The sequence below is a fragment of the Bidens hawaiensis genome, unplaced genomic scaffold (genome assembly GCF_021521415.1).
Source record: "Bidens hawaiensis isolate Kalapana, Puna unplaced genomic scaffold, B.hawaiensis_p1.1 tig00004973_1, whole genome shotgun sequence".
NCBI lineage: Eukaryota > Viridiplantae > Streptophyta > Magnoliopsida > Asterales > Asteraceae > Bidens > Bidens hawaiensis.
Genome location: NW_027491313.1, coordinates 1,163,360 through 1,235,448, shown reverse-complemented (window position 1 = coordinate 1,235,448; position 72,089 = coordinate 1,163,360). Strand labels below are relative to the sequence as shown.

The 72,089-nt window shown below is 43.4% G+C and overlaps 1 protein-coding gene, 1 non-coding gene and 1 pseudogene across 3 annotated transcripts; 2 read left to right on the top strand and 1 right to left on the bottom strand.

Annotated features, from left to right (window-relative positions):
• Positions 1-17,538: 17,538 nt before the first annotated feature.
• On the top strand, positions 17,539-42,850 carry LOC143628453 (uncharacterized protein At1g65710-like; annotated as a pseudogene). Its single transcript, XR_013152749.1, has 3 exons — positions 17,539-17,562; positions 41,004-42,482; positions 42,553-42,850. The product of XR_013152749.1 is annotated as an uncharacterized protein At1g65710-like (transcript).
• A 614-nt stretch (positions 42,851-43,464) lies between these two features.
• Positions 43,465-43,536, bottom strand: TRNAD-GUC (transfer RNA aspartic acid (anticodon GUC)). The gene has a single exon. It is a non-coding gene; the product is annotated as a tRNA-Asp (tRNA).
• A 17,907-nt stretch (positions 43,537-61,443) lies between these two features.
• Positions 61,444-63,687, top strand: LOC143628452 (uncharacterized). Its single transcript, XM_077098051.1, has 3 exons — positions 61,444-61,572; positions 61,673-62,002; positions 62,311-63,687. The coding sequence occupies exons 1-3, from the start codon at positions 61,444-61,446 to the stop codon at positions 63,685-63,687; spliced, it is 1,836 nt and encodes a 611-aa protein (XP_076954166.1).
• The last annotated feature ends 8,402 nt before the right edge of the window (positions 63,688-72,089 follow it).

Here is a 72,089-nt window from a genome sequence, read left to right as displayed (position 1 = left end):
CACAAGCTTGGGTGTGTTTTCCGGCTTTCCCTTTCCTCATTGGCTATCGTTATCCGTTCCCTTCTTTCACACAAAGCTTCTTCGAATCCATTGGCATATCCTACATCCAAACTATGCCGATGCTTTGGAGAGTGTTAGGCACCATCGAAAGAATTATTGAGGAAGAAAAAATCGACTTCGGTCTTCCAGAGTTGTCCTGTCTGTATACTCTCACTACCCATGGCCCAGCCTGATTCCTTTTGAAATCCAAACCTCGACAACCCCATCCGATTTTAAAAGTCACTTTGAATGATTCCTTCTGGAGAAATTAATTCTTCTTTGTGAAACGTGACTCCATAACCGGAGGGACTGACCTTCTTTCAAAATAGGTCAGAAAGGGTAGGATCCTGGATCCTTAATAACGATAGGATCATTGATGACTAATCTAACTTTGCATCCTCTTTTTATTTGCAGTTGAGAATTTCGCTTCGTTGGCTAAATTACCTGGTACTGAAGAGAAAACAAAACGGTTCCTTGCACTGGATACCGAGGTCAGAACTTTCCAAGCCCGTTTCATCGAAGCTTTTTGTGAGATCTCCTCAGATTCCAATATGTCAAGTAGGTTTAGTATAATAATTTCAAAGTAAATAAAATTAGATAGAATACTTATCTGTTAACTTAATATTTGTAGGCACCAAGAAGTCTCAGAAATATGCTAGCAAGTTCTCCTTGGAAGACATCGATAGTATGATCACTCCTCAAGATATCAAGAAAGAAGCTTTGAAGGCAGCAACTAGTTTCGAGCCTAAGACTGCAACTACCAGAGCCAAGTCAGCTGCTTCCAAGAGAAAGAGGTCCTTTGAGCCCGAAACCCACTTTGACGTGATCCTCACTGTAAGTATCCTGTATCCTGCTATTTTGAATATGAGGATCCAATATCCTTTTAACCCTTGCTTAACTGTTGGTTACAGGCTGTGAATGCTTTCAAAGAGCATTATGAAAAGATTGTGAGTCAGATGAGTGATAAGCTGTCCGGGTTAAGGAATGCGGTGGTCAACAAGGATAAAGCCTTAGCCCAGCTCAAGAGGCAGCTAGAGGATCAAGTATCCACAGCGGATGCCCAGCGCCAAGAGGAAGTTAAACAGGCTACAGAAGAGGCTAAGATGTGGGCTGCCAGGTCGGTGCTGCAAGCAAGGATTAAGAAGGCGATGGAGGCCGGTGATCCTGCTTTTGATAGGGCGACCTGGAATGTGCAGAATTGGAAAACTACTCTGGCTGCTCTCGGTGGCGATGAGGATATGGAGATGGCTGAGGAGAATGAAGCTGGGACTAGTGGAGTCAAGGATGTGGCGGAAGCTAGTGAAGGAACGGGTGCTGCGGAAGGCGAGGAAGCAGCTTGAATGGGCGATGAAGGATATTGAAGACAAGTCCCGAGCCCATTTTTTTGATGCTGATGTTTTGATGGATAATTCGGTTGTAATAGACAATAGTAACTAAGATTTAAGGATCAATGATCCTCAAGACAATTCTCATGGGTACCGAAGGTGGATGGATCCTCTGTTTGTAGGGATGAAACCTTTGGTGCCTCTGACTTTTATTTTCCTGCACCTTAAGAACAATTAGTAACACCTGCTTAACCCGGGTGGATGGTCCATCTTTCGTATGGAGAAATCTGGGTTAAGGATTTTCGTTAAGTCCTCGCGACTTATGCTTAATAATATAAAATTTTTGACTATTTGCTTGTTATTGTGAAGGTTTTGTTGAAAATTTCAAAAATTGTTCTTGATTGAAAGAAATGTTCATGATAGAATATTCTCAAAAAATTTTAAGATAGAACATCCTTAAAATTAATAAAAATAAAACTTTAGGAAAGAACATTTTTAAGCCCAAACTTTAGGATAGAATATCCTTAAAAATAAGAAGAAATTTTTAGGATTCAATATCCTTAGAGGAATAATTCAAAAATTGTCAAGTCTTTAAACAAAAAATACTTATAACAGTTATAAGTAGGAATTGTACCACAAGGTATAAGTAGACCTTAGCTACCATAAGTACTGATTCTTCTGTGATCCTCGAAGAAGTAATTTAAGGATTCTGAATGCACAGGACTTGATCTTCGTAATGAACTTAGAAAATCTGTTGCAAACAAGTTATAATGTTAATCGGGATTATACCCATTAGACTGGGGACAAGCCCACATAATAAGCTGGGGACAAGCCCGTGCAGCTGGGGACAAGCCCGTGAACTGGGGAAAAGCCCGTGAACTGGGGACAAGCCCAAAACTGGGGACTAGCCCAAAACTGGGGACTGGCCCAAGGATACGGATGTCAACTGGGGACTCGCCCAAACCGGGATTTAACCCAAACGTAAGATAACATGAAAATGTTATAAACCGGTGGTATGGTACGTCTACCATAAATCGTAGGATCCTCCATATAGCCGAAAACAACGAAATTGTCAGCCACTAAGCGAGTACTGGTCCCGCTTCCCCGGACTATACGTTGGATAGCGTGCGCTACAGGCGAGAGTGTAGAAACTCTAATTCATAAGAAAGGTGAAAACCTTTGAACCTTAGGGGATATGACCATCGGGGGTCATACCCAATCGTGGGCTAGGCCAAGGGAAATAGTATAGTACCTTAAGTGTAATGGAGAGGAGTCCAACCTCTTGATCATTAAACATATTATTCATATCCTGCATCGTTACTTAAAACTTGAAAAATACAAATGTTAAGAATATGTTATCCTTAAATAAGTAAAAATCTAAAATGAATAAGTGATTAGATAGATATTACCGATCTTAGGATCCTTGATCCTCTAAGGATAATGGATCCTCAAAGGATACTTGATCCTAATCAGAAGAAGTACTTCTTGAGGTGGATAGCATTCCATGATCTTGGTAACCTGTTACCTTCCATAGTGAGAAAATGATATGCCCCATTTCCTGCCTCCGACTCAATCAAATAAGGACCTTCTTATTTGGGTGCTAACTTCCCATCAGTCGGATTGGTTGTGTTTTGAAAAGCTTTCCTCAAGACTAAGTCTCCTTCTTGAAATCTTCTAATCCTTATATTTTTGTTGTTTGCCCCAGCTACCCTTTATTGATAAGCTATCATTCTGATCTTGGCAAGGTCTCTGAGTTCTTCAACAGTATCCAAGTCTTTGAGAAGGATTTCTTCATTGGCTTCAGGATCATGGATGCTTGTTCTGGCTGTAGGGGCCACAATTTCTGTAGGAATTACTGCCTCTGAGCCAAACACCAATGAGAAGGGTGTTTGACATGTTGCGTTCTTTGGTGTTGTCCTGTCTGTCCAAAGAACATAGAGAAGTTCTTCTGCCCACTTTGCTTTCTTGGATACTAATTTTTTCTTCAAGTTGTTGATGATAATCTTGTTGCTAGACTCCGCTTGACCATTGGCTTGAGGATGGACCGGTGTGGAAGTAATCATCTTGATGCCCCCAACTGTCACAAAAGTTAGTGGTTCTTTTCCCGATAAACTGGGAACCATTGTCACAAACAATTTCGGAAGAGATACCAAATCTAGTTATAATATTTCGTTTAATAAAGGATATAACTTCCCTTTATCGGACTTGCACAAATGCTTCTACTTCAATCCATTTGGAGAAGTAATCAGTCATAGAAAGCATAAAGACCTTTCCACCTGGTGCCTTTGGTAGCTTGCCTACAATATACATACCCCATTTCATGAAAGGCCATGAAGAGGATATATGATACATAGGTTTTGCTGGCTGATGAAGGATGTTTGCATGTTTTTGGAAAGCGTCACATTTCTTTGAATATTCCATTGCATCCTTCTTCATTGTCAGCCAGAAGTATCCAGTTCTCAGTATCCTAGAAAACAGGGCTCTACCTCCGGTGTGATTACCACAATCACCTTCGTGAAAGTCTTTGAGCACCTCTTGGATTTCAAGATCCTCGATGCACCTCAAGTATGGACCTGCAAGAGATTTCCTGTATAGCATATCATCTAATAAAATATATTGTGATACCTTGAGTCTGAAAGATTTGGGATTCTCTGTGGTTGGGATCTCTCCAGTTTGAATGTATTTCTTGATTGGGAGGATCCAGGATCCATGGTTGTTTGAGGATGATGGATCCCAAAGTACGATTTGTTTGTCATTTGTTATCTACCCAACTTTTTGTTCTCCTATTGCTGGCGAGACTATATGAATGATTGGGATCCTCATGTCTTCTGGAATCTTCAAAGATGAGGCTAAATTTGCCAAGGCATTTGCCCCAACATTGTCTTCCCTTGGTACCTGTACAATGCTAAATAATTCGAAGGATTTTGCTAATTCCTTCACAACATCTAGATATTTGATTAGTTTTTCTCCTTTAATAGCATATGAGCCATTAAAGTGGTTAGCAATCAATAATGAATCTATATATACTTGAATATACCTGATCCTCATGCACTTATCTAATTGCAAACCTGCGATCAGAGCTTCATACTCTGCCTCATTGTTTGTTGCTTGGAACTCACAGGCTATAGACTGGGGTAATATGTCCCCCTGTGGCGATTTCAGTAGGATCCCTAATCCAGTTCCTCTTACATTGGAAGCTCCATCGGTGAAGAGTATCCAAGGATCCTTGGTCTCTTCTAGTTGTTGGACCTCCAAGTCGGCTTCTTTCTGCATGTTGCTACTAAAATCAGCCACAAAGTCTGCGAGTGCTTGTGACTTGATGGTTGTTCTTGGCTCGTACTGAATATCATATACACTCAATTTCACAGCCAATTTGGCCATCCTTCCTGACAATTCTGGTTTTCTAAGCACATTCTTAACAGGATAATTAGTTCTTAAAATAATAGTATGAGTCTCAAAATAATGTCTTAATTTAGTAGAGGCCATAATAAGTGTAAGAATTAATTTTTCTAAATGAGAATACCTGGCATTTGTGTCTAAAAGACTCTTACTTACATAATAAAGGATTTTGTTCACCTTCATGATCCTTCACAAGGACAACACTTACAGCATTTCATGACACAGCTAGGTACAGGTATAAGGATTCTCCATCCACAGGCTTCATCAGAGCTGGAGCTGAGGATAAGTAATCCTTCAAGGCTTTGAGCGCAGCCTCATGCCTTTCTGTCCATTCGAACTTCTTATTTTTCCTAAGAATGTCATAGAAATCTTTGCACTTCTCGTAGGATCTGGAAATGAATCTGTTGAGAGCTGCTATTCTTCCTGTCAGCCTTTGGACATCTTTAGCATTTGCAGGAGACTTCAAGTTGATGATGGCTTCTATCTGCTCGGGGCTTGCTTCTATCCCTCTTTTAGTCACTATATATCCTAGAAACTTTCCAGTCTTAACACCAAAATGGCATTTTGACAGGTTTAGTTTTATGTTATATTGGTCAAGGATATTGAATGCTTCCTCCAGATCTCTGAGGTGATCCTCAGCTTTCTTTGACTTCACCACCATATCGTCTATGTAAACCTCCATAGTCTTGCCTAACTGATCCTTGAACATCATGTTGACTAATCTTTGATATGTTTCCCCTGCATTTCTTAGTCCAAATGGCATAGCAATATAACAGTATATGCCGGTAGGAGTCATGAATGTTGTATCCTCTTGATCAGATGGTTCCATTTGAATTTGTTGAAATCCAGAGGAACCATCCATAAAGGTGAGCATCTCATGTCCTGCCGTTGCATCCACCATGGAATCTATATGTGGTAATGGGAAAGGATCCTTGGGGCATGCCTTGTTTAAATCAGTAAAATTGACACACACCCTCCACTTTCCATTCTTTTTAGAAACAACAACCACATTAGCTAACCATCGAGGATACTTAACCTCTCTGATCATACCGGCCTTAAGAAGTTTTTCGACTTCTTCTTGTATGATCGTGTTCCTCTCAGGAGAAAATTTCCTTCGATTCTGATGGACGGGTTTAATAGATAAATCAAGGCCTAACTTGTGAGTAATTACTTCCTTAGAAATACCTGTCATGTCTGAATGTTTGAAGGCAAAAGTGGACTTTCTTCGCTTTAGGAAGGATATTATATCCTCCTCGATCTCACTAGGGATAATGGATCCTAGGAACACCTTCACGTCTGGATCCTTGGGATCTAAGGATACTTCCTTTATGTCTTTCTCTCGAGCTTCCAACACGTCCCTAAGATGTTGTGGTTGTTATGCTATTGTCTGCTTAGCTACTGGTTTCATTGATGAAGAATAGTAGTTCTTGGCTTCGACTTGGTCACCATCTATCCTTACTACTCCCAACGGAGTTGGTAGTTTGATGCATTAATGGTAAGTAGAGGCCACTGCTTTCATCCCATGTAGCCAAGGCCTGCCCAAAATAACATTACAACAAGAAAGGTTATCTATAACACCGAATTTTTGGTAAGAATTTAACCCTTCGATGTATATTGGGAGTTTGATATCCCCCAATGTCTTCTTGGTTTCTCCACTGAAACCAACTAGCACCGATGTTCTTGGGATGATCTCTGAGTCTGGTATGTTCATCTTCTGAAGAACATCATGTTGGATGATATTGACGGAGCTTCCACCATCGACCAGGATCCTGCGTACATAATGGTTAGCAATAAATAAAGTAACAATCAAACCGTCATGGTGAGGATCCTGAATGCTCGATTTATCTTCTTCGTCGAAGAAGATCCTTTTATCAGTGGTTAAGGTGGTGGATATAACCGGTCGATCCCCGTCATCCAATTTGATCTCCTTGTCAAGCCTCTTAGCTGCAGAGAAGGAAGTGCCGCATATGTCTGACCCTCCGGGGATGAAGTTGATCACTTGAGCATCTGATGGGGGCGGAGTGCTTTTTGAGGAACTACTTCAGGATCCTGGATCCTTGACATTTTTCTTCCCAATAGCTCCTTGAAGTGGCCCTTGCTCAGAAGGTATCCGATTTCCCTCCTTAAACTGATGCAATTGTCCGTCATGTGGTCAAAATCCTCTTGGAAAGCACACCATTTGGATTTGTCTCTGAAGGTGGTTGACTTTTCGTTCTTTCGTGGCCACCTCGCTTTCTCACCTAGATCCTTCATGGCACAAATTAAACCATGAGTATCTACTGAGAAGCAGTATTCTAAGATGCTCGGGTAATCTTCGTCATCATCTCCTTCTTCAACTGCTCGAACATTTTGGTTGTTGAACTTGGAGTACGGCTTCGAATTGTTGTTTCTGTATGAGGATCCTTTATTCTTGTCAGGGGATTCTTGCTTCTTCTGAGCCCCCAATCGTTCTTGGATCTTTTTGTCATCTTCGAGCCGTATGAACCTTAGTGCTCTATTCCTTACTTCATCCAAAGACCTGCAAGGAGTCATCACAAGATCATCATAAAAGGGGGAGCCCCTCTGAAGCCCCATCTTGAATGCTTCAACAGCAGTAGCCATGTCAAGATTAGGGATTTCCAGAGCTTCCCTGCCGAACCTCGTAACAAAATCTCTAAGGGATTCATCACTAGATTGGATAACTCAGTACAAATCACTAGTTAACTTCTCAAATTTCTTACTACAGGAAAATTGACTGTTGAACACGTTAACTAAATGTGAAAAAGTAACTCATAAGGGAGGAAGACTTAGCAGCCATTTTAATGCTGATCCTGTCAGTGTGGATCCGAAGCCCTTGCATAGGCAGGCTTCCTTGAGTCTCTCAGGAATAGGATTGATCTTCATCCTTCCTCTGTATTGAGCTACATGTTCCTCAGGATCTGTGGTTCCATCATAAGTCTTCATGTTGGGGGTCTGGAATCGCTTCGGGATTTCAGCATCACAGATAGGTGGAGCAAATCTCGATAATTTGTGGCTTCCCTCCGGTATCTCGGGGATTGGACGTATCACCCCGGGAACACTGGATATCATATCCTTAAGCTTTTGTTATTCCTTAGCCATAGCTTGGTTGATACATGCGTCCTGCATGGAACCATGGTTAGCATTTAAGGATATAGGATTATACGTGTTACCTTTTTGTTCTGTAAAGGTCGGCATTCCAGAAGAGTGGCTGAGGTAAGATGTGTCTGCTAAAGGAGTTGGTCCCCCAGAAGCTATGGTCTGCATGGGTATTATATCTCCCTCATGGACCTTAGAGGATCGTTGATGTTGAATCCCCGAGGATCCTTGATCCTGGAAGAAGGATCCTTGATTGGGGATAAAGGATCCCAGTGATTGAGAGTTGAAGGATCCTTGAGGATATGATCCGTAGGATCCTGGTTGAAGGATCAATGATCCTTGCTGAAAGGTTGAGGATCCTTGAGCTAACTTACCCATGGACCCTGGTTGGAGGATGGATAATCCTTGCTGAAAAGTTGAGGATCCCTGAACATGTTGACCCATGGATCCCTGGTTAAGGATGGATGATCCTGGGTGAAAGATCGAGGATCCTTGAGTTTGTTGACCCATGGATCCCTGTTGGAGGATAGATGATCCTTGCTGGAATTGGGCCAAGGACCCTGGAGTGGTGAAATCCAGCATCTTAGGCACTAAGGGATTGTGATCCTCCGCTGGTCTCTTAGTCTTCTTGAGATCTTCAATCTCCCGAAGGATCCTCTGGTTGGTCTTGTTCTGTTGCTCCATGTAAGCCTTAACCTGCGAAAACATAGAGGAAACATCATTGTTAGTATTAACTACCGAAGTGGCAGCGGTAGTTTTCGAGCTCTGGAAGACTGGTAGTTGCTACTTGTTTCCAGCAGCAGCAGCCCGTGATGCTCCCGTCAATGGAGGAGGCATCGGTGGCAAAGTTCTTGAGGAGAGAGGAGCCGAAGATGGCATGGTCGATGAAGCAGAGGTTGATTGAGAGGCCATTGAGAGTGGTATTTATGGAAAAGGTTGAAAATTGTTTGGGTATTTTCTGTATTATAGCACCAATTGCCCCACGGTGGGCGCCAAATTGTTTTGGATAAAAATCTGTTAAGGATAATGTATCAAAAACCGTAAAAGTGAGGTATAGTGCTATGCTAATAATAACGATTGTATGAATGAAAATGGAATGAACAACGTGTTTTGTTGCGAGGAAAAACCTTTTGATCTTGTTCAGATCAAAAGAAAAAAACCTCGGGTGATGACAACTCATCGATCACCAATTTATTAATCACAAAAAAGGCTACAAGTGTCTTGGAGATTACTATCGATGTTGCAACGAATGCTAATGTGTAGAGAGAATTAGGAGTTCTGCTCTAAGTGTGTGTGGTTACAAGTGTCTTTTTAATCGATCATTATCTCGATGTTTATAAAGGAAATTACAATTAACTATAACTCCTAACTATCCGCCACTTTTCCACAACTCCTCTAACGTTCATTGACCATGTGCTGGGAGCCTCTAGTAGCGAACTTTAAGGTAGACTCAGTCATAGAGTTGTTACTTTATGTTGAATATTAACCTACACATATGAAAATATTGTTAATAATACCAACCTCTGAGGATCCTTGATCTTTGATATGGCTCTGGAACTCTTCAAGAGGATAACTGATTCAGACACATCTTCAAGGATAACATATCCTCAGTATTGAAAATATCAGTCCTAACAAGTCTGTCCTCAGGATTGTTTCAAGGACAACATATCCTCAGTATTGAAAATATCAGTCCTAACAAGTCCAGGTCCTCAGTATTGAAAATATCAGTCCTAAATATCAGTCCTAACAAGTCCGGGTCCTCAGGATTGTCGCAGCAGGGAGGACCCTCAGGATTGTTTCAACAGTCCGGGTCCTCAGGGTTGTTTCAGCAGGCAGTATCCTCAAGATTTTAGCAACCATTTGCTCAGACTCAGCAATTCGCAGGATCCTCCGAGGTGCATCAGGGAGACTTTATCCCGATGCAGGCTAACACTTCGACCACTCCATTTGTTACTCCGGGAAATACTATGTTTGGGAATGCAAGCTACAACACCCAGACTGTTCCTCAAAATATTAATCAGGGTAACACTTTCAATACAATTCCCTTTAATGCTACTCAAGGATTTTTGCAAGATGCAGGCATAAGTTCAAGTTTAGCCCGGGAATTACAGAAGCTTAACGACATGATCTCAAATTTTCCTGGGGTAATATGTCCCATAGCTGAAGTTCCCACTGATAGTCATAGAATATCCCGATTTGTGCAATCAATTGGTGACGTACAGATTCCAAAACGGTTTCAAACCCCAAATATGAAACTGTATGATGGTTCAACGGATCCTAAGGAACATGTTGCACAGTATAAAGAGCGTATGGAGATCAACCCAATCCATATGGAAATCAAGGAAGCGTGTCTTTGCAAGGGATTTGGGTCTACCTTGACTGGAGCAGCCATGAAATGGCTACTGAGTATTCCTCCTAACACCATCACCTCCTTTTCTCATTTAGTTAACTTGTTCAATAACCAGTTTTCTTGCAGTAGAACGTTTGAGAAGATGACATGTAATCTTTATAGGGTTACCCAGAATCCTGGGGAATCCTTGAGAGATTTTATTACCAGGTTTAGCAAGGAGTCGCTGAAGATTCCAAATCTAAATCCTGCTTCGACAGTGGAAGCTCTTAAGTTGGGGTTAGAGAAAGACTCCTCTTTCTATGATGATCTTGTTATGACTCCATGAAGGTCGTTAGATGAAGCAAGAAGCAGAGCTATGAGGTTTATTAGGCTAGAGGACGATAAGAGAAACTTTAAAAAGATCGATATCCCAAAATATGATCAGACGAACAAAAAAGCCGAATCCCCGGGAAAATCATATCGATCAAAACCTTACTATAAGCCTGATAACCCCAGGATTAATGCAGTAGATGATGAAGATGATGAAGAATATCCTAAGATCTCTGAATATTGTTTTTCTGTTGATGTTGGTGGATTAATGTGTGCCATGCAGGACTTAGGTGAAAAAGCCAGGTGGCCAAAGAAGACGGAGAAACAAGGAACCTGGAAAGACAAGTCAAAATGGTGTGCCTTCCACGAAGATTTCGGGCACTTGACCGATGATTGAATTGCACTCAGAAGGGAGATTAACTATCTTCTCAGCAAGGGCCACTTGAAAGAGCTACTTGGCCGGAAGAATGGAAAAGAACAAAATCCTGAAAAAGTTCCTGAGAAAGCGAATCCTCCACCAACAAATGCAAAAACCATCCTCTTCATATCCGGAGGATCTGACATCTGTGGAACCTCTTATTCTGCTGTCAAAAGAAATGCCGATCAAAGGAAGCTAGAAGTTGTTGACAGACCAACAAAGACATCTGTTCTCACTCAAGCAAAGACCATATCCTTTGATGAAAGCGATAGAATCAATATTCAGGATCCTCACCATGACAGTTTGGTAATAACATTATATGTGGCTAACCATTATGTGCGCAGGATCCTCACTGACGGTGGAAGCTCTGTCAACATTATTCAACTGGATGTGCCGAAAAAGATGAATATTCCTGAAGATGAGATTATCCCCAGCTCCTCAGTATTGGTTGGATTCAATGGAGAGACTAAGAATACTATTGGGGATATCAAGCTCCTAGTATATGTTGAAGGGGTAAACAAAATGCAAAAATTTTGTGTTATTGACTGTTTGTCTTGTTGCAATATTATATTAGGCAGGCCCTGGATACACGACATGGAAGCAGTCGCCTCCACTTATCACCAATGCGTGAAACTCCCAAGTCCGTGGGGAGTTATCAAAATCATCAGTGATCAACAAGATGCAAACAATTTCTACACCTCTTCTTGAAGTGTACTGCCAAATCCCAGCAGGCGTAGCAATTAAAGAAGCCAGCACGAGACGTAATGGAGGCCAGGGAACAATAAATTAAAGAAATACTTCCTTATCCCAAGGATCCTGAAGTCAAAGTGCTGATAGGAACGAACATTCCTGAGGATATTGAGTCAAAGTTGCTCGATTTCCTCAAGTCATGACTGTCAACATTTGCATGGGAACATGAAGATATGACAGGTATTTCCAAAGATATTATAACACATAAACTTGGAATTGATAATTATTTCAGGCCAATCCATCAAAAGAGAAGAAAATTTGCACCTGAAAGAAACATCATCATCCAAGAAGAAGTTAAAAGACTCTTGAAGGCAAATATGATCAGGGAAGTTCAATATCCTCGATGGTTAGCAAATATGGTGGTTGTACAGAAAAAGAATGGCAAATGGAGAGTTTGTGTAGATTTCACAGACTTGAATAAGGCCTGCCCTAAGGATCCATTCCCTCTACCACACATAGATTCAATGGTAGACGCTACAGCTGGCCACAAAATGCTAACATTTATGGATACATCCTCAGGATTTCAGCAAATCCAAATGGAACCTTCAGATCAAGAAGATACAGCCTTCATGACCCCCACAGGTATTTATTGTTATATTGCTGTGCCCTTTGGTATTAGAAATGCAAGTGCAACCTATCAGAGGTTAGTTAACATGATGTTCAAAGAGCAACTGGGGGACACGATGGAAGTTTATATTGATGATATGGTGGTGAAGTCCAAGAAAGCTGAGGATCACCTCCAGGATCTCAAGACCGCATTTGATATCCTCGACAAATATAACATGAAGCTGAATCCTTCAAAGTGCCATTTCAGAGTGAAGGCTGGCAAATTCTTGGGATACATGGTCACCAAAAGGGGGATAGAGGCGAGTCCAGAGCAGATACAAGCTATCTTGAATCTGAAATCCCTAGCATTAGTCAAGGATGTTCAAAGGCTAACTGGCAGGATAGCAACGCTCAACAGATTCATATCCAGAACCTCAGAAAAGTGCAAAGAATTTTATGATATCCTAAGGAAAAACAAGAAGTTCGAGTGGACCAGTAAGCATTAGGAAGCTTTAATATCCTTAAAAGCTTATCTTTCTTCTGCTCCTCTACTGGTAAAACCCGAGGAAGGTGAACCTCTATCTCTATATCTAGCTGTATCAAATAATGTTGTAAGTGCAGTTTTAGCCAAGGATCTCGAAGGTCAACAGCATCCCATCTATTATGTAAGTAAAAGTCTTTTGAATGCTGAAATCAGGTATTCTTATCTTGAGAAATTAATTTTAGCACTTATTATGGCATCTACTAAACTTAGACACTATTTTGAAACTCACCATATATGTGTTAAAACTAACTACCCTATTAAGTCTGTTTTGAGAAAACCAGAAATGTCAGGTAGGATGGCGAAATAGGCTGTGAAGGTGAGTGCATGTGATTTAGCATATGAACCTAGGACTGCCATCAAATCCCAGGCATTAGCAGACTTTGTGGCTGATTTCACTAGGGAACTTAAAGAAGAGGCAGACTTGGAAGTCCAACAACTTGAAGAAACCAAAGATAAGTGGACTCTATACACTGATGGTGCTTCAAATGTTAGAGGAACAGGTCTCGGGATCCTGCTGAAATCGCCACATGGGGACATTATACCTCAATCCATATCATGCATATATCAAGCCACAAATAATGAGGCAAAATATGAAGCTTTGATAGCAGGATTACAATTAGCAATTGACATGAAAATCAGGTTTATTCAAGTACATGTTGATTCATTATTATTAACTAATCATTTTAATGGTTCATATGCTGTTAGAGGAGAAAATTAATGAAATATTTAGAGCTAGTAAAAAAACTAGCAAAGTGTTTCGAAATGTTTGATATTTCACAGGTACCTAGAGAAGAGAATGTTGAAGCAGATGCCCTAGAATATTTAGCTTCATCCTTCAAGATACCGGAAGGTGTCAAGATTCCTATCATACATAACCTGAGCCCAGCAATAGGAGAGCAAGGTGTCAATGAAATATCAGACGATGATGAAGATATGGGAGTCAAGAATCCTGAGGATAATGAAAATTCTTGGATTATCCCGATCAGGAAATATATTCAGGATGGAGTTATCCTCAAGGATGAAAACCCAAGAGCATTTCGCACAAAGGTAGTCCCATATACTATAATGAATGATATAATGTACAAGAAATCTCTTGCAGGACCATATCTTAGGTGCTTGGAGAAGGCAGAAGCTCAAGAAGTTCTTCAAGATATCCATGAAGGAGATTATGGGAATCACACTAGGGGCAGGGCACTATTCTCCAAAATCCTGAGGACAGGATACTTTTGGCCAACGATGAAGACGGATGCTATGAATTATTCTCATAAATGTGATGCATGCCAAAGACATAGCAACATCTTGCACCAGCCAGCAGAACCCTTGTATCCTGTTATATCCCCTTGGCCTTTCATGAAGTGGGGAATGGATATTGTTGGAAAGCTACACAAAGCTCCAGGAGGAAAATTCTTTATGCTGGCTATGACTGATTATTTCTCAAAGTGGATTGAAGCAGAAGCCTTTGTTCAAGTCAGAGAGAAAGAGGTTATCTCATTCATCAAGCGCAATATCCTAACAAGATTTGGAATCCCAACAGAGATAGTGTGTGACAATGGCTCACAATTCATTGGCAAAAGAACAAATAACTTTTGTGCCAGTTGGGGAATCAAGATGATCACTTCAACGCCTGTCCATCCTCAGGCTAATGGTCAGGCCGAATCAAGCAACAAAATCATTATCAATAACCTGAAGAAAAAGTTGGGGTCTAAGAAAGGAAAGTGGGCCGAGGAAATACCTTTTGTTCTTTGGGCGGATAGGACCACTTCAAAGAATGCTACCGGTCAGACTCCTTTCTCATTGGTATTCGGAGCTGAAGCAGTCATCCCTACAGAGATGGTTATCCCTACAGCTAGAGTCAGTCATCAGAATCCCGAAGATAATACTCAAAGTCTACTTGAAGATCTGGATTCAGTAGAAGAACTCATGGATTTAGCAAAGATCAAAATGGCATCTTATCAGCAGAAGATAGCAAAGTCCTACAACAAGAATATCAGGGTTCGTAGATTTCAAGAAAGGGATTTAGTTCTCCGAAAATATTTTCAGAATACTACAAATCCTGCGGATGGAAAGCTTGCACCAAAGTGGGAAGGCCCTTACTTGATTGAGTCAGAAACAGGAAAGGGGGCATACGGATTGTCTACTTTGGATGGTGACAAGTTACCAAGGGCTTGGAACACTATCCACCTCAAAAAATATTTTATGTAAGACTGCTATCCTGAGGATAATTGCTATCCTGAGAAATTTAACAGTGATACTAAACAACTAAGGTATGTATTCGAATTTATATTTTTATTAAATTTCAATAATATTATTCTTTTATCATGATACTGACTTAGGCTTGCTAACACCCACCCCTCACCTAGATTCGACTGTTTTGTAGCTTGAAGATATGTGGCATTCCCACATGAAATGAAGTTAATTTGGGCCTTGTCGCCAGTTTATTTGGGCCTTGTCGCCAGTTAAGGTATTATTTAATGCCTTCTAAGGTTCAAGGGGTTTTCACCTCTTCTTAAGATCGCCTGTAGCGCACGTTTATTCAGCCGTAGTTCGAGAGGCGGGTCCAGCACATGAAATATAGTGACTTTTTACCTCGTTATCCTCAGCTATTGCTTTGGATCTCAAGTTAATGGTAGACGTACATTTCCTAAGGTTTAAGGGGTTTTCACCTCTTCTAAGGGCCTTGTCGCCAGTTCATTAATTCCTAAGGTTTAAGGGGTTTTCACCTCTTCTAAGGGCCTTGTCGCCAGTTCATTTATTCCTAAGGTTTAAGGGGTTTTCACCTCTTCTAAGTTCATTTATTCTTAAGGTTTAAGGGGTTTTCACCTCTTCTAAGGGCCTTGTCGCCAGTTCATTTATTCCTAAGGTTTATGGGGGTTTCACCTCTTCTAAGGGCCTTTTCGCCAGTTTATTTATTCCTAAGGTTTAAGGGGTTTTCACCTCTTCTAAGGGCCTTGTCGCCAGTTTATTTGGGCATTGTCACCAGTATTTCTAAATTTATATTCATAATGTTAATATTGCAGGTCTATCAGTGTATCCCTAGAATCGAACGAACATCCTGAAAAATGATCTTATTACAAGGATGAAATGGTCTAGACATTATCAGAATTAGTCGTTATATGATTCTGATATGATTTCCTATTAGTGAATATTCTATATTTCGTATTACTTGTCTTATTGATAAGATGAATTTTATGACTTGGTGTTGGTTTAATATATTAAACCTAAACTGTTATTAAAGAATTTCATTCCAAATAAACTCAATTTTTTTTCTAAATATTTAATAACAAAAACAGGGATAAAACACCAAGATAAGTCATAAAAAGTCGCTATACTAATATTAAAGTGCAGGGTAAGATGATTCAGGTTTCACTCAAAACAGAGCCCATCCACCTGAACCGTCTGATTATTCAAAACACGAAATAAAACATAGTTTGGGCTTCGTCCTGAACCAGGATCCCTCCACCCAAACCGTTATCCTAGGCATATTATATTGTTCATACATAACCAAAATAGAAATTGTTCAAACAAACAACCACCGGAAACACATCAAACAACCTGAAAACCAGGCTCAAACCTTGTCATCATCACCTTGATCACCCTCTTTCTTTTCCGCTTCTGCCACCTTATTAGCACCTGTCTCCCTCATCGCCTCTGAAGTAGTTGGAGCCTCGACTTCTTAAACCTTCTCACCCCTCAACATCTTCAGCTTCTTTGCCCAAGCTGTGGAATTCCAGGAATCCATCACATAGCCTTTTGCTTGCACCTCCTCTGACATCTTGAGCATTGACTCTAGGATACTCGTAGCCACAGACCTCTTGGAATCTTCAATAAGATCGGATTTCTCCAACTCAAATGAAGCTTTAAGATCCATAATCTCTTTTTCCTTCTTTTTGTGAAGCTTGATACTTGTGTCTGCTGCATGTTGAAGATCTGCAATCTTGCCCTCAGCCTCTCTCAGAGCCAATTCAGCATCTTGGAGCCTTTGGTGGTAATTTTCAATTCCCTGTTATCCTCAGGTTAACATAATTTTTTTGCAGATTATTATTCTCAGGATAAATAAGGATACTTACTATTCCAAGAAGACTGGCTAGAGCTTGTAATTTCTCTCCGACTTCAGCATTGCTCATATCAGCGAAAGGTTCAGTCTCAGCTGAGGTGGTAGCCTTCCTTTTCTTCTGGGCAACACTCTTTTTGGCTAGTAGTTGGAATCCTCGGCTTTGGGGAAAGAGTCTTGGAATGCTCCTGTTTTACCACTGTTTTGTCCTCAATGAAGTCGTCCAGGTCGATCAAGCTAAAGGAAGATTTTGATTTCGGCATTTCTGTGCAACAATTTATCAAGTTATTTTCGAAGAAAGCGAAATCCCAAGGGTTCTATGAAATACCCAGGATACTTACCAGAAGACATACTTTCAGAAGATCTCGCGGCAGTTGTGCTGGTGTCACCTATTTCTCCTTCAAATCGAAATTCCCTTTCTTGTGCCGGGATTTTGAACAAAGCTTTGAGCCTTCGATTCGTATCTTTTCTATACCTCACCAAATCATCAAAAACAACTGCAAAAGAGAAGATGTAATTAACATAAACTACTTACAGAAAGAAATTCTATCCTAAGGATTTCCTACCCTTATGAACCCATTCAACGGGCAAGTTTACTCCATCGGGGATTGAGTCACGGCGTACAAAGAAGAATTTCTTCTTCCAATCGTGGTTGTTAGCAGACACTTTAGGGACCATGTAGAGGCGGCTGGTTTTGGATTGGAGGCAATAATGGTGAGACCCGTGTGTACGAAGGTTATAGGTTGCAGCTATCTCAGGGATACCTATGGACAGTTCATGGGTTCTATTCAAACGATCTATTGTAGATAAGACTGTCCACACCATTGGCATAACTTGGGAGTAGGAGAAGCCGGTAATATTGAAGAATTCCTTAATGAGTGGGGAAAATCGATACGAGAGACCGATTGAAAAAGGATAACAGAAAAAACAAACCCAAGTTTCGGACGAGAAATCAGCTTTGGATTTGGGGTCGTATGGTCTGACGACGGCCTTAGCGGGTAGCAAGCCAGAATTTTTTAGAAATTTGATGTCGAGATTGTTAAAGAGACACTGATCCTCATCAGTAGCAGGGATGTGACCCTGATCGATGAAATCCTCAGAGGTTGCGAAAGAGTAAGGGTTGAGCGATCGAGGGGTTCTTTTTCTCATTGTTGTTCGAATTAAACAAGAAGCTTCAGCGAATTAAAAAGATGAGGGAGAGAGAAACTGACCTGGTTATCAAGCGATGAAGAGAGTATTGTGATTTAGAGATTTGGGGATGGGTTAATTATAACCTAAAAGAACGGTTATAGGTTTTCCTCAATTCGCGTGCCCGCCCTTTCACGTCGCAGAGATATTTTCAAGTTTAAAATTTAAAATTTTTACAGCTGTCATATGATAACTATAAAAATTGGGGGCAATTGTTGGGAGCAGATTTTTTATCCTCGGGATTGATCATAACTTAAGGATTTCAACCTATCATGCCGGTGCAAATATTCTGAGGATTACACTTTGCTAATCCAATTGTCCTTTATTATTTTGTTTGTTTTGCAGATAAGACCACGTGTTTAATGTGCTAATAAGAACGTGGGTTTGCAACGGCTATTAATGAGGCTTCGTCAACTCAAACGTGGGCAGCAACGGATCATGGGAGACTTAGTCTAGGGTTTATTCCGGATTTCTCGGAATTTCAGTTGTACTCATTTGTTTATTTAAACGAGCTGATATGATCATTAAGAACACACACTTCACATACTTAGCTTTCAACACTCATTGTAACACTTAGTATACGGTCGATTATCAGCTCCACCACTTGTAATCACCCTTTTTTTGTTATTAATAAATAGACGGTGATAGTTTTCATCGTCTGGGGTTTTTTTGTGCCGGAGATCCTCACGATCAAGGACTTTTTCCCTCGAAATCAAATCATTGTGTTCACCCTATTTTTGATCAAGCACCCTACCTCACATACAAATTTGATCACAAAATTAGTTTGTTAATTTTTTACCGAAACAGTTTGTAAAGATGTTCTTAACTCTTTCTAAATCTTTTTCCCCTAAGCCATTTAATTCAGATAAATCCTTGGTTGTTTCCCCTAAATTCCTTTATACTTAATTTTTTTTCATCCCGCAAACTATTTTAGACACCAAAGTCCACTGTACCCTCTACCAATGGCCTTATAAAGTGAAAATGGTCATTTACCAAGTCGAATTTTGTGTCAGGCGCGCAATCTTCTCCTTCAGATCCATGACTATGTTTTTCAACCTAGCCAGGCCCATCTTGATGGCAGGCCCGTCTCAACGTCCTCGGAGGCCTAAAACTAACTAAAATGTTGAGGCCTTTTATTTTCTTTTCTTTATGCGTATAGCGTTAGAGAGTATACAAGAATTATAGAATATGGATGACATGCCGTGATAATGGATATGAAGCAATCATTCATAGCTTGTAGCTCATCATTGAGTTACTAATTCTAAAAGAACTCTACTTTCAAAATCTCATAATACATAACTTTTATTTAAGATGGAGACCCTATAAATCTGGAGGCCTAAAGCCATTGCCTCATTTAGCTTACCCACGAGACGGCCCTGCTTGATGGTTAAGTTCTTTTTCTTCGCAATCTTGGATTTAGGTTCAGGTTTAGCATGGATGACTCTGCATACTTCGTCATGTATAGCCCAAACCACCTTCTTTGATCCCAAGAAACCCTAGCCGTCGCCACCGAAATCAAACCCTAGGCAAGGTGGCGTGCCATTAACGTCGTAGCCATGTCCCACCTGTGTTTTCTGTTTGGTTTTGTTTTGTTTTGTTTTATTTTCTAGTTTTGCTGCATGAAGTTTTCTTAATCGGTTTATCTCGGTTCATATAGGTGTAGATCTGTGAAGAAACACTAACCAGACCCCGGGCAGATTACGGGTAACCTGGGGGTTAGATAGATGTTTCCCACGAGGGGTTAGACCCGGTAAAGATGGTTCTTCTGATAACCTACAAAACAGACACCGTGAGCTTGTCACTGAGAAGGGGGGGTTCCTCCTTGTGACCACCCTCCGGCGTGAGAATCAGACTAGATTGCTCTTTAAATATAAATGTATATTAAGAGATTGCTAGAGCAGATATCAGGTATAATATGATAAGATATGTTAAGATGAGATGGTCATACCATTTGTGGTATTTATAGCCGAAGGTAGGTTTCCAAGGAGGTGTGGCCGGCTGCAACAGTATTCCTGTTCCACCAACAGTGGCCTACGCACGTGCCCTGCTGGTAGTTGGTGGGTAGGCAGCGGCTGATAGTGACCAGGCCTGCTGTGTACTATTCCTTTTCCACCAACTGCCGGCTATGCACGTGGTATGGCAGTAGTTGGTGAGAAGGCAGCGGCTAATAGTGACATACAGTACAGGAGCATGCTGCTCGCCATACTGTTGTCAATAAGCTGTCGTATCTTTAGTCAGATCTTTTGCCCATACCTCGTCAGGTACAGTACAGAAGATCTTCCCGTATCGTACGGACTGGCTTATTTGGGCGGGAGTATTCCCCCTCCCGCCCTTGTGCGGGATTGTTCCCGGCTTTGCTCATTCCTTCAGGTGACACTGAGTGATTGAGAGCTAAGTGCCTTGTGCGTGTAGCCTTGCTGCGCGGGTGGCCTTCCCTGATGGCTTGTATCCGAAGCTGCGGGAACAGGCGGAGTCCTTCACCATTGGGAGGCATTTCCTGCGGGAACAGCTTGCGTACTGCGCGTAAGGACGTCACGTCTCTGAGCATGGTGGGTCCTGCGGATCCAGTTGGTTTCTGCGCAGACGTCCCTCTTCAAGGTGAGTCTTGCGGGTCCAACTGGGCTCTGCTGGGACCTACCTCTTCAAGTCCCCCCAGTCCAATGTTCTTCTCATGAGTGTTTAATAAAGTGAGGTGAACTTTTGGACTTAAGCAAAGGGTTTTGAAAAGGGTTTTTTAAGGTTTTCCATGGGGATTCTTCCCGCGGAAGTCCTTGTCACTTGCAGAAATTCCCGAGTTTCCTGCTTGATCTTTGGGTATGATGCGGGTAGGTCTGTAACCTCCTCGCAAGTCAGGAGCGTTGAGTCCCACTTGTGTGGATTCTCCATGAGGTTTTGGTAGTTTTGAACATAGTGATCAATTATGTTAAAACCACCAATTCCATCCTGGAGCTTCAAACAATGTAGTTCTCGACGTTCCCGCTATGCGGGGATGTTATTTCCGTTTCCGCAAGCATTGCCTAGAAGATCCTTCTTGGTTTCAATTCCCAGCGGAGCGCTAAGTATGTGAAGGGTTTTGCCTTGACACTCTACCCGCGCTCGTCTTACGGTTACTTTACTTCCAAGGTATTCCTGGCGTCAATTCCCTGCGGGTGCTAGGTATGTGAAGGGTTTTGCCTTTACACTGTACCCGCATATGTCTTACGGTTACTTGGTTGCCGAGGTATACTTGGCTTCAATTCCCTGCGGGTGCTAGGTATGTGAAGGGTTTTGCCTTAACACTGTACCCGCATCCGTCTTACGGTTACTTGTTTGCCAAGGTTTTCTTGGCTTCAATTCCCTGCGGGTGCTAGGTATGTGAAGGGTTTTGCCTTAACACTGTACCCGCATCCGTCTTACGGTTACTTGGTTGCCAAGGTATACTTGGCTTCAATTCGCTGCGGGTGCTAGGTATGTGAAGGGTTTTGCCTTAACACTGTACCCGCATCCGTCTTACGGTTAGTTGTTTGCCAAGGTTTTCTTGGCTTCAATTCCCTGCGGGTGCTAGGTATGTGAAGGGTTTTGCCTTAACACTGTACCCGCATCCGTCTTACGGTTACTTGGTTGCCAAGGTAAGGGGTATTTTCCCGCTTATTTTTGAATCTTTTTGAATTTTGAATTTTGAAATTCGAAGAGTTGGTGGAAGGATAAGAACAGTCCAAACCTCTGAAACGTCGTGCGACGGTTTCTTCTGACTGTGTCAGGACGTGCAGGAAGTTATGGTGACGTGACAGTACATGGTCATTCCAGACGCTTTTTTAGGCGCGTGGGCGCGATTTTTCGGGCGCGTGGCCGCGAAATTAATGGTACGCGTCCTGTCAACAGCTGTTGCCAGCTTGCTTTTTGCCACGTGTCATAGTTTCATTGCACCTTCAATTTCTCTCTCTTCCGCATTAAATGCATCGCATTAATTGTGATTAGTATATAAAGGGGGAGATGGTTCTTTGTAATCCACACTTTCACTCTTCTCTTCATCTTAAGAATGATTTCCGGCGAATACTCATCTTTCAGTCGAGCATTCTCTTGAAATCGTTTTCTTCTTTCTTTTGCAAGATGTCGTCTCGTGATCTCGAATCTACAGCCGATGACAAGAGTACTGCTGGCGAGTGCCAGTGTGCTCTGCCTGGCGATCTGTATCAGTACATCGTCAGGAAGTTCATGCTCGAGTCTCTCGAGCCTGAGTTTCCTGAACCCCACCAGACGGTGTATGATGCCCCCAGAGGCAAGATCGGGGTTTATGCTACATTCTTTGTTTATGGGAATCTTAGGTTCCCATTGACAAAGTTTGTTTACCGTGTCCTTGAGAGGCACGGTGTGCACCTGACCGAGGTGCACCCGATGGCGATTGCCAAGATTCGGCACTTCGAGTGGGTGTGCCGGATTCTGGGCATTGAGCCCTATGTTGACCGCCTGATGACCTTCTACACTTGGAGGTGCATCCAGGGGTGGTACACGTTGATAACCCGGATTAAGGGTTTGAAAATCTGCGCAACCGAGCGCAGTCTTCGCTCGTGGAAGCGGGAGTTCTTCTACATATCCGCTCGCACCATCCCCCTTGCCATGAAGTTCAAAAATGGGCAAGCACTTCCCAGCCTTCACGCCTCTAACTACGAGGAGGCGGAATGGTTTTCGAAGATATCCCGAGTCCAATCTCCGGTTTACCGGTTTGCGGAGTCCGGGATGGTGATGCTGGGGATGAGCCGGGTGTGGAAGGAGGCGGATGCGCGAAAGATTCCGATCGTCCTCGAATACGGTTCGAACTCTGTTCCTTACGGTATGCTTTGTTTCTTTTTGTTGATTCTGAATTTCTTCTAACTTTTTTCCTGTTTATTTCAGAGGGGAACGACTTGCAGTCGCTCCTGAACCCGCGGGAGGCTGACGGTCCCGCTCGGATGGGTACTCGCGCTCTAGACGAGAACGAGTTGCCCATCCTAGAACAAACTGCGGATCGGTTCGTGGAGGTCTACCCGTTAGGCCACGAGATCCTGAGCGCCAGGCGGCCAGGTAAGGCGCTATTCAACCCTCGACCCCTCAATGTTGAAACCTCTGCTGGAATTCCTCTAATCGTATGTTCTGATGAGGAATCCGCAGATGGTCCTCCGTTGGTGCGGAAGAAGAAGGCTGCCGGCGGGAAGGGAAAGGAGAAGGTGGCCTCCACTGCCGATCCGTCGCCTCAGTCTGATTCGGAGACCGAGAGCGAAGAGGTGGCGGGGAATCCCGATGGTGATAAGACCACCGCTCCGGAGGCTGCGACTGTCACCTCCGGAGAGCCCAAGAAGACGACGGTAACCGGCGCAAAGAGGCCGGCTCCATCGGGTTCGTCCCCGCCTCTCCGTACCTTTAGGCTCAAGAAAACTCGTAAGTACAAACTTCCTTTATCTTTTAACTTCATAGTTTAATATCGTTTTAACACTTATCTTCTTTACGCAGGCGTGGATGTTGACGCATTCCAGGGTGGAGCGCAGAGGAGTACCTCTCCGCCAATGACGGTAGGTTTGGTCAGCCTACCTGAGGCGTCGACCCAGGCGCCTGCGCCTGCTTCCGCTGGTTCAGTTGCTCACTCCTTTGAGCCGACTGTTCCTGCTGAGATGACGTCACCGCCGGCTGTGAGTGCGATTTTTACAGCATCTTTCACCGAGCCGGCGGTTACTATTGCTGCGGATTCCGCGGCGGCGACCGCGGCGGTTGCTACCATGCCCCCGTCATCGGCAACGACGGCCGATCCATCAGGTACGCATGGGGCTTCTCGCCAATCTCTGCCACCTTCCCATCTGCCTGACCTCTTGGATGGATTTCCCTTGGGTTCAGGTGATGGGTTCGGCGGCTATCGGCCTGTTATTGACCCTACAGGTGCGTAGGGTTCTTTTGGCCCTTTTCATATATTTTTTTTATCATCTTTTCCTAACTGCTTTATGTTTTTTGCAGTGTCGGATTCCAATGAAGTGTATGTTCCACGATGGAACATTCGCCGAGGAACAACCCTTCGCACCCCTGTGGAGTGCGTGGAGTGGGCTCGTCACGCTGCTCCCAGTGGTGCGTTGGGGGAAGCCATGGCTAGCTACCAGGAGGGTAGGCTAACCAATGAGCTTCGGGTTCTCCTGGCCCGGATGCAGCCGCGCGTCGAGCTGCTTTGTCGTGAAAACGACAAGTTAAAAGCAGCTCGCGTTAAAGAAGTAGCTCAGGCGCAGGCTGTTCGGGAGGAGAACCAAAGACTTACCGCAGCGGCTGCGGAGAAGGAGAAGGCCTTCAAGGCCCTTGAGGTTGAAGTTCAGGCCCGGCTCGAGGCCCGTTCCAAGGCTGCCCAAGCTGTTAATGAACAGCTTCGGCTGGCTAAGGAAACTGCAAGGAACGCAACCGAGAGGGCCACCAAGGCTGAAGCTGTTGCTGAGCCTCTACGCGTGGAGAATGAAGAGCTTAAAGCCAAATTAGAGGCTCTCCAGCAGGCTCATGATGCCTTGGCGATGGAAGACGCCAAAAAGCTCCAGGAGATCTTGGACCAGAGGGGGGTGCTTGACCATACTGAGCGGAAGCTAAAGGGCGTCGAAGAGGCTGCGGCTAAAGAAGTGTTGCTTGCCAACCTCAACAAGAGTTAAGCCGAACGCGCCCGTAACGAAGCTCAAGCTGCCCTCCAAGAAGCTCTGGTTGCCAAGGAATGGCTTCTTCGAGAAGCGTTGTCTCAGGTAAGCTTTTCATGTCTTTACGCTTTTCTTTGTAAATAGAAAAGGTTTTTGACACTTGTATATTTTCTTTTGTAGGTTGTGCATCGAGTCTTCACTGAGACGTCTTATGACGATGCTATGAGCGCAGCCCTCAACGCTTCTCACGAGGATGGGGAAAAGGCCGGCTTCCTGCTTGGTCTAGGGTTCGTTGAGAAAGGCATCCCGCCTTCCAACTTCCCTTTATTCGATGTAGATACTGAAGCTGTATACGACCAAGCAGTAAATCAATATGCCGCCTTCCCGCATCCGGTGGTGGAGAAGGTAAACGAAGTTGCTGCTGCTGATGATGGGCTAGCTATCCTTAAAGCTTTCCTTGAACTGTCACGCTCTACTGATGGTGCTGGTCCAAGTGGAAGTGGCCCTGAAGCCTGATCCTGAAGATCCCTTCCCACTGCTAGGATAGATTTAGCTTGTATAGATTTATTTTCTTGTAGGCGGGTAGTTACCCGGCCATTCTTGTAATGAATCATTGTGAAATATAAATCTTTGTGCGGGTAAGACCGCTATTTTCTCTGGATTCTTTGCTTTATAAACGTTATATGACTTGCATACTTTAGTTTAAATTAGCAATTTTTCAAGTGTAGAATAAGTTAACCTTTGAACGTGGTAGATAATAGGTTGAAGTTTTGCTTCCTCTTTCATGATTGTGCGGGTAGGACCGTCACTTGCACTTAGTAGGATGGCTAAACTTTACCTATATCTGACCTGCGTGTAGGTTTTCCTCATCTTTCTTGAAATTTCTAAGTCTTTAGGATAAGTTAACCTTTGAACGTGGCAGATAATAGGTGTGAAGTTTTGCTTCCTCTTTCGTGATTGTGCGGGTAGGACCGTCACTTGCACTTAGTAGGATGGCTAAACTTTACCTATATCTGACCTGCGTGTAGGTTTTCCTCTTCCTTTTGTTAGAAATTCTCTTGAATAAGTTAACCGTTCGACGCGCGGTTGTCAATAGGTTAGTGTTCAGTTTCCTCTATCATGATTCATGCGGATAGACCGGCACTTTCATTTAGTGGGATGACTGAACTTTTCCCCTTCAACTGACCTGCGTGAAGGTTTGCCGTTTTTTGGGTTTATGCGGGTTTTGCCGCCTTCCCCATGCAACGACTTTCCACGTAATTATGCGGTGAAAACCGGCATATTAGTGTTGAATAAATTAACCGTTCGACGCGCGGTTGTTAATAGGTTAGTGTTCAGTTTCCTCTTATCATGATTCATGCGGATAGACCGGCACTTTCATTTATTGGGATGACTGAACTTTTCCCCTTTAACTGACCTACGTGAAGGTTTGCCGTTTTTTGGGTTTATGCGGGTTTTGCCGCCTTCCCCATGCAACGACTTTCCACGTAATTATGCGGTGAAAACCGGCATATTAGTGTTGAATAAATTAACCGTTCGACGCGCGGTTGTTAATAGGTTAGTGTTCAGTTTCCTCTTATCATGATTCATGCGGATAGACCGGCACTTTCATTTATTGGGATGACTGAACTTTTCCCCTTTAACTGACCTGCGTGAAGGTTTGCCGTTTTTTGGGTTTATGCGGGTTTTGCCGCCTTCCCCATGCAACGACTTTTCACGTAATTATGCGGTGAAAACCGGCATATCCGTGTTGATAGTTCATAAAAGTATAAATGTAAAATCATCAGCGTCGATGTTTTAAGGAGAATCATTTCCATTAGAAGTGGCTCTTGGCCTTTTCTTTACAAATTTGGAATTGATTTACATGCAAACTGTGTAAATGAGCTCCCTTCCATGTTGTTGGGATGGGAGTGCCATCGAGCCGATACGCACCTGGTTCGGGATCTCGTGCTTTACGCAGCATGTAGTCTCCATATTGAAGCTGGAATTTTATTCGTGTTTTCCCCAGCTGGGGTTCTACACGCATCAGCCTGCTCAGCGTTCATTGCGCCACGAGGTGTGCGAGCGTCCCATCTCTGACAAATGCTTCGACCATGTCCTTTACGTCTATGCATTCTTCAGTGTTGTGGCCTTTTGTCCTGTGAAAGTCACAGTATTTGCTCCGATCAGCATTGTGACGATGTCGGATTATTGGAGGCTTTGGCCATGGGAGCTCCTCTGTGGCGAATATCTCGGTGACGCTTTTGGTGAGTGGCGTCCATCTGGAGTTCTGGTTCGACCGTACGTTATCCCTTCCGCCTAACCGATGTTGCAAGCCGGATGAGGTGTCAAAGTGTACCCTTGACTGCCAAATGCCTAGCTTTCGCTTTTTGTTTAATCGGGCGGTAAGGACGTTGTCTTCCCTTGTTTTCTGGGTGTAGAGGTTTGTGCTCTGTGGGAGATCTCTACCCAGTTGCTTCTCCGTTTCCGCAAAGCGTTTAGCTGCTGTCATGATGGCATCCCATGTGGATGGCATGCCATCTTTACCCGTTAAGGTGCGGATGAGCTCTGGGTCGTTCGCGCCCTGAATAAAAGCAGCGCGAACAAGATCTTCGCTAATGTTACCCAGACTTAGCTTCTTCGAGTTGAAGCGAGTGATGAAGTCTAGCAAATATTCATCTTCCTCTCGAATGCATTTGAGGATTGTCCATTGCTCCTCGGTATATTTTCTTTGCTGGCTGAAGTGTTGGCTAAACTTCTGTTGGAAGTCTGCCCAGTCGTAGATGTGGTTAACCGGTAGACGATCGAACCACGCTCTAGCAGCCCCCACAAGCGTCATTTGGAACATGTAACACCACGTAGGTTCCGTCCAACTACTAACGGTTGCCCCCGCTATGAATCTGTTCAAATGATCATCTGGGTCAGATATACCATCATATGTGCCTATGCTTGACATTTGTTTGGCACTTTTTGGGGCGATTGCTTCCGCAATGTCCCTTGCAAATTTGGACGTTCCCGCATTTGCAACGTTTGGTCTGAATGTTTTGGAGAAGTCACGTGGACTTCCACCTGTGTTTATTGGTTTGAAGGCTTCTCCAAAATGCCTTCTCGATTGGGAGTCCGTTTCCTTACGCTTCCCTTTTGCCCTATGGCGAGGGTTCGCGTCGGAGTCGGATTCCTCCGAGTCATCGTCCAAGTATTCTTCGAATTCGTCAGCCTGTTGGACGGAACGCAAGCGTTCGTCCAACTCAGCTTGGAATTCCTTCTGACGTGCCTCCGCCCATGCCTTAACTTCATCGAGTGTTTGGCGGGGGAGCCTTCGTTTCTCTAACTGGGTATCGGTGAATCCCAGTGAGCGATTATTTACTGCACTTGCCCCAGCTTGGGTAACTGGGGTAGTGTTTGTAAAATTTACTTCACTTGCCCCGGCTTGGGTAACCGGGGTAGTGTTTGTAAAGACTGTGTAGCCGGTATTCCCCCCAGTAGCTGGGGTTGTGGTTACCGGAGTTTCTTTAACCATCTTAGAAGTTTGAAAAAACTGGAGAAAAATGTTCTAGCTTTATGCACGGATGGCGCCAATGAAGAAACACTAACCAGACCCCGGGCAGATTACGGGTAACCTGGGGGTTAGATAGATGTTTCCCACGAGGGGTTAGACCCGGTAAAGATGGTTCTTCTGATAACCTGCAAAACAGACACCGTGAGCTTGTCACTGAGAAGGGGGGGTTCCTCCTTGTGACCACCCTCCGGCGTGAGAATCAGACTAGATTGCTCTTTAAATATAAATGTATATTAAGAGATTGCTAGAGCAGATATCAGGTATAATATGATAAGATATGTTAAGATGAGATGGTCATACCATTTGTGGTATTTATAGCCGAAGGTAGGTTTCCAAGGAGGTGTGGCCGGCTGCAACAGTATTCCTGTTCCACCAACAGTGGCCTACGCACGTGCCCTGCTGGTAGTTGGTGGGTAGGCAGCGGCTGATAGTGACCAGGCCTGCTGTGTACTATTCCTTTTCCACCAACTGCCGGCTATGCACGTGGTATGGCAGTAGTTGGTGAGAAGGCAGCGGCTAATAGTGACATACAGTACAGGAGCATGCTGCTCGCCATACTGTTGTCAATAAGCTGTCGTATCTTTAGTCAGATCTTTTGCCCATACCTCGTCAGGTACAGTACAGAAGATCTTCCCGTATCGTACGGACTGGCTTATTTGGGCGGGAGTATTCCCCCTCCCGCCCTTGTGCGGGATTGTTCCCGGCTTTGCTCATTCCTTCAGGTGACACTGAGTGATTGAGAGCTAAGTGCCTTGTGCGTGTAGCCTTGCTGCGCGGGTGGCCTTCCCTGATGGCTTGTATCCGAAGCTGCGGGAACAGGCGGAGTCCTTCACCATTGGGAGGCATTTCCTGCGGGAACAGCTTGCGTACTGCGCGTAAGGACGTCACGTCTCTGAGCATGGTGGGTCCTGCGGATCCAGTTGGTTTCTGCGCAGACGTCCCTCTTCAAGGTGAGTCTTGCGGGTCCAACTGGGCTCTGCTTGGACCTACCTCTTCAATCTGAGAAGCCTAAACTTCTATGAAAAAGAAGTATGTAGGTAAAAACTGCAAGCACCGATGAAGGGTTGGTTTTGCTCGTGGGATTGCTGGCAATCTTGAGGTTTTTAACTTTTTGTTTAGAAAAACTTTCAAAGGTAAAATAAGGTAACAAAAAATGATTTCTTATTAATGGAGGAATAAAATAGAATAAAAAAGAACATGAGAGATCTTAGATGATGACCGAAAAAGCAATAGCGTATAGGAGTCCCAAGGGCAGGACGAAAAGCAGAAAAAAAGAAATAGGCAAGAATTATGAGGCTGAAACCCCATGTAGATAAAAGTTAAATAGTTGATTGGTTAGTGCTGAGCAATCCATTAGAATATATAGTGAACGAAATGCAAGCTCTAAATACCTAATGGGCCAGTGGGCTCATAGTATAAAACCTAATGTCCAATAATAATGTGGATAAGTTGGTGTAGACATGCATATCGTGTGTTTAAACTTTATACAAACAATGGCATGGATAAGATGTAGCTAGACATGCATCTTGTATTCCTATTGCTATAGGTACACCTGAGTTGTTTATTTCCAAACCCTGCTTTAGAGTAAGATTAAGTATTTTTCATATAACGCTTCGGAGTAAGATTACGTATTTTTTTATCATATAATGTAGAACACTAATTTGGTAAATGCTTGTAGGAGCACATGCGTGAATGTCACGCTCATACATGTAGTAGAGCTACGAGTGAGTTGAGATTTGTTGAAAAATAAGTATATGACTTGTCTCAACCAAGAATAACTTGAAGACTTGTCAGGATTGTGAACGAGGAACATCCATGTGGACCATGTCACAATTAAGTATTAACCTCTTGTTTGCCACACCACATTTTTGGTGGCATACTGGTGGTAGCCTGGTCTATGCTTTTAACCAGTCTATGCGTGGCTTTGACTAGTGCCGTTTGGACCAACATGGTTTGGTGTAACAAGGCTCCGACTAACAAGATCTCATGAATAAAAAGGTTTTAACCGACACAAGCCGGTGAAAATGTGTTTATTCTTATTTTTGGCATGCCCACGTTATTGGTTTAGAAACAAGCATTCATAGTCACATCACTAGAAAATGACAATACAATAAAGAAGTCACAATCTCCAAATCAAACTCAATATCTTAAAAGGAAAAGCCACACTTCCAATTTTTATTATAGGTTATTCATGTGAACGATTTCACACAAATTGAACTCACGTGCCACTTTATATACTTATTACAAAAACTGTAAAAGTATGCTTACTTTACCTTAACTTTTTAAGATTTTGAAATCAAATGCCTTTTTAAATCTGTAACTTTTAAATCATATTTGAAACTAAACACTCTCTTTCAACACATAATAATTTATTTGGAACAAAAGTTTATGATGAAATATTGTAGTTTATAACAACGTATTAAAAAATGTTCAAAATATAATTGATTGATTAAAAGAAAGAATAAAATTGTCGGATAAAACAGACCGAGAATACTAAACTAAAGACCAGATCCACGACCCACATGCGATGCTGATTCCTTTTGCCTTTTCTATCCCAAGATGACCGTTGTATCTCCCAATTGTTTTTAAAACTATCAAAGTTACACTTACACCCCTTTACACTTCTTACCCAAAAGTACCGAAATTTTTCTAATTCTCTGCCTACATATCGAATTTTATAAAGCCAAAAGGAAATATCAACTACAAAAAGTTAATTCATTTAAAAATAAAATAGCTACTATTATAGTCTATAATCATTAAATGATTTAACAATGAGATATTAAGACATTCATCAAACTTTATATTTAAATTATTGTTTTTCAAATGCGTATTTTGATAGGCTGTAAATGGATCTGCTTATTCACATTAACATGTTTAAATTAGTTCGTGAATATGACAACAAAATATGCCATAATAGTTAACTTAATATTTATTATAGTAATGAACTATCTCACATATCATTCAATAAATCTACATTCCAGTTGTTTGAAGGCAGGGCCGGCAGGCTACGAGAAGGCAAAAAAAAAATTGAGTAGAAGGCGAAAACTTTTTTGTGCCTCAAGTAAAATAAGTATTTTGTTAATTTAAAAAATTTAATTTTTATATAGACTTATTTGGTTATAATTTGGGTTGATTAAACATGTCTCAAATGAGAATAAAACCCATAACCTTTTGGTTGGGAGTAATAACCATTTATCATATTGAGAGCTATTGGTTATATAATTGACTTTAAATATTAAATTTACATATTGTGTTTAATAAAAATACATATGACTTTAAAAAAAATTCGGGCCTATTGGGGTGTTGAGCCGGGAATCGTCGACCACCCAGTCCCCTAGGGCCGACCTTGTTTGAAGGTTTCTATGATAAAATCGAACACCTTTTTCTCACTAAAGAGTAGTATTTATATCGAAATAGAATATAAACAGGTAACAAGTTATGTAACGACAGACAAAGGTTAAAATTTAGAAGATAAGTGAGTTATCCTGGAAATATTAGATATATTTATCTTAAATCTCCAAATAAAATGATCAAAACGATAGAATTATGTGGTCATTTTGAAATTTATATAAGTTGAGTGGCATGTATAGAAGTTTTTAAAAACGTTACACCTGACACCCTTTAAGAAAAGAAAGTATAAGTTCGTTTATTTGACAACGGCTACTTTTCAACAGTCAAAATTCAATTCTAATCTATTCCTAATTTAAAACCCAACGACTATCAATCACATTATTATTATTATTATTTCTCCTTCACTAAGCTAAACCCTCTGCTTCTTTCACAACCTTCTTTACTAAAAATGGGTGCTTGCTATAGCAAGACTAGTTGTGACACCCAGTAAATTCCCAACCCCTTAAACTAAGTAATCAACCTAATAATTAGGTGATTGTGAATATTAAGCGCGCCATATAAGTCAGCGCGTGCATTTGTTATGTGCGCCCTGCGCGAGCGCGCCATATTAGTCAGCGCGTGCATTTGTTATGTGCGCCCTGCGCGAGCGCGCCATGTTAGTCAGCGCGTGCATCTGTTATGTGCGCCCTGCGCGAGCGCACCATGTTAAGAACCAGCGTGAGCATATGTTATATGCGCCATGCGTGAATGTTTTGGCTTTATGTTTTCATGTAACTTAACGTTATGTTGTCTATGGGTTGACCATCCCGCATGATGCTAAGGCGGGTGCATCCTAAATCGTTTATGCGCGTGCGGAAGGGAACTAACCTCCCCGCATGGCGGGAACATTGAGAGCTAGTTTGTCTGAAGCTCCAAGATGGAATTGACTTCAACATGACTGATCACTATGTTGAAATACCAAGACCCCCTGGAGAATCTACAAATGAAACTCAATGTCCCTAACTGCGAGAAGGTTACGCACCTACCCGCAGCAAAGAAATGTCCTTCACGCAGAAAGCTATGCGCACAAAGTGATGCGCACAGAACACTTAGTCTATTCTCCAGACATAAGGAGATTACTCCCGCCCAAAAGGAAACAGTAGCGTATTTCAGAGATTTTCCACTTTTTACTGTACACTGACAAAAGTACCTGAAAAAGCACACTGTAACACGAAAAGTCAACTGTCAGCCACCCTATTCTCACCAACCCCAGACCTGCATGTCCTGTCCAAATCAAATCAAGATCTTTTATCCACTCCTTCACTTTTAAGTAAACAATAAACAATAATAATTTCCATACTTTATCATCATTACACCTAGATATGAAAAGATTTCAATCCCCTAAAGCAAGGGATTGTGTTCCCTTGAGTTTGCCTATAAATTTGTAACCTAAATTATCACCCAAAACACACTTCAAAGAACTACAAACTTGCACTAATCCTCTCCCAAGCATCCGTTGTTTCCAGCTCCGATCCTGTTACTAGACCTTCGATTCCGAGGCCAACACCAAGAAAACCCGAATCTCGATTAATCCCTTAACAAGAACCTCAGGTGAGTCTCACAGCCCCTATTTTCACTGTTTTCACTATTTTTAAACTGTTTTCGGGGCGAGGGACACGTACTTAAATAATGTTTTATCATGGTATACTTACAAGCTATGCAAGCGATTATGTGTTTAAGTTATGTTTCATGATGAGTAATGCAAACGGTTATCTAAGGTTTTCGATGTATGTGCGCTAGAACTCGAGTAAGTGATCACTTTACCATTGGAACTCTAAGGGTAGGGACTGCTGGTTTGATCCACCCACTCGTAGGGGTCGCACCTCTTTGCATGGACGAGTGCCTAGTATGGTCATGGGGCAGTACTATGGGTTTGAGCCCGCTCGTAGGGGTCGCGCCTCTTTGCATGGACGAGCGCCTTGTTTTCCGGCACAACGTCCGCGCGTAACCCGCGGGACGGAATTATTGATTAGCTCGTAGTGGCAGCGCCACTTTGCATGGACGAGCACATTTTCCTGAAACGTTCGCGCGTAACCCGCGGGACGGTATTACTTATTTTAGCTCGTAGTGGCAGCGCCACTTTGCATAGACGAGCACAGTTCCCAGAAATGTTCGCGCGTAAACCGCGGAACGATTTTATCAGAATATGTTGATAGAACTATGTTTTACCAAGCATGTGTTTTAATGATGCTACCAGAATTATGTTTCAGAATGATTATGATGCAATACGATTTATCAAGTTGCAAAAACTTGTGAACTCACTCAGTTTATACTGATTCAAATGTTTTTACGTGTCTTTCAGGAGATAATTAGGTAGCGCATGGAGTCACACTTAGAGCACCTCACGCTGAACATCTAAACTAGCTTTTTGGAAGATTTTAGTTCTATCCCTTCGATGCGCGTGGTTGTTCCCGCCGCGCAAGGGGATATGGCTTGGAAATCTTCAACAATTTTATACTTGGATGTTTTTATGTAATTTTTAAACAATGTAATGTATTTGTATTAAACTTTTCATGCGCAATGAAAATCTTACTTTGAATGTTTGCAATGGCCCGTGCTTAAGTATCAATTCCCACTCGCGCGCGCCCGGCTGTTTCCGCCGCTCAGGGCCGGGTGTGACAAGATTGGTATCAGAGCCAGGTTATAGCGAACTAGGAAAAGAAGTTTTAACCTAGACTATAACCGTTGGGGAATCGCATGAAATATTTTTCAAAGAAAATATTTTCAAAAGAAACTATACACACACTTAGGAACACGGGTCACACTGTCTAGTAAATAATGATAACATTATGTGCTCAGAGTACATGCGCTAAGTTTAATATATTTCCACTCTTTTAAAGCGAGAATGCCTCCAACTAAAGCCAAAGGAATTACCATGACACCCGAGGAACTCGCGGAAATAATCGCGCAAGCGATTGCGACACATGAGGCCAGCAAGGCCGAATCAAGTCAGGGTCGTCAGAATGAGACCCCAGATCCCGAATCAGGAGCCTTGGACAAAGGATGCTCCTATAAGACATTCATGGCCTGTAAGCCTTGGCCATTCAAGGGAACCGAAGGGGCCATTGGGCTCTACAACTGGATTGACAAGATGGAGACAGTTCTCTCCATTAGCGGATGTAGTGAGAACCAGAAGGTCCTTTACGCGACCTGCATGTTCCAGGAAGCAGCTTCGTCTTGGTGGAAGCTTCAAACGAAAACATTGGGGCGAGAAGTTGCTCTCCACAAGACCTGGGAGGAACTGAAGGAGATGTTGATGAGAAAGTTCTGCTCTCGCGCAGAAATCCAGAGCCTACAACAGGAATTCTGGAACCACACCATGGTAGGAACGGATATCGACGCCTACAACAACCGGTTCAACGAACTTTGCCAGTTGGTGCCAGATATGGCAAACACGGAGGAAAAGAAGATCGAGAGGTATATTTTTGGGTTACCTCCTGTTGTTAGGGTTCCGCTCAACGCCGCAGCGCCTCCAACCTTTGATGAGGCGGTAGCGCGGGCCATCACCCTTACAAGGGATACGGTCCGTGCGGGTTTGTTAACTACGCGCGGAACCGAGCAGCGAACCTCTGATCCCAAGAGGAAATGGAACTCTCACCACCGAGGGTCCGACTCCAAGCAGCCACCGTTCAAGAAACAGGAAAGCGCAAGGGTTTACGCGATTCAGGCCGCGGAGCCACCACGAAAAGGATACAGCGGGCCTCGCCCATGGTGCAACAAATGCAAGTACCACCACGAGGGTGAATGCGCAAGAATCGAATGTGCCAAATGTGGCAGACCAGGGCACAAGACGATGAATTGCCGTGTCAGAGAAGCTGGAGCCAGTGACAACTGCTACGCATGCGGAAAGCCAGGGCATTTTAGTCGGGATTGCCCGCAAAAGGGGAACCAAGCTCGCGGGAGAGCTTTTGTGATCGGCGCAGGCGAAGCTAAAGAAGAGCCGAATGTGGTAACCGGTACGTTTTTGCTTAACGGACATTTTGCATCTGTCTTATTTGATACTGGCGCTGACCTAAGTTTTATATCTGCTGAGTTTAAAAACTCCCTAGGCTTAGCAACCAGTAGGCTAGACACGCCTTATACTATAGAACTAGCCAATGGTAGGCAGTTATGCGCGAACGAAAGAACTGAAGAATGTGTAATAGTCATGGGAGGTCACGGGTTCAATATTAATTTGTTGCCAATAGACTTGGGAAGTTTTGACATTGTGGTAGGTATGGAGTGGTTAGTCGAGAACCGCGCGGAAGTTATTTGCCATGAGAAGCAGGTTCGGATCCCACTGTTGAACGGAGAAACCTTGGTAATTCAAGGGGAAAGAAGGGGAGTTGCGACGAAACTGATTTCGTGCCTAAAGGCGCGTAAGTGCCTAAGGAAAGGGTGCTACGCCTTCCTGGCGCATGTAGTAGAGAAGAAAGGTGATGAGCGAAGAATTGAAGACTTACCAGTAGTGCGCGAATTTCCAGAAGTTTTTCCTGAAGATTTGCCCGGATTACCGCAGCCGCGACAAGTAGAGTTTCGTATTGATTTAGTCCCAGGAGCTGCGCCAGTAGCTCGAGCGCCTTATCGACTAGCTCCATCTGAGATGCAAGAGCTATCCAATCAGTTACAGGAACTATTGGATAAGGGTTTCATACGCCCAAGCTTTTCACCTTGGGGAGCTCCAGTACTGTTTGTTAAGAAGAAGGATGGTTCGTTCAGAATGTGTATTGACTACAGGGAGCTGAATAAGCTGACAGTCAAAAATCGGTACCCCTTACCGAGGATTGACGACCTATTTGACCAGTTGCAAGGATCCAGTTATTATTCGAAGATAGATCTACGGTCCGGATACCACCAACTTAGGGTCCATGAGGAAGATGTGCCGAAAACAGCCTTCCGAACTAGATACGGCCATTATGAGTTCTTAGTGATGCCTTTCGGGCTAACTAATGCGCCGGCTGTATTCATGGATCTGATGAACCGCGTGTGCAAACCATACTTGGACAAGTTTGTGATTGTGTTTATAGATGATATTCTGATTTACTCTCGGACCAAGGCCGAGCATGAGCAACACCTGAGATTGATTTTGGAATTGTTGAGGAAAGAAAAGTTGTATGCGAAGTTTTCCAAATGTGAGTTTTGGCTTAGAGAAGTTCATTTTCTCGGTCACGTTGTAAACGAGAAAGGAATACACGTTGATCCTTCTAAAGTCAAGGCCATCGAAAACTGGGAAGCGCCAAAAACCCCAACTGAGGTGAGGCAATTCCTAGGGCTAGCTGGCTACTATCGACGCTTCATTGAGAACTTCTCCAAAATAGCTCTACCTCTGACCGCGCTAACTCAGAAAGACAAGAAGTTTGTTTGGGGCGAAAATCAGGAAACAGCATTTCAAATGTTGAAACAGAAGTTATGTAGTGCGCCAATTTTGTCTCTGCCCGAGGGGACGGATGACATCGTCGTTTACTGCGACGCTTCACATCAAGGACTCGGATGTGTCCTTATGCAGCGAGACAAAGTCATAGCGTATGCCTCGCGCCAACTCAAGACCAATGAAAAGAACTACACAACGCATGATTTAGAACTTGGAGCGGTTGTCTTCGCGCTAAAGATTTGGCGCCATTACCTCTATGGTACAAAGTGTGTAATCTTTACGGATCACAAGAGCCTTCAACATATATTTGATCAAAAGGATTTAAACATGAGGCAACGAAGATGGGTTGAATTGTTGAACGATTATGATTGTGAAATCAAGTACCACCCTGGAAAGGCGAATGTGGTAGCAGACGCGCTAAGTAGGAAGGAGCGAATAAAAACGCTACGAGTCAAGGCTCTAAGGTTGACCATTCACGCAGATCTCTCTACCCGCATCCGAGACGCTCAGCAAGAAGCCTTGAAACCAGAGTTTGTTAAAAACGAATGCCTTGGGGGTATGGTTAAGAATTTGGAACTGAAAGAGAACGGCAATCTATATTTCGCTAACCGCATATGGGTCCCTCTCAAGGGAGGATTGCGTGAGCAAGTATTAAACGAAGCTCACAAGACGCGGTATTCCGTACATCCTGGCGCAGACAAGATGTACCAAGATGTTAAAACGCTGTATTGGTGGCCCAATCTTAAAGGCGCCATCGCGACGTATGTCAGTAAGTGCCTGACGTGTTCAAAGGTAAAGGCTGAATATCAGAAGCCGTCGGGGTTACTTCAGCAGCCAGAAATTCCCATGTGGAAGTGGGAACAAATCTCTATGGACTTCATCACCAAACTGCCAAGGACACCTGGGGGTTATGACACGATCTGGGTTATTGTAGATCGGCTAACTAAGTCAGCGCACTTCCTGCCGATCAAGGAAACCGATAAGATGGAAAAGTTAGCCAGATTGTATATTCGAGAAGTAGTTTCAAAACATGGAGTCCCAGTGTCCATCATTTCTGATAGAGATAGTCGGTTCACATCAAGGTTTTGGAGATCGTTACAAGGAGCTCTAGGTACTCGCCTTGATATGAGTACAGCTTATCATCCTCAAACGGATGGGCAAAGCGAGCGAACAATCCAGACATTGGAAGATATGCTACGCGCGTGCGCAATCGATTTCGGAGGTAGCTGGGATACTCACCTCCCATTGGTTGAATTTTCTTACAACAATAGCTATCACACAAGCATTAAGGCTGCGCCGTTCGAAGCTTTGTATGGGCGCAAGTGTAGATCCCCACTGTGCTGGGCTGAAGTGGGTGACAAGCAAATGACTGGTCCAGAATTGATCCAAGAAACAACAGACAAGATTTTTCAGATAAGGGATCGCCTTAAGACAGCGCGCGATAGACAGAAGAGCTACGCAGATGTGCGAAGGAAACCATTGGAATTTCAAGTAGGGGATAAAGTACTTTTGAAAGTCTCTCCATGGAAAGGAGTCCCCCGTTTCGGCAAGCGAGGAAAGTTGAATCCGCGCTACATTGGACCATTTGAGATCCTGGAAAGGATCGGTCCGGTTGCTTATAAACTCCGTTTACCCGCCGAACTCAGTGGAGTTCATGATACGTTTCATGTGTCCAACCTCAAAAAGTGCCTATCTGACGAAACGTTGATTTTGCCGTTGGAAGAGATTCACATCGACAAACAGCTGCACTTCGTAGAAGAACCTATAGCAGTAACCGATTGGAAAGAACAAAAGTTGCGCAGAAGCAGAATCAAGTTAGTAAAGGTTCAATGGAACTCGAGGCGTGGGCCTGAATTCACTTGGGAAAGAGAAGACCAGATGCGCATGAAATACCCACACCTCTTTCAGAACATGGCTTCTGCCAGCAACGTCTCCTAAATTTCGGGACGAAATTCGTTTAACGAGGGGAGAATGTGACACCCGGTAAATTCCCAACCCCTTAAACTAAGTAATCAACCTAATAATTAGGTGATTGTGAATATTAAGCGCGCCATATAAGTCAGCGCGTGCATTTGTTATGTGCGCCCTGCGCGAGCGCGCCATATTAGTCAGCGCGTGCATTTGTTATGTGCGCCCTGCGCGAGCGCGCCATGTTAGTCAGCGCGTGCATCTGTTATGTGCGCCCTGCGCGAGCGCACCATGTTAAGAACCAGCGTGAGCATATGTTATATGCGCCATGCGTGAATGTTTTGGCTTTATGTTTTCATGTAACTTAACGTTATGTTGTCTATGGGTTGACCATCCCGCATGATGCTAAGGCGGGTGCATCCTAAATCGTTTATGCGCGTGCGGAAGGGAACTAACCTCCCCGCATGGCGGGAACATTGAGAGCTAGTTTGTCTGAAGCTCCAAGATGGAATTGACTTCAACATGACTGATCACTATGTTGAAATACCAAGACCCCCTGGAGAATCTACAAATGAAACTCAATGTCCCTAACTGCGAGAAGGTTACGCACCTACCCGCAGCAAAGAAATGTCCTTCACGCAGAAAGCTATGCGCACAAAGTGATGCGCACAGAACACTTAGTCTATTCTCCAGACATAAGGAGATTACTCCCGCCCAAAAGGAAACAGTAGCGTGTTTCAGAGATTTTCCACTTTTTACTGTACACTGACAAAAGTACCTGAAAAAGCACACTGTAACACGAAAAGTCAACTGTCAGCCACCCTATTCTCACCAACCCCAGACCTGCATGTCCTGTCCAAATCAAATCAAGATCTTTTATCCACTCCTCCACTTTTAAGTAAACAATAAACAATAATAATTTCCATACTTTATCATCATTACACCTAGATATGAAAAGATTTCAATCCCCTAAAGCAAGGGATTGTGTTCCCTTGAGTTTGCCTATAAATTTGTAACCTAAATTATCACCCAAAACACACTTCAAAGAACTACAAACTTGCACTAATCCTCTCCCAAGCATCCGTTGTTTCCAGCTCCGATCCTGTTACTAGACCTTCGATTCCGAGGCCAACACCAAGAAAACCCGAATCTCGATTAATCCCTTAACAAGAACCTCAGGTGAGTCTCACAGCCCCTATTTTCACTGTTTTCACTATTTTTAAACTGTTTTCGGGGCGAGGGACACGTACTTAAATAATGTTTTATCATGGTATACTTACAAGCTATGCAAGCGATTATGTGTTTAAGTTATGTTTCATGATGAGTAATGCAAACGGTTATCTAAGGTTTTCGATGTATGTGCGCTAGAACTCGAGTAAGTGATCACTTTACCATTGGAACTCTAAGGGTAGGGACTGCTGGTTTGATCCACCCACTCGTAGGGGTCGCACCTCTTTGCATGGACGAGTGCCTAGTATGGTCATGGGGCAGTACTATGGGTTTGAGCCCGCTCGTAGGGGTCGCGCCTCTTTGCATGGACGAGCGCCTTGTTTTCCGGCACAACGTCCGCGCGTAACCCGCGGGACGGAATTATTGATTAGCTCGTAGTGGCAGCGCCACTTTGCATGGACGAGCACATTTTCCTGAAACGTTCGCGCGTAACCCGCGGGACGGTATTACTTATTTTAGCTCGTAGTGGCAGCGCCACTTTGCATAGACGAGCACAGTTCCCAGAAATGTTCGCGCGTAAACCGCGGAACGATTTTATCAGAATATGTTGATAGAACTATGTTTTACCAAGCATGTGTTTTAATGATGCTACCAGAATTATGTTTCAGAATGATTATGATGCAATACGATTTATCAAGTTGCAAAAACTTGTGAACTCACTCAGTTTATACTGATTCAAATGTTTTTACGTGTCTTTCAGGAGATAATTAGGTAGCGCATGGAGTCACACTTAGAGCACCTCACGCTGAACATCTAAACTAGCTTTTTGGAAGATTTTAGTTCTATCCCTTCGATGCGCGTGGTTGTTCCCGCCGCGCAAGGGGATATGGCTTGGAAATCTTCAACAATTTTATACTTGGATGTTTTTATGTAATTTTTAAACAATGTAATGTATTTGTATTAAACTTTTCATGCGCAATGAAAATCTTACTTTGAATGTTTGCAATGGCCCGTGCTTAAGTATCAATTCCCACTCGCGCGCGCCCGGCTGTTTCCGCCGCTCAGGGCCGGGTGTGACACTAGTAGTCCTACAAGCCCGTCTCCGCCTTCCCAACCCGAACCCAAATTCAAACCGAACCCCGAAAAACCCGAGAAGAAAAACACCCATGTCCCTGTTGTCGCTACAGTTACCGAACAAGAAGCTCCCAAGAAAGAGGTGTTTATCGTCAAGCATCGAAAGAGCCAGGAAACCGAGAGAAACCCGGATCAAGCAACCCGCAAATCGACTGATCGGAAGGAGAAAGTTTCTATTTCCAACCCGAATACCGACATTTCCCAATCGGGTGTGTCGATTGCTGAATCGGGGAAAGTGGTGGGTGCGACGGTGAGGACGTCGAGCTGTTCGAAGGAAGAGGTGGAGGCGATTTTGATTCAATGTGGCAGGCTTAGCCGCAGCTCATCGGATGTGAAACCCGCGGGTGGGGAGACTCCTACGCGTGGACGGAGGTATTCAGGTTCCAAGAGGAGTTTTGATTTCGATATGGAAGCCGGTTTGAAGAATGACGAAGACGAGACGGTAACAAGGCGAAAACCGGAGAGTCGGGTTTCGTCACCGTCTTCTAGACGAAGAAGAAGCCGGGAAAGGGACCCGCAGCAACAAAGATCCGGAAGTAAAGAAAGAGGAAGCGGGTCCGGGTCGGGAGGAAGGAGAGTAAGCAGATCCCCAAATCGAAGATCCGAATCACCAAACCCTAATTCCAACTGCGTTTCGGGTACCAATCGGCCCGGGAAGATGGTTTCCGTCCCCGCCACCGATAAGACCAATAATGCTGGTGGCGGAGACGCAGGTGGAGTGAATAGGATTCAAGTTAAGAAAAATGCTGGTGATGCTGTGTCGGGTGCGGTTGGCACCCGAACTGCAGCATCACCACGTGCTAGATCTCCTAGGACAAACCTTCGGGTCCTGAACGAGAATCAGAACCCAAACCCGCAGCCAGTAACACTAAGTCGAAGCAATTAGAGGAAAGCCGAACAATCTCCTTACCGAAGGAATCCGCTCGGTGAGATCGACACCAATGCGGGATCTGAGCAACTGGGCAGCAAAGTAAACAAAACCAACAATGTTAAGAACAGCATAGCCAAAGAAGCCCAAATTGTTGACGAGATCAAACCCGCAGTTGAAAATCCCAAACATACCCAAATTGTGTCGAAAACCCGGTCTTCGAGGCTATCTCGAGACCTTGAAATCTACCCGGAAGCTTTGCTTGGCCCTAACCCGAACCCGAACCCAACATCCTATGCTAGTTTGTTACTCGAAGACATCCAAAACTTCCACCAGAAAAGCCCGACCACATTGGCAGCCACCGCTGCAGCACCGCCTGCTTTCTCACTCCCGGCTTGTGTGAGCAAGGCGTGCTCGATAATGGAAGCTGTAGCTGACTTAAACTCCATGGCGAGCTCGAACCAATTTAAGAAAGAAAACGTTATGGAGTCCGAAAAGGTGGTTAATGATGATTTAATGGAACCAAGTTTGCATAAGTATGTGACTGTTAAAAGGGGTGGTGATGCAGATAAAGAAGAACTCGAGATTGAGTCATCAGGGAGTAATAGCTTTGCGGGTAGTCAGCAGTTGAGCGGTTGGATGTCGTCTTCTTGGGAGCCGAATTCGGGTGATTCTACTAATTGTTGGACATCAAATTCGAGGTCGAATGGACGAGATGAAGTGCAAGGTCAAAAGCCGGAGTATCCGAGGAATGGGATTGGGCGTGGGCGGTTGGGTGCTCATGGTAGAAGCGCTTACTCGCTGCCAAATAATGCTACTGTCGCTTCGACATAGTTTGCTTCTTGTTGGTTTGATTAGGGGCATATTTGTTTTGTTTGGTTGTTGGTTGCAGAGTTGCAACTGTGTAATGTGTTTGATTATTGTTTTAGAACTTAAAGAACCAAGGTTCTGTTTAGTACATTCTTGTGGTTTGTCTATCGAATGTTGATTAAATGTCTAATAAGTGTAGGAATGAATATTATTTGCACACTTATTTTGACTCTCAACACCCCCAGTCAAATAGAGGGTCCCTTTGGGGTCCACCAATCTCTATAGTAACTTGACTCAGTACACTGTCCTTGTTGACCTCTACATTTGACCCCTTTAATTGGTTAATTATAATGTATATTCATTGCTTGAAAATAGGAGTTAACTGATTTGTGCATTCTTACTTGTATCTAAAATGGTGAAAAGTTTTAGTTCTTCATGTTTAACAAAAGGAAGCTCATGGAGTGGAGACAGATCCAAGTTTAAAGACGATCGACGGTGTTATTGAGCCCCAGAGATATTGAGTTGCAAATAGCACTTTTAACATATGACTTTATGAGTGTGACAATCTTTAAGCACTCATGTTACATTGACAATTGTATGAGTATGATCAATTTAAATAAAAGATTAGAAGACCATGTTTTTGGACTCATGCATTCACAAAAAAGAAAAACGCCGTTGCCGGGGATCGAACCCGGGTCACCCGCGTGACAGGCGGGAATACTTACCACTATACTACAACGACTTGTTATGCATAGTGTGTTTAAAATTTTGAGTTCGTATTATGTGACAATGACCACATCAATTTATTTCAGATGAGACCACACGAATATAAAATATGAAAAGCTAACTAATTTAAGGCCTCTTGAAAATAAAATATATAAAAAAAGTTGTGGTATAAAGGGTTGTAATGATGATAAAGCATTTATGTGTTCAATTTTTAATATTTTTAGGTTCTTTTTAGGGATGAGACATTAACGTTTCGGTCCATTAAATATGACATTCCTAGTGTTGAAAATTGAAAAGGTTTCTCTGAAAGGAGCAATATAGGATTCTACACTAGTATAAATCCATTCTAAAAGTAAACAATTTTAATATTAAAAGAAGAAATTAAACTTATATTAGAAGAAAGAAAGAAGACATATTTATAGAGCTAAAGAAAATGGTTTTTTTATATTTACGTTGTCCGTGGTGGTTCAACACCACCATCCATGTAACTAATTTACGCATTGTACACCATCATGCACCCATTGCACCGGCGTGATCAAGGACTTGGAGACGTGACCACAACCACGAGATTGTGAGCCCTTTGCCCATCAAAAGACCACAACATGTAATTGTATTGCACATCACAATAACAATCACCCACGTCACTTTCTTTTATTATGTTTTTATTTTTTAATTTAAACGGTATTTTAAATAAATAAGGTGAATGGAACCATGATGTACAGTTTAATTAGAATGTTTTCACCTATGTGTCAATGACGTGCCATGGCGTCTATCACATTGCCGTGATTCCACTACGAAAGGCCTAATAAATTATATCCTCTGTATGGTTAAAAATGTTGGTAAAGGATATCCTCTTTTGGGCATAATGGTTTTTTTCCTTGTCTTTGAGTTTCATATTTATAACTGATACATTACTAGAATAACCGACGTGCAAATACAAAGGTTCACTCGTAACATTAGTATTAACCAAGATAAAAATACGAAAAGCTCAACAAAGGCGTTCCAAATACGTGTCGAAGAGCTAGGTTCCCGTAAAGCCCAGTTGGACCCACAAGACTCACCTTGAAGAGGTACGTCTACGCAAAGACCAACTGGATCCGCAGGACCCACCATGCTCAGAGAGATGAAGACCTTACACGCAGTAAGCCAGCTGTCCCCGCATGAAAGCCTCCCTTGGTACAGTACCCTGCCTGTCCCCGCAGCTGTGGGTACAAGCCAAGAAGGAAGGCTACCCGCACTAACAATAAGACTACACGCATAAGGCACTAACTCTTATACTTCAGCAATGTCACCTGAAGAAGGAATGAGCAGGGCGGGAATATTCCCGCCCAAAAGAGCCAGTCCGTACGCTTCTAGAAGATCTTTTGTACTATACCTACCAAGGTATGGACAAATAGACAAGATCTGACAAAAGCAACCCATGAACCAATCACAGGGTGACAGCTCACTGACAATAGTACGAGGAGGAGCACGCTCCAGTACAAAATGTCACTATCAGCCGCTGCCTACCCACCAACTCCCATCGTGGCACGAACGTAGCCCATAGTTGGTGGAAAATGAATATTATATACAGCTGGCCGTACCTGCTTGGAAACCTACCTTCGGCTATAAATACTCCAACACCTTGGAACGGTATCATCATCTTCTCTCTAGCTATTTCTCTCTATATACACTTATATTCGGAGCAACCTAGTCTGATTCTCACGCCGGAGGGTGGTCACAAGGAGGAACCCCCCCCCTTCTCAGTGACGAGCTTACGGTGTCTGTTTTGCAGGTTGAGAAGAATAACCATCTTTGCCGGACCTAACCCTCGTGGGAAACATCTACTTAACCCTAAGATTATCCTTAATCTATCGGGGTCACTTAGTGTTTCTTCATTGGCGCCATCCGTGCATTAAGCTAGAACTCTTCTTTTTCTCAGTTTTTTCAAACTTCTGGAAAGATGGTTAAGGTTACTCCGATGCCAAAGCCACCGGGTAACTAAGAAACTCCGGTAACCACAACCCCAGCTACTGGGGGGGAACACCGGTGAATACACGATTGTTACGAACACTACCCCGGTTACCCAAGCCGGGGCAAGTGCAGTAAACAATCCTCTCCTGGGATTCATTGATACCCAGTTGGAGAAACAACATACGAGACTTCCCCGACAAACACCAGAACAAATTAAAGCTTGGGCGGAAGCACGTCAGAAAGAATTCCAAGCCGAGTTGGACGAACGTTTACGTTCACTCCAACAGGCCAATGACAAATTCGGAAGCACTCGAAAACAGCTCAATATGAGCAATGATTGCGAGTATGTGGATGATGAAGATTGGGAAGAATCTGACAGTGACGCAAACCCACGTCATAAGGCGAAAGGGAAGCGTAAAGAAGCAGACTCCCACTCGAGAAGAAATTTCGGAGAAACTTTCAAACCAAAGAACACGGGGGGAAACCCACGTGACTTCTCCAAAACTTTCAGACCAACTGTTGCGAATGCGGGAACGTCCAAATTTTCAAGGGACATTGCGGAAGCAATCGCTCCAAAGAGTGCCAAACAGATGTCCAACATAGGCACTTATGATGGCATATCTGACCCGGACGATCACATGAACAGATTTATAGCGGGGGCAACCGTCAGTAATTGGATGGAACCCACATGGTGTTACATGTTCCAAATGACGCTCGTCGGGGCAGCCAGAGCATGGTTTGATCGTCTACCGGTCCACCACATCTACGATTGGGCAGACTTCCAGCACAAATTCAACAAGCACTTCAGTCAACAAAGAAAATATACTGAAGAGTAATGGACGATCCTCAACTGCATCCGGGAAGAAGACGAATCTTTGCTAGACTTCATCACTCGCTTCAACTCAAAGAAGCTAAGTCTGGGCACTATTAGCGAAGATCTTGTTCGCCCCGCTTTCATCCAGGGCGCTGAGTATCCAGAGCTCATCCGCACGTTGACAGGTAAAGACGGCATGCCACCCACATGGGATGCCATCATGACGGCAACTAAACGCTTTGCCGAAACGGAGAAGCAACTGGGTAGAAGTCTTCCCTAGAGCACAAACCTCTACACCCAGAGAACAAGAGAAAATAACGTCCGTACCGCCCGACAAAATAAAAAGAGGAAGCTTGGTATTTGGCAGTCAAGTGTAAACTTTGACACCTCATCCAGCTCTCGCCCTCTCTTAGGCGGAAGGGACAACATGCAGTCGTCGAACCGGAATCCCAGATGGACGCCACTCACCAAAAGCGTCACCGAGATATTTGCCACCGAGAAACTCCCATGGCCAAAGGCTCCAATAATCCGACAGCGTCAAAACGCTGATCAGAGCAAATACTGTGACTTCCACGGGACAAAAGGCAACACCACGGAGGAATGCACATCCTTGAAGGATGTTGTCGAAACATTCGTCAAAGATGGGAAACTCACACACCTCGTGGCGTCAACCAAGAACGGAGGGAGGAACGACAATCGGTACAAGGGCAATGGACGGAAGCTCATCGACATCAGCATTCACATGGTTAACGGCAACATTAGAGAAAGAAAACGACGAACAACAGAGCCAAGTGCGTGGAAGGAAGCAGAAGTGCGCTTCCCGCATGTGCCAGGGGGGCCCAACAAAGAAGGCCCCATAGTCATCAAAAGCCAGCTGGGGCACTACATCACCTCCCGCACCCTTGCTGATAATGGCGCTTCATCAACGGTCATGTATAGGCACTTCTTTGACAAGCTAGACGACGAAGACAAAGAACGCCTAGAAACAGTTTACGCCTCAATGGAAGGGTTCGACGGCAGCACAAACACCCCCTTGGGAATCCTATCTTTCCCCGTCACCCTCACGGACGGGAAGTACTCCCGCACAAAAGACGTGGACATCGTTGTAATGAGGAAGCTACACCACACATACGACATTCTCTTCGGGAGAGATGGGATGGCAAGATTTAATGCCGTGGTGTCTTCGTTCCATGGTATGATGGGATGGCCAACAGCTGAGGGCGTCGCTATGATCACGGGCATTCCCCAGAATTTGGTGAGCGATAACGGCACCAACTTTACTGACCAGAAGCTACAAAAGTGGCTGAAAGAGCTTCAAATCACCCACACCTTTACCTCAGTGGCACACCCGCAGGGTAATGGTGAGGTGGAAAAAGCAAACAAGAGCATCGTCGACGGCATAAAGAAAAGACTCTTGGAGCATAGATCCGGCTGGGTGGACGAAGTTCCACATGTCCTTTAGGCAAACAGAACGCTGAAAAAAGCAAGCACGGGCGAAACCCCATTCAGCCTCACCTATGGCACTGAAGCCATGGTTCCAATCGAGATTGGTCTACCCTCACCAAGAGTCATAACTCTACCAGATGACAATGATGCGGAAAGACGGTTAGACCTTATGCTAACCGAAGAGCGCAGAGACTTAGCCGCAACGCGTGAAGAGAACTACAAGCGACAAATGCAAAAGTACTACAACACGCGGGTGAAACTCTGCAACTTCAATGTCGGAGACTACATATTGCGTAACAACGAGGCTTCGAACCAGGAGCACCCAGGAAAGCTGGCCCCGGTCTGGGAAGGGCCATACATTATTAAAGAAGTTCTGGGAAAGGGCGCATACCGGCTCGAAAGGCTCGATGGCACCCCCATCCCAAGAACATGGAATGGAGCTCAATTACGCAGATGCTACATGTAGATCAATTCCAAACTTGTAACGAACAGGCCCAGAGCCACTTCTAATGGAAATGATTCTCCTTATCACATTGATGCTGATAGCCTTACCTTTATACTTATGATCTGACCACACTGATATGCCGGTATTCACCGCATAAATAAGTGAGGGAGGAAGTAAGTCGTTGCGTGTGGAAAGCGGCACAACCCGCATAAACACAAATAAACAGTAAAAATTTCTAAGGAAAAGATGAGGAAAACCTTCACGCAGGTCAGATATAGATGGAAGTTTGGTCCTCCTACTAAGTGAAAGTGAAGGTCCTACCCGCACAATCATGATAGAGGAAACAGAACATTAACCTATTATCTGACACGCGTCGAAAGGTTAACTTATTCAAAACACTTGGAAAATTGCTAAGTTAAACTAAAATATGCATGAGCAAATCATATAATGTTTACAAGGCAAGGCATTAACAAAACATTTATATTCACGAGAAAAGCTGTACAAACATTACAAAATGGCTAGGTATCTACCCGCCTACAAAAAGTGCAAATCTATCCTAACGGCTGGGAGGAATCTCAGGATTCAGGCTTCGGGACCACTCCCTCCAAACCCACTTGAACCCGCACCATCAGTTGGCTGCGGCTGTTCAAGGAAAGCTTTGAGAACAGCTAGCCCGTCATCAGCAGCAGCAACTTCATTCACTTTTTTCACGACCGGATGAGAGAAAGCAACATACTGGTTCACAGCTTGGTCATAGGCAGCCTCAGTATCAACATCGTGTAAAGGAAATCTGGAAGGCGAGATGCCTTTCTCTGCAAATCCTAGGCCAAGTAGGAAACCAGCTTTCTCTCCATCCTCATGAGAAGCGTTGAGGGCTGTGCTCATGGCATCATCATAGGATGTGTTCGCGAAAATCCGATGCACAACCTACAAAAAAAAAAAAAAAAAAAAAAACTTTTTCAAGTATAGAAAGCAAAAAGAGCAAAAAGCAAAGAATAATGGAGCTATGCGTACCTACGGCAACGCTTCTCGTAGAAGCCAATCCTTATGGGACAGAGCCTCTTGAAGGGTAGCTTGAGCTTGATCGCGTGCGCGTTCGGCCTCATTCTTATTTAGGTTGGCAAGCAACACTTCCTTGGCAGCAGCTTCTTCAACGCCTTTAAGCTTGCGCTCAATGCGATCAAGCACACCCTTCTGATCCAAGAGCTCCTGTAGCTTCTTGGCGTCCTCCAAAGCCAAAGCCTCATGAGCCTGCTGAAGCTTCTCCAGTTTAGCTTTCAGTTCTTCATTCTCAGTGCGTAGAGGCTCAGCAACAGCTTCAGCTTTTGTGGCCCTTTCAGTGGCATTACGCGCAGTTTCCTTAGCCAACCTAAGTTGTTCATTAACAACTTGAGTAGCCTTGGAATGGGCCTCATGCGTAGCTTGCATTTCGGCCTCAAGATCCTTGAAGGCCTTTTCTTTCTCAGCAGTGGTGGCGGCAAGCTTCTTGTTCTCTTCCCTCAGCGATCGCACCTGAGCCCCCTCCAAGCTACGCGCAGTCCATAACTTATCGTTTTCACGACAAAGTAATTCGACACGCGGCTGCATCCGGGCGAGTAGAATTCGGAGCTCCGTGGACAACCGGCCTTCCTGGTAACTAACCATTGCCTCCCCCAATGCACCACTTGGAGCGGCATGGCGCGTCCAGTCGATGCAGTCCGCAGCCGTCCTGAGAGTTGTCCCTCGGCGGATATTCCACCTTGGGGCATAAACTTCATTGGAATCCGAAACCGCAACAACAAAAAACAGTTAAGAAAAAATGACTAAGGATGGATAACAGGCCAAAGTAACCCCACACACCTGTAGGGTCGATAACAGGCCGATAGTCGCTAAACCCATCACCCGAACCTAAAGGATATCCATCCAAGAGGTCAAGGAGATGGGAAGGAGGCAAAGATCGGACCCCCTCATTAACAGAGGTAAGTCTAGAGGTCCCAACTCTAAACATACCTGAAGAACCGGCCAAGGACGAAGTAGTCGTTGACGCCGAATGTGACACCGTAGAAGCCACAGAGGTAGAGACCATCGGAGATGAACTCATTTGAGATGAACTCATAACCGTTGCAGCCGCTGCAGATGAGCTCATGGAAAAAGTCACCGCCGGTCCGGTGAATGATGTAGTAAATATGGCACTGACGGCTGGCGAAGAAGTTGAACTGCTCAACGCAGCAACGAAAGTGGACGCCATCGTCGGCACAGCAGCCATGACAGACGACGTCATAACCGGAACAGTTGCTTCGACAGTGAAAGCAACAGAACCAGTACCAGAAACAGGCGCAGCCGCCTGGGTCATTGCCTCGGATAGGTTGACCAAACCTATCGTCGTGGGTCCTAAACCAACTCCTCCCGCACTACTCCCCTTAAAAACAGATAAGTCTACTTCTGCATAAAGAAAAACCAAAGATATAAAAAACGAAGGCGGAAAGAAATGCGGAAAAGGCACACAAAAGGTACACTTACTGGTTTTCTTGATCTTGAAAGCCCTGATAGGCGGAGATGGACCCGATGAAACTGGCCTCTTCACGCCAGTTACCTTCGCAACGCTTGGCGGCTCGGAAGTGACAGTCGTTGTCTCAACCTCTGAGACAATGGTCTCGTCACCACCACCAAGGTTCCTCGTCGCCTCCTCACTTTCAGTCTCGGAATCAGACTGATTCCCCAAGTCAACGAAGGTTGCAACCTTCATTTTGCCCTTCACGCTTGCCGCCTTCTTTTTCCTCACAATAAAAGGCCCATCTGCGGATCCCTCATCAGAAGATGACAAGATCAGAGGAATTCCAGCAGAAGTGTGAGCATGAAGAGGACGAGGATTAAAGAACTCATTACCTGGCCGAGTGGCGCTTAAAATCTCATGGCCTGGCGGGTAGACCTCTACGAACCTATCCGCAGTTTTCTCCAAAACGGGCAACTCGTTCTCGTCAAGATCACGAGTACCCAACCGCGCTGGACCACCAGTCTCCCGCGGGTGCAAAAGCGACTGTAAGTCGTTCCCTTCTGAAATAAAAATGATAAATAATGTTAGAAGGACAACCCTAAACAAACACAAAAGACGGGGCATACCATAAGGAATATAGTTCAAACCGTATTCAAGAACGATGGGTATTTGCGGCGTCCCAGACCCGGCGTCCTTCCACACGCGACTCATCCCAAGCATGACCATCCCAGATTCCGCGAAGCGATAAACAGGAGTCTGAATATGAGAAATCTTGGTGAACCACTCCGTCTCCTGGTAATTGGAAGCCGGAAGATTAGGGAGTGTCCTCCCATTCTTGAACGTCATCACGATGGGAACGACACGAGTGGAAATGTAGAAAAACTCACGCTTCCAAGAACGAAGACTACGCTCAGTAGTACAGATCTTCAAACCCTTGATCCGAGTGACAAGGGTATACCAACCCTGGACGCACCTCCAAGTATAGAAGGTCATCAGGCGGTCGAATCGAGGCTCGATATCCAAAATACGGCACACCCATTCGAAATGGCGAACTTTAGCAATTGCCATTGGGTGCACCTCTGTCAAATGAACACCGTGTTTCTCCAAAACACGGTATACGAACTTCGTTAATGGGAATCTTAGATTCCCATATAGGAAGAGCGAAGTGTAAACCCCTATCATGCCCTTAGGGGCGTCGTATACCGTCTGGTTGGCCTCCGGCAACTCCGGCTCATAGGGCTCCAGCATGAATTTCTTGACGATGTAATTGTATACATCGACAAAAAGAGTACACTGACACTCGCCAGCAGTACTCTTATCGTCCTTATCGGACGTTGACGTCGGGTTCTCGGGGTAAACGTCGGACTCTTCGACGTTAACCACTGGGTCATGAGAAGAAGACATTTTTTAATGTTAAGGAGGAAAGAAAGCGGTTTCAGGAGAATGCTCGCCGGAAAAGATGAGTATTCGCCGGAAATCGCTTAAAAGGAGAAGAAGAGTGAAGTGAAGATAATGGACGAAATACACCCTCTTCACCTTATATACTCATCGCAATGAATGCGATGAATTTAATGCGGATGAGAGAGAAGGCGCAGGAGCAATGACACGGCGACACGTGTGGATAAAGCAAGCTGGCAACAGGTGTCAAAAGGGTGCGTGCCATAAAACTCGCGCCCACACGCCTGAAAAAGCGTTCAGATTGACCACATGCTGTTACGTCGTCATAACTTTCTGCACATCCTGAAACCGTCAGAAGACGCCAACGTCCCTTCAACCGTTTGGACTGTCCTTGTCCTTTCACTAACCCTCCGAATTTCAAAAAGATTCAAAAAGATTCAAAAATAATAGGGAATGTACCCCCTTACCTTGGAAAGCAAGAAACCATAAGACAAGTGCGGGTACAGTGTCAAGGCGAAACCCTTCACATACTTAGCACTTGCAAGGAATTGAAACCAAGAAACTCAATCTTATGGGCCATGCTTGCGGATAAAGAAATAACACCCCCGCATGGCGGGAACGTTGAGAACTAGATTGTTTGAAGCTTCAAGGTTGAATTGGTTGTTTAACATAACTGATCACTATGTCTAAAACTACCAAAACCTCGTGGAGAATCTACACAAGTGAAACTCAACGCTCCCGACTTGCGAAGAGGTTACACACCTACCCGCATCATACCCAAAGATCAGGTAGAAAAGTCGGGAATTTTCTGCAAGTGACATTAGGAAAATGCGGGAAGAATCCCCACGGTGAACCTTAAAAAACGAAAACCCCCTTTTTAAAACCCCTTGCTTAAAGTCCAAAAGTTCACCTCACTTATTAACAATTCATGAGAAGAACAATGGACTGGGGGGACTTGAAGATGTAGGTTCCCGCAAAGCCCAGTTGGACCCACAAGACTCACCTTGAAGAGGTACGTCTACGCAAAGACCAACTGGATCCGCAGGACCCACCATGCTCAGAGAGATGAAGACCTTACACGCAGTAAGCCAGCTGTCCCCGCAGGAAAGCCTCCCTTGGTACAGTACCCTGCCTGTCCCCGCAGCTGTGGGTACAAGCCAAGAAAGAAGGCTACCCGCACTAACAGTAAGGCTACACGCATAAGGCACTAACTCTTATACTTCAGCAATGTCACCTGAAGAAGGAATGAGCAGGACGGGAATATTCCCGCCCAAAAGAGCCAGTCCGTACGCTTCTAGAAGATCTTTTGTACTATACCTACCAAGGTATGGACAAATAGACAAGATCTGACAAAAGCAACCCATGAACCAATCACAGGGTGACAGCTCACTGACAATAGTACGAGGAGGAGCACGCTCCAGTACAAAATGTCACTATCAGCCGCTGCCTACCCACCAACTCCCATCGTGGCACGAACGTAGCCCATAGTTGGTGGAAAAAGAATATTATATACAGCTGGCCGTACCTGCTTGGAAACCTACCTTCAGCTATAAATACTCCAACACCCTGGAACGGTATCATCATCTTCTCTCTAGCTATTTCTCTTTATATACACTTATATTCGGAGCAACCTAGTCTGATTCTCACGCCGGAGGGTGGTCACAAGGAGGAACCCCCCCCCCCCTTCTCAGTGATGAGCTTACGGTGTCTGTTTTGCAAGTTGAGAAGAATAACCATCTTTGCCGGACCTAACCCTCGTGGGAAACATCTACTTAACCCTAAGATTATCCTTAATCTATCTGGGTCACTTAGTGTTTCTTCACGTGTCAAACATAATCAAAGGCCCACAATAACAGAAACAAGAGAAGTGTAGTAAAAATTAACTAACAAATAACTAAAAGTGTGTTATAGGCCCTCTGGTAACTAAGCCGTCAACAACAATAACCTACTTCTGACGAAGAAACAAAGAAATAACTAAGAAGCTTGCTCGTATATTATGTATTCACACAAGCCAGGACCAGCCATAAGGTGTGCGGCCTTAGGCCCGACACCCCCGCTAGGCCCGATTTTTTTTAAATTACGTATTTTTATTAAAACAATGTGTATATTTAGTGTTTAAACTACATTAAGTAACTACTAACTTGGTCTAGTGGCAAATGGATATTACTTCCAACCCAAATATTATGGGTTCCAGTTTCATTTGAGACATGTTTAATCTGATTTTTATAATAAAAGTTTTTTACAAACTCAAATTATAACCAAGTAAGCCCATATAAAAACTAAATTGTTTAAACCCAACAAAAAGTACTTAAGGCCCAAAAATTTTTTTGTCTTTGGTCCAATTTTTTTTAATTCTCGGAGCTGGCCTTGACACAAGCGAAGCCTTAATAAGATCCACATATAATGGTCCTTAAAAACTTGCTACTAGAGCTCGTCGCGAAAGGAGCTTGCTACTAGACACAGGAACTCGCGAAAGGAGCTTGCTACTAGACAACAGGAATCAAAGACTTGAAATTTAAAGAAGGATTAATAAGATCCACATATAATGGTCCGTAAAAACTCTTATGCCAATAAGTAGTAAAACCACATGCAAAGCCTTGTGGGCACTTATGGGTATTACCCACACATCGGCCAATCCTTTACTATCATCATCTATTCACAAGTACTCTAGAACCTTTTGTGTTTTTTTTTTGTAATTTAAAATATTGAACTCAATATAAACATAGGTTGATTAAGTGAAAAAGATTTACCACATGGGTTTGAAGCCACACATACCCACATAGGTGGCGACAGTGCTACAACATGGGTTTGAAGCTTACCACGGGATGTCCCGTCCCCATATCTAATTAGGAAGGAGTTGCTCACTAAACAAAAAAACAAACAAGAAAAAACAAACTTAAATAGGAGAAATGGCTAGAGCATAATGGTTTTTAGGAGAGAGAAAATTAGTTGAAGGTTTCAAGAACATCTGTCATTTTAAATGACGGATGTTAAAATTGTTCCAGAATGTGTCAGTTTTCTATCGGCTAAGTTGGAGGTTTATCAGGTGTTTCGCCATTTCAAATGGCGAAAGTCAGACATTTATCATGTGATCTGCCATTTAAAATGGCGGAAGTCACTTGACACTCTTCCGCCAGTTCGATTGGCATTAGCTTTTATTTATCTTTATTGCAAAACAAACATAAAACAAAAATTTCATTCCTTGAAATTTGAAATTAATTATTTTATTCAAAGGTATAGGATTTTTTTAAAAAATAAAAGTGTGAGTTCGAACATTACTTCCAGATATGATTTCATCTTTTATAACACGTTTACCATATTGTAATTTCACATATAGCTTAATTTTATTGCATAGGGCGCTTTTCTAGTTATTATTTTAAGCAATATCACTTCAATATCGGCTTTTAGGACTAACATATGACTTGATAATATTAGATTTTGAAGTCATTTAAAACATTAGAAAGTAATAGTTTCATGTAACATATAATTATATTTCTAACATACCATTTGAACAATGACAATATTTTTCATCTTTTAGAAACATGGATAGCAAACGGTTGTTGGTTTCTTGAACAAACTCATTTTTGTAAGCAAGTATTACTCGTTCATTAAATAAATCTATATTTTTGAAATCTTCAAGAATATAAGGATATACAAAGCCAATTTATCATCTTATTAAGAGTGTGCTTATTAACATTTGTCATATCCACATTAAAAAACTAAAACATGTAGTCTAGTGTTTATATTTTTTGTGGATTTTTAAGCAAAATAAAGTTGTAAGGATACTCTTTTAAACCAATGTGTGGATCGAAACTCATTCTAATCATAGATTGTTTTGACCTGAATCATGTTTGACCCTTTAATCAGTTAAAGAAGCCCACTCATTTAAATTAACATAAACATTGAGAATACATGAATGGTGAATTTATGTTTTAAATGATTGAAAGAAAAAAACTTGTAATTTATAAACAATCATATGTATTTAATAAATTAACATTTATTGAAATTTTTAATTTTAAATTAAGTTTGCTCTTCATCTAAGTACCAAATTTGACTCATTGTCCTTTATATTTAAAATTGATATGTTTTATCTTTTACGTTTACAAATCCAACAGTGTTTATCCTTTGACCATAACCCGGTTAGTTTTTTCGTTATCAAGTCACGTGCCTTGCACGCTAGGGCAAATTATTCATTTCACCTACTAAATTAAAAACATAATATTTTAATAAATAAACAAAAATAAATACATAAAACACTTTATATAATATGCAAAATCTGCATTGCATATACTCTCTTTTAGGGCTGTGCAACGGTTTAGAACCGTGAGAACTGAACCGGAACCGAAAATGACTGAAAATTAGAACCAGAACCGGAACCTCTTATAGTAAAACAGTTCGGTTCCAAAAACGGTAAATTCGGTTCTCGCTAATCGGTTCTGGCCATAACCGGTTCTGTTGTGTATTTATCAAATGAGTTGTGCGAACTTTGCAAATTACAAAACAAGTTTATATAATTGTATGTCTTCTTTCACAGTAAAATTAATTTAGTTTACAACATGAACCTTCGTTATAAAACCTAATTGTTGAACTTAAATAAATCATTAGCAACAATAGATTAAAGGAAGATCATGTCATTTTATATTAAATGACCTTAATAGCTTAAATCAAAATTGATCATGGTTGCTAAGTCTTTAACTTAGAGAAAGAATATTTTAATTAAATAATGATTGAATGGATGTCGGTTAATAAGTTACTCTATAAAAAATTGGGATTGGTAAATTTAGTTAAAACATTTTTAATATTCTGGTTCTTCGGTGCCAAGTCTATAACAGCCGGTTTTACCCGGAACCGAACCGCGAACCGCTTAATGCAAATTCTGAGAACCTAGAACCGCAAGGTAACTCAGGTTTAGCGGTTTTGAGGCATCGGTTCGGTTCCGGTTCCTCGATTCTGACGATACCGAACCGTTGTTTGCTCACCCCTACTCTCTCTATCTCTATATCTCCACTTACCACCAGTCACCACCACCACAACCACCACATGCCACCACTGCAAGGCCCCACTAGTTCACCACCACACCCCACCAACCTCCCCATCCTCAAACCCTAAACCCGACAACCATCGTCATAGCCTGAACCATCGCCGCTGGTTTCACCAGACCCGTAACAGTCAAGGATTTAACCACCAGCGACGACACTCATATCTGGCTTCCCTAGATAACGGCGACCACAATTCTCTTTTCGTGAAGCTCATATCAACAACCTCCAAGTTCTCTTAATATCAACTTACACCATGAAACACCAATTACATCAATATCATTTACATCAAAATAGACTGCAAATGAGCAACAAGTTGCGCCGCTAGTAGGGATGGCAACGGGTCGGGTATCGGTACTCCCACGCCCATACCCGTTTGTAAAACCGTGTCCCATACCCGGCCCATTACCCGCCAGGTATTTTTCGGGTAATTACCCGTCGGGTATCGGGCGTACCCGCGGGTATCGGGTATACCCGTTGGGACTTTTAAGTACATTTTTTATTCATTATAATTATTTTATACATCTTATTCATACAACAATTATTAAAAATTTAAATATACTACACTCCATATATACAATCATGACAATAAATAAATAATATCATTATAATTTGTATATAATTTTTTATATATATGCTTCACAACCTATGAAATAAAAAGAATTTTGCGGGTATATAATTCGGGTATATGGTCCGGGTAAATGGGTATGTGTTTTCGGGTAATCGGGTCGGGTATCATCTAATCCCATACCCGGGCCGTACCCGCGAAAATTTTTAAATCCTAATCCCATACCCGGCCCATACCCATCGGGTTTCGGGTATACTCGTCGGGCACGGGATTTTTTGCCATCCCTAGCCGCTAGTCCCTTTTGGATTGCAATACCAAGTCTTTTATAAACTACATCGATTGATCTTGGGATTTTAACATTACTATGCATAACCCATTGAACTCGGCTAAGTAGCTCTGCAACCTTGGCCACAAGGAACCCAAAAGTATCGAATGCTAAAGTAATAAATACGTGTTGGTTGTCAACACACGCTTTTTCATGTTCGATCACGTTGCCACATGTTGCACCAAAAATGAACTATATATTTTTAACACAAAAAAATGTCACGTTCTTATCATCATTAATGACCGGCACCATCTATTAGGTTGTGCTTAATGCGGCGAGGATTAAGGGAAACGATGGATACAAAATAGAGGAACACCCCCCCCCCCCCGAAGATAATAGGGGCGATAAAGGGAATGGTGTTTCAATTCTGGACATAATTTGGTCATCAAACATTGGATCATAACTTAGTCATAAAGAACTAGAATGGTGCAAAAACAAAGCATGTGATGAACTTCATTGAGTTGTGGTTTCAATATTTATTTAACTTCGTTTTAATTCATTCGTATGACTTCATAATTACTATTTTAGTTTTAGTACACAGATCTGTACCAATTGAGAAAACCGGCTGTTTCAGCCTATCTCGAATTATAATTTGAGGAATTCCCTAATTAATTAGACTGGATATTTTTATAATTTTTAAAAATTTATTTATATTTTTAAGTATTATTCAAATCAAGAACAGATTCCGTTATAAACTGATTAAAATCTTTTTAGTTGTTTTCACACCTTAGATGTGATATATTTTTGCTTGATCATATTTGGCTAATGTTTTGTAGTTATTTTTCATGTTAAATGGAGATTGGTACTGGACTTTGTCTCAAACCAATCCCCGGATTAGATAAACCAATCAACCCGCCTTAAACCGAATCACACGCTTAAAAACACAAGTTGTGTTTCAACCGACTGATTCTTGTATTTTCTTTCAAGTTTCTGTTTTAGTTTAGTTTGTTGTTAGTTCTCATGTTTTGGATATGTGGAAACCAACCTCGGTCCCATACTGAGTCATGGACCGAACCAAAACCAAACTTTCGCTTAAACTCAAGATTTTACAAATAAAATCCCAATGTGAATTCATGTTTAGTTTATTTTACTTTTATTTTATATTTACTTTTGGACACATCCCCAATCCTAAACTCACTTATTTCTCGGATTCACTTGTTAAAAACGAACCTTCCGCTTCGCCCGCTTAAGGACCGACTCGTCAATTTCATCACTCGTTAAAATTCTAAGTGAGTAATCACACTCCCCCTTTTTATGTTTTTATTCTTTTGGGGGTGGCATGCGTACCATATCCAACTTACATGTTTTTAAGACATCAATACTAAATCCATAATTCAACATTATGTGTTTATATGAATATTTGCTCGATCACTTGTTTATGCAGCAAATTGATTATGTGCACAAGTGTTTATTCTGATTTTGTTGTTAAGCCTCATTAAGTATGATCATACGCTCCCCTAACTATTTTAGATTTGTTCTAATAGAATAGGGCCCCATTATTTCTCCGAGTATTTTGGTTGTTACCAAATAGAAAGGAGCCACGGTTATTTGCTTTACATTTACGATGGTTGTTGCGATGTTATATTTACACGTATGAATTGTGATTTTGCCTCATTATATATATACACACAACAACAACAACAAAAATTAGTGTATTGCTCACCAATATTCGTGTTGATCAAATCTATTTTTATACATGCTACAAGCTTACCTTTAGAATGCTTTTGAAGATTGAAGACTTATCACTTAGATTATACTTTATGATATTTTAATGAATTAAATAGTGTTGTAATTGTTTGTATTTAATCTTTGAACGAGTTGTAATATAGTTATATAATGAAATAAATGAGTTGAGTAAATATTGTCACTTTAATAGTGTCATTGTGTTCATGAGCAATCCGTTGTGCCCCGGCATGTTCCGCCACCTCTAGTCGGGGTGTGATAATCCCGACGTTGGTGAGTTTTTTAGTATTAAGTATTTATATAACTTTATTTAGCGTGTGTTAAAAGTTTTTACAAATTGTGAAAATAATTTAATTTGTAGCTAACTTTCAAGCCTCCGGAATATTTTGGAAGAAAATATTTGAAGTTTGGCTCGGGCTAACGGGTAAACCGGAAGAATATCGGGGTTAAGAAGCGGTTCAAGCCCATTGGAAGGTCATCAATTCAGAATGCCAAAAATATGCCGGGATATACAACCAGTTGAGTGATCATGGTTGGCGTAGCGGGCAAAATGATGCCGACATCCAATTTCAAGTGTTAAGCGACTTTCGAATTCAATGGCAAACGGAACGGGGGACTGGGGAACCGTTTAATTAAGCATTTAAGTTCTTGGGAAAACTCAATCTTTGCCCGAAATGGAAAGAAGCACCCACCATTCCTGTCGCTCGACGAACCGGCGCATCATCCCGGCCTACAAAAATGTCGAGGACCTTGTCTTCGACAAATCCGAGCACACCAACAACATCCTTTGATGCTCGTAACTTCAACCTCGTTGACGAACATGACGCGGCTAATTTAGACGACGAAGACGCACAAGAGTTGGCTCGACCCCGCGGGAAAGGAAGAAAAAAGAATACGAAAAATGTAAAGGGTTCGTCGTCGTTACAGTCAATGTGGGGGCCAACGAAGAAGTCGAACGTCTCCACGAGATGTTCGGTCGTTTCGAAACCCATACCGTGGAACGTATCGCTACCCTCCAACAAACCAACCAAAACCACCAAACGCTTACCGCTATGTTTGAATTGCGGCAAATGGATAAAGACTACGACTTCCTCATCGTTACTGGGTTAGACCAAGAGGTCGCATTATTAGAAGAACGACGAGTTCAAATATTCGTGAATATTATGGATTTTAGTTTTATGGTTTTTATGTATTTTTTGTATTTCTTTTTTAATTTTAATGCATTTTTTTAATTAAATTTAATGGGTTTCTATTTGTTTAATTTAATTAAAAAAAGAAAATTGTGGAAAATGAGATGACGTGGCAAAAGAGGGGCTACATCACATCCCTATAACAAAAAACTCATCATTTACTTATTGGACGTCACATTTCGCAAGTCGCCTTTATAGCATTCTGAGTATTAGTTTTTATCATTTTAAGTTTTAAACATGTAACAAAATAGGAGTACGTGTAGTTTAGAAGATATAAATGGTACCAGGAAGTATTATTTGAGCTTCTAGGAAACTGTAACGATTTTATGTAAAGATACTATTTGGACTTCCTGGAACCCACAACTCTATTGATTCAATGCCCCTTCATCTTCTTCTTAATTTCTAGAACTGCATGTATGTTTCTTTTGATCAAAACAACTATCAAGAACGTAACTGTGACTAGCTAGAGGTCTAAGGTACAAATCTTTACTAGAAATTGGCACACTTTGATGATCAACATTACTTATCTTTAATATATGTGCTGTTTCATGGTTTCTTAAGGATTTAAGGAGAGCACATGATGACATATCTAATGGATTGGTTTTCTAGTGATGTTCTTGAGGATAAGAAGAGACCTGAAAACAAGGAAAACCCTTTGGTTACTGAGGTTTTTTCTTGGTCTCTTAGTGATGTTCTTAACAGAAATCTCTACAATGGCAAGGTTTGCTTAATTATATATTCTTCTTCTGGTGTTTGTTTGTTTGTTCATTTCTTTTTTTCATATGTTTTTGTCACCTTTGGACCTTGAACTAATTTAGCAGGTATCAGAGATCCCAAAGACGTTATCGTTTGTATCTGAGTATACCAACTCATTCATCTATCCACTTTTTGAGGAGACACATGCTGACCTTTGTTGCAAGATCCTAGGAGTCAAGAGTTGTCCTACCTCACAGATTTTCGGGATACAACCTGCTAAAGATTTTAGACTTCCCAAATCATTGTTTTACACTATCATTCTTCAAAAACGTTTAGGATCATATGTGCTTGTAGGCGGAGATCTTATTGCGTTGACTGATGTAAGACCAAGATGTGTAGATGATCTCAAGAGGCCACACATGCCATACCTTGTAGCTTTAGTTCAACGCACGAAGGTAAAAGGTTCAATTTGTGAACTTCAGGTTTTATCATCGAAACCAATCAGTCTAGACGGGAGTGATCCAAGACATTTCGTTGCGTGTCTTACAAACTTGACAACAAATATTCGTATTTAATTCGCAAGCACTTCATGCCGAAGTAGGAGATCAGAAAAAGGAAATGTTTAAAGCATTGCTGAGAGCTGATCATTCTGTAAGAATGTTATATATCAAGCATATTTTTATATTTTGTTTGTTCAAAAGTTTCAAACAAAATGTTGTTTCTTTTTTGGGAAATAAGTTTACATTTTACAATGATTTAACAGGTTGAAGAAAGTTGTGTTGAATGTTGCATTGATAAAAATAGAGACATGCTTTTATTAAAGATTAAAGAATTTCTCAAAGCTTTTAATCTTGATAGCTCACAAGAAGCTGCTGTGTTGAACTGTGTTGCTTCAAGGTATTGTGGTCACAAGAATACCACAAAATTAATTTGGGGCCCTCCAGGAACTGGAAAGACAAAAACAATCAGTTCATTGTTATTCGTGTTGCTGAGGTTAAAATGCAGAACTCTAACATGTGCTCCTACAAATATTGCGGTTTTAGGAGTTACTAAACGAGTTATGAGATTAGTGAGGGAATCTTTGGTTAATGATACTTACGGTTTAGGAGACATAGTTTTATTTGGGAATAAAGAGAGAATGAAGATAGACGAATGTGAAGACCTTTCTGATATATTCTTAAATTCACGCATCGAGATTCTTGCTGATTGCTTAGCTCCTATATCTGGTTGGAAAGGTAGCAGTGAGTGGATGATTCGTTTCCTTGAGGACCCTGAGGAACAATATCGGTTGTACTTAAAGGATAATATAATACCTGATGAAAGCGAGAGTGATTGTAGTGATGAGAAAGATGATAGCAGCAGTGAAGGTGATAATGATGAAAAATTGCAAACCGAGAAAGAGAAGCCAAGTGACTTGCATATGAAGAAAGCAATAAAAGCCAAGAGTTGGAAGACTATCATAGTAAGTACTTTGAAAAGTGAAAAGAAGGATGAAAATGAGCAGTCTTCAAAGCAAACTTCAGATAAAAAGAATTGTAAACCAGAACTTTTGACTTTTGAGGAGTTTGTGATGAATGGATTCGACTTTCTTGGAAAACATCTAATATCTTGTATTGAAGGCTTGTACACACACATGCCAACATCTTTCATTTCCGTTGAGGTAGCCAAAGAGATGGTGGTGGTAGTTGAATCGCTTAAAAGTATCAGTAAATCAATAAAGCAAATAGTTGAAATAAATATAGGGTTAAAAGATGCCTTGAATGGAGTTCGTGATGCTAGGATAAGGGGCATTAATATTAAACTCGATTTCCGAATCCAGCGTTCAAAACTTAAGTACCTTCAAGAGACACTGCAGTTTCCAGAGTTTAAGGAAGATTATGAAATTAAAAAGTTTTGTTTGGTAAATGCTTGTTTGATATTTTGCACAGCATCAAGCTCCATCAACTTGCTTACAGAAGAATCAAATCCATTGAAGTATTTTGTGATTGATGAGGCTGCTCAGCTAAAAGAATGTGAATCCGTTATACCTTTGCAGCTTAACGGTCTCCGTCATGTTATTCTTGTTAGGGATGAAAGACAACTTCCTGCCATGGTTCAGAGCAAGGTTTTCAACTTTTCTATACATTTTTGCTATATGTAAAAGAGTCTGAAATTAATATTTAACTAAACACTGTGATTAGAATTAGGAAAACCGAAAAACCCTCGGTATATACAAGTCAGAAACCTAGAGACCCTAGAGAAACCTATCTCTGGCCTAATAACTATTATTAACTGAAGAAACACTAAGTGACCCAGGGCAGATTACGGATAATCTGTGGGTTAAGTAATGTTTCCCACGAGGATGAGGTCCAGCAGAGAAGGTTGTTCTTCAGGTGACCTGCAAAACAGACACCGTAAGCTCGTCACTGAGAAGGGGGGGTTCCTCCTTGTGACCACCCTCCGGCGTGAGAATCAGACTAGATTGCTCTGAATATAAGTGTATATTAAGAGATTGCTAGATAAGATAATGAGATATCAGATGATGTCCTTACCATTCCAAGGTGTTGGAGTATTTATAGCCCAAGGTAGGTTTCCTAGAAGGTACAGCCGGCCGAATGGTATTCCTGTTCTACCAACAGTGGGTTACGCACAAGCCATGCTGGTTGGTGGATAGGCTGCGGCCGACAGTGACAAGGTCGGCTGTATACTGTTCCTTTACTGCCGGCTATGCACTGTTCCACCAACTGTAGGCTGCGCACGTCCCACAGTAAGGGTCGGTGAGTAGGCAGCGGCTAATAGTGAAACAGTACTAGAGGGTGCTCCTCCTCGTACTGTTGTCGGTGAGCTGTCACCCTGTGATTGGTTCATGGGCTGCTCTGGTCAGATCGTCTGTTTTGCCCATACCTTGGTAGGTATAGTACAAAAGATCTTCCAGAAGCATACGGACTGGCTCATTTGGGCGGGAGTATTCCCGCCTTGCTCATTCCTTCAGGTGACTACTGAAGTAGCAAGAGTTAGTGCCTTGTGCGTGTAGCCTTGCTATCAGTGCGGGTAGCCTTCCCTGATGGCTTGTATCCGCAACTGCGGGAACAAGCGGGGTACTTCACCATTGGGAGGCTTTCCCTGCGGGTACAGCTGGCGTACTGCACGTAAGGTCTTCTCTGAGCATGGTGGGTCCTGCGGAAGCAGTTGGTCGTTGCGCAGACGTCCCTGTTCAAGGTGAGTCTTACGGGTCCAACTGGGCTCTGCTGGGACCTACCTCTTCAAGTCCCCCCAGTCCAATGTTCTTCTCATGAATTATTAATAAGTGAGGTGAACTTTTGGACTAGCAAGGGGTTTTGAAAAGGGTTTTTAGTTTTAAGGTTTTCCGTGGGGATTCTTCCCGCGGTTTTCATAATGTCACGCTGAAATTCCCGACTTTTCTGCTTGATCTTTGGGTATGAAGCGGGTAGGTCTGTAACCTCCTCGCAAGTCAGGAGCGTTGAGTCCTACTTGTGTGGATTCTCCATGGGGTTTTGGTAGTTTTCAACATAGTGATCAATTATGTTAAAACCACCAATTCCATCTTGGAGTTTCAAACAATATAGTTCTCGACGTTCCCGCCATGCGGGGATGTTATTCCCGTTTCCGCAAGCATGGCCCAGAAGATCCTTCCTGGTTTGAATTCCCTGCGGAGTGCTAAGTATGTGAAGGGTTTTGCCTTGACACTGTACCCGCACTCGTCTTACGGTTACTTGGTTGCCAAGGTAAGGGGTATTTTCCCGCTTTTGAATCTTTCTGAAATTTTGAAATTCGAAGAGTTGGTGAAAGGATAAGAACAGTCCAAATTATTGAAACGTCATCCGACAGTTTCTTCTGACAGTGTCAGGACGTGCAGGAAGTTATGGCGATGTGACAGTATATGGTCATTCCAGGCGCTTTTTCAGGCGCGTGGGCGCGAATTTTTGGGCTCGTGGCCGCGAAATTACTGGCACGCGTCCTTTCAACAGCTGTTGCCAGCTTGCTTTTTGCCACGTGTCATAGTTTCATTGCACCTGCGATTTCTCTCTCTTCCGCATTAAATTCACCGCATTAATTGCGATTAGTATATAAAGGGGGAGAGGGTCATTTGAAATCTACACTTTCACTTTTCTCTTCATCTTCAAAATGATTTTCGGCGAATACTCACCTTTTCAGTCGAGCATTCTCTTGAAATCGTTCTCTTTTTCATACCTGCAAGATGTCTTCTGCTTACGATCTTGAGGGTACAGCCCAGGAGGCTGGGGTGCACGGCGAGCACCCGTCATCCACGTCCGACAAGGATGACAAGAGTACTGCTGGCGAGTGCCAGTGTGCTCTGCCTGTCGATCTATATCAGTACATCGTCAGGAAGTTCATGCTCGAGTCTCTCGAGCCTGAGTTTCCTGAACCTCATCAGACGGTGTATGATGCCCCCAGAGACAAGATCGAGGTATATGCCGCATTCTTTGTCTATGGGAATCTTAGGTTCCCATTGACAAAGTTTGTGTACCGTGTCCTAGAGAGGCACGGTGTACACCTGACCGAGGTGCACCCGATGGCGATCGCGAAGATTCGCCACTTCGAGTGGGTGTGCCGGATTCTGGGCATTGAGCCCTTCGTCGACCGCCTGATGACCTTCTACTCTTGGAGGTGCATCCAGGGGTGGTATACTCTGATAACCCGTATAAAGGGTTTGAAGATTTGCGCAACCGAGCGCAGTCTTCGTTCGTGGAAGCGGGAGTTCTTTTTTTATCTCCGCTCGCGCCATCCCCCTTGCCATGAAGTTCAAGAATGGGCAAGCACTCGCCAGCCTTCACGCCTCCAACTATCAGGAGGCGGAATGGTTCTCGAAGATATCCCGAGTCCAATCTCCGGTTTACCGCTTTGCGGAGTCCGGGATGGTGATGCTCGGGATGAGCCGGGTGTGGAAGGATGCGGATGCGCAAAAGATCCCGATCGTCCTTGAATACGGTTTGAACTCTGTCCCTTACGGTACGGTCTGTCTTCTTTGTTTATATTTGTTTGTCTTCTAACTGTTTTGTCTTTTATTTCAGAGGGGAACGACTTGCAGTCGCTCCTGTATCCGCGGGAGGCTGATAGTCCTGCTCGGATGGGTACTCGTGCTCTAGATGAGAACGAGTTGCCCATCCTTGCACAGACGGCGGATCGGTTCGTGGAGGTCTACCCGCCAGGCCACGAGATCCTGAGCGCCAGGCGGCCAGGTAAGGCGTTATTCAACCCTCGACCCCTCAATGTTGAAACCTCTGCTGGAATTCCTCTAATCCTGTGTTCTGATGAGGAATCCGTAGATGGTCCTTCGTTGGTGCGGAAGAAGAAGGCTGCCGGAGGGAAGGGGAAGGCGAAGGTGGCCTCCACTGCCGATCCGGTGCCTCGGTCTGACTCAGAGACCGAGAGCGAAGAGGTGGCGAGGAACCCCGGTGGTGATAAGACCACTGCTCCGGAGGCTGCGACTGTCACCTCCGGAGAGCCCAGGATGACGATGGTGAGCGCCGCAAAGAGGCCGGCTCCATCGGGTTCGTCCCCGCCTGTCCGCACTTTTAGGCTCAAGAAAACCCGTAAGTACAAACTTCCTTTATTTTTAACTTCATAGCTTTCCATCATTAATACTTATCTTCCTTGTGCAGGCGTGGATGCTACCGCATTCCAGGGTGGAGCGGGGAGGAGTACCTCCCCGCCCATGACGGTAGGTTTGGTCAGCCTACCTGAGGCGATGACCCAGGCGGCTGCGCCTACGCCTGCTTCCGCTGGTTCAGTTGCTCACTCCGTTGAGCCAACTGTTCCAGCTGTGATGACATCACCGCCGGCCGTTAGTGCCATATTTACCGCATCCTTCACTGAGCCGGCGGTTACTTTTGTTGCGGACTCCGCAGCGGCGACCGCGGCGGCCTTCACCATGCCTCCTCCGTCATCGGCAACGACGGCCGATCCTTCAGGTATGCATGGGGCTTCTCGGCAACCTCTGCCTCCTTCCCATCTACCTGACCTCTTGGACGGATTTCCCTTGGGTTCAGGTGATGGGTTTGGCGGCTATCGGCCTGTTATTGACCCTACAGGTGCGTAGGGTTCTTTTGGCCTATTTTTTTTTTTTATATATCATCTTTTCCTAACTGCTTTTTATTTTTTGCAGTGTCAGATTCCAATGAAGTGTATGTTCCACGATGGAACATCCGCCGAGGAACAACCCTTCGCACACCTGTGGAGTGCGTGGAGTGGGCTCGTCACGCAGCTCCCAGTGGTGCGTCGGGAGAAGCCATGGCTAGCTACCAGGAGGGTAGGCTAACCAATGAGCTTCGGGTTCTCCTGGCCCGGATGCAGCCGCGCGTCGAGCTGCTTTGTCGTGAAAATGACAAGTTAAAAGCAGCTCGCATCCAAGAAGTAGCTCAGGCGCGGGCTGTCCGGGAGGAGAATAGGAGGCTCTCCGCCGCGGCTGCGGAGAAGGAGAAGGCGTTCAAGGCCCTTGAAGTTGAGGTTCAGGCCCGTCTCGAGGCCCGTTCCAAGGCTGCCCAAGCTGTTAACGAACATCTTCGGCTGGCTAAGGAAACTGCTAGGAGCGCAACTGAGAGGGCCACCAAGGCTGAAGCTGTTGCCGAGCCTCTACGCCTTGAGAATGAGGAACTTAAAGCTAAATTAGAGGCGCTCCAACAGGCTCATGATGCCTTGGCGATGGAGGACGCGAAGAAGCTCCAAGAGATCCTGGACCAGAGGGGCGTGCTTGACCACACTGAGCGGAAGCTAAAGGGCGTCGAAGAGGCTGCTGCAAAGGAAGTGTTGCTTGCCAACCTCAATAAAAAGTGAAGCCGAACGCGCCTGTAACCAAGCTCAAGCCGCCCTCCAAGAAGCTCTGGTTGCCAAGGAATGGCTTCTTCGAGAAGCGTTGTCTCAGGTAAGCTTTTCATGTCTTTACGCTTTTCTTTGTAAATAGAAAAGGTTCTGATACTTGTATTTTTTTTTTCTTTTTGTAGGTTGTGCATCGGGTCTTCACGGAGACGTCTTATGATGATGCTATGAGCACAGCCCTCAACGCTTCTCATGAGGATGGGGAAAAGGCCGGCTTCCTGCTTGGTCTAGGGTTTGTTGAGAAAGGCATCCCGCCTTCCAACTTCCCTTTTTATGATGTGGATACTGAAGCTGTTTATGACCAAGCAGTGAATCAGTATGCCGCCTTCCCGCATCCGGTGGTGGAGAAGGTAAACGAAGTCGCTGCTGCTGATGATGGGCTAGCTATTCTTAAAGCTTTCCTTGAACCGCCACGCTCTACTGATGGTGCGGGTCCAAGTGGAAGTGGTCCTGAAGCATGATCCTGAAGATCCCTTTCCACCATTAGCGTAGACTTTTGTTTTTGTATAGCTTCTTTTGTATGCGGGTATGCACCCAGCAATCTTTGTAATATTTGAATTTGATGGAATAAAGATTGTGTTAATTCCTTGCCTTGTTTATTTTACGCATGTTTTGATCTAACTTAGCAATTTCTTTAGTACTTAAATAAGTTAACTTTTTAACGTGGCAAATTATAAGTTTGTTTCGCTTCCTCTTTCATGATTGTGCGGGTATGACCGTCACTTACACTTAGTAGGATGGCTTAACTTTACTTATATCTGACCTGCGTGGAAGTTTTCCTCATCTTTTCCTTTGAAATTTTCTAAGTGTTCAGAATAAGTTAACCTTTGGACGTGGTAGATAATAGGTTGAAGTTTTGCCTCCTTGTTCGTGATTGTGCGGGTAAGACCGTCACTTGCACTTACAAGGATGGCTAAACTTTACTTACATCTGACCTGCGTGGAGGTTTTCCTTAAACTTGAAATTTTTACCGTTGTGTTTATGCGGGTTTTGCCGCCTTCCACACGTAACGACTTACTTCTTTCCCTATTTATGTGGTGAATACCGGCACATCAGTGTGGGAAGTTCATAAGTATAAAGGTAAGGCTATCAACACATTGTGAAAGGAGAATCATTTCCATTAGAAGTGGCTCTAGGCCTTTTCTTTACAAGTTTTGAATTGATCTACATATAACATTTGCGTAATTGAGCTCCATTCCATGTTCTTGGGATGGGAGTGCCATCGAGCCTTTCGAGCCGGTATGCGCCCTTTCCCATAACTTCTTTGATAATGTATGGCCCTTCCCAGACCGGGGCCAGCTTTCCTGGGCGTTCTTGGTTCGAATCCTTGTTGTTACGCAGTATGTAGTCTCCTACATTGAAGTTGCAGAGTTTTACCCGCGTGTTGTAGTACTTTTGCATTTGTCGCTTGTAGTTCTCTTCACGCACTGCGGCTAAGTCTCTGCGTTCCTCGGTTAGCATAAGGTCTAACCGTCTTTCCGCATCATTGTCTTCTGGCTGAATCAAGACCCTTGGTGAGGGTAAACCAATTTCGACCGGGACCATGGCTTCAGTGCCATAAGTGAGACTGAACGGGGTTTCTCCCGTACTGGCCTTCTTCAGCGTTCTGTTTGCCCAAAGGACGTGCGGAAGCTCGTCCACTCAGCCGGATCTGTGTTCCAAGAGTCTTTTCTTTATGCCTTCGACGATGCTCTTATTTGCTCTTTCCACCTCACCATTACCTTGCGGGTGTGCCACTGAGGTAAAGGTGTGGGTGATTTGAAGTTCTTTCAGCCACTGTTGTAGCTTCTTGTCAGCAAAGTTGGTGCCGTTATCGCTCACCAAATTCTGTGGAAGTCCAAAACGACAAATAATAAATTCCCAAATAAATTTTTTGATATGTTTCGCGGTTGTTTGGGCTAAGGGTTTTGCTTCTATCCACTTGGTGAAGTAGTCGATGGCTACCACTAGGAACTGAACATTTCCTGCTGCTGTAGGAAATGGGCCTGTCACATCGATGGCCCACTTCTGAAATGGCCATGAAGAGGTGACTGGAACAAGTTCATTCTTCGGGCGGTGCGTGTTGGGTGCGTAGAGCTGACAAGACCTGCATTTTCTAATGTATGCCAGCGCATCCGTATGCATCCCCGGCCAAAAGTATCCCGCGTTGTTTAGCTTAGCTACAACAGCGCGTGGACCTGCGTGTACTCCACAGATGCCTTCGTGTACTTCCCTTAGGAGGTAGTCAGCATCTTGGTTGTCCACGCATCTTAAGAGTGGGCCAAGAAAGTTACGTCTGTAAAGGATGTCATCGATGAGTTGATAATTCAATGCTTTACAGCGTAGTTTTCTTGCTTGTGTTTTTGACTCAGGTAGTGTACCTGCCGCAAGGTATTTTATTATTGGTGTCATCCACGTTTCTGTGCCCGTTTGGATGACACAAATTTCCTTGTGCGGGACCGAAGGTGCCTCGAGGAGTTCAATGCGGATGTCCTTTCCCAAGTGGGTGAAGGCTAATGATGCAAGCTTGCTTAACGCATCCGCAGATTTGTTTTCACTACGCTTGACGTGTATGACTTTGCAGTCGTTGAAATCGCGCATAAGGGTTTTTGCTTGTGCGAGGTACAGGGCCATTGTGTCGTTCACGTCCGTGTACGTCCCGTTGATTTGATTGGCTACTAACATGGAATCCACGTGGGCTTCCAAGTGTTTCACTCCCATCTTACGCGCAATTCTCAGCCCAGCCAAGAATGCCTCATACTCGGCTTCGTTATTCGTACTTGGAAAATCCAGTCGAATAGCGTAAGTGTATTCTTGGCCTGCTGGGTTGGTTAGTTTCAGCCCTGCGCCTGAACCCTCGTTACTGGCTGCTCCATCAGTGTAGAGTCGCCAGACATCATTGATGTCTTGTGCTGGAGAGGGTTGAGCCTCTTCCTGGCACTCTTTTTCCCGCGATGCAGGCACTTCCGCAATAAAGTCAGCCAAAACCTGGCCTTTTATGGCTGGTCTTGGCTTATACTTTATCGCATACTCCCCCAACTCAATTGCCCATTTGGCTAGGCGTCCCGATAACTCGGGTTTGCGTAGAACGTTTGCAAGTTTGAAGTTGTAGAGAATGGTGATTGGGTGACCCTGGAAATATTGTCTTAACCTGCGTGAAGCGTGTATAAGTGCTAAGACTAATTTTTCGAGGGTAGAGTACCGGGTTTCTACGTCTGTTAGGATACGGCTGACATAATAGATTGGCATCTGGATGCCTTTTCGCTCTACTAGCAGGACTGCCCCGGTTGCTCTATCTGTTGCGGAAAGGTATAGGATTAACTCCTCTCCCGCTTTTGGTGCTGTAAGCGTTGGGAGTTCGATCAAGCGTGACCGAATCTCCTGAAAGGCTGCTTCCGCTTCTGGTGTCCAGCGGAAGTGCGTTTTCTTTAAACAGTTTCTCAACGTTGACACGAAAGGAAACGACTTATCCGCGTGGTTTGCCAAAAAGCGATTAAGTGCCACTAGTCGTCCATTCAGTATCTGAGCCTGTTTGATGGTAGTAGGTGATTCCATTTTGATAATGGCTTCGACCTTTTCAGGGTTCGCTCTGAAGCCATCTTTAGTGACGATGACCCCCAAGAACTTCCCTTCTTCCATTCCAAAGGCACACTTGCCCGGGTTGAGTTTCATGTTTATCTTCCTAAGCGTGTTGAAAGTTTCTTCGATGTCTTTCAACATCGCTTC

Coding starts and splice junctions, on each gene's coding strand:
- LOC143628452 (XM_077098051.1), top strand. CDS start 61,444: ATGGATTGGTTTTCTAGTGATGTTCTTGAGGATAAGAAGAGACCTGAA. Junction 61,573..61,672: donor GAAATCTCTACAATGGCAAG/GTTTGCTTAATT, acceptor CTAATTTAGCAG/GTATCAGAGATCCCAAAGAC. Junction 62,003..62,310: donor CTTTAGTTCAACGCACGAAG/GTAAAAGGTTCA, acceptor ATGATTTAACAG/GTTGAAGAAAGTTGTGTTGA.